Source organism: Prunus mume, linkage group LG1, assembly GCF_029339155.1.
Source record: "Prunus mume cultivar Tortuosa linkage group LG1, ASM2933915v1, whole genome shotgun sequence".
In the NCBI taxonomy this organism is placed as follows: domain Eukaryota; kingdom Viridiplantae; phylum Streptophyta; class Magnoliopsida; order Rosales; family Rosaceae; genus Prunus; species Prunus mume.
Genome location: NC_142698.1, coordinates 9781894 through 9853982, shown reverse-complemented (window position 1 = coordinate 9853982; position 72089 = coordinate 9781894). Strand labels below are relative to the sequence as shown.

Sequence of the window (72089 nt, the reverse complement as noted above, 5' to 3'; positions counted from 1 at the left end):
GCTGGCTGGTGCTCTAGCTTTTTTCTGTAACTCTTGCTCTGTTTTAGCTTTTAGTGCTGGATGATGAAATACTTAGCACTTGTAGTTATTAGGACTACACCTCAAAATTTGAGTTATTCATGATAACTATTTATGAGGTTTGGACTCAAACTCAAGTATTGTGTGATGTTTTATGACGTTAATTCGTATATGACTACCGAGTTTAATGGTTCCAGTTTGGAATTTTGTATGTACAGTGCATAAATAAGATTGTTTTGTGTTAAAATAGTTGGTTGTACGAGTGTCAATATTCTTTTTGGATTTTTTCTGTAGAAATGTCACTTTAATTTTTTTAAAGGGAGTTTCACCAAAACACCCAAAATGAGGGCTGAAATTATAAAAAAACCCAACACCCAAAATATTTTATAAACATACCCAAAACTCATCATTACACACACTCAAAACCCATTTATAAACACACCCAAAAAATATATAATTGTTGATTTTGGGGTTGATTTTGGATGTGTTTCTATGTTTAAATAGTGCTTGGGTTTATTTATAAATACATGTCTAGGATTGGGTTTATTTATAAATTTGTATTTTTTAAATTCATAATTTATCATCTGACTTTAACATTATTCAATTTTCCATCAATTTTTAAGGGTATTTTAGTCTTTCTATTTTCAAGGGTATTTAAAAAAATAGAAAAATCAATATAAAAGCAATTGTATATCTTTTAAACAATTAAAATTGAAAAGAAAAAGAAAAAGAAAATCTCACCTTCCCCCATCTCATGTGCGCCACTGACGGCTCCAACCATGCCCACTTTGAAATCCATTCCCCCTTCCTTCTTCCCTTTCCTCCTTCTCTCTCTACCATGGAACACCTACTCTCCCATTCACAAATTCCCTCAGCCCACCTTTTTCTTCTTATTTTTTCTTTTTGGAATTTTCCCATTTGGATATTGAAAATTTGTGGAAGGACAGCTACCAAACCAATAATTAGGTAGTCTACGTAACAAACGGTGACCAAGCAAACTTTAGATCCTTCAACAGAAACATAGTGGCTTAAATGAAACTATGAAGACAAGAAAGGAATTGGATTTTGGGTTATACATGCTCAAAGAGAGAGAGAGAGAGAGAGAGAGAGAGAAGAGAGGTGAAAGGGAGGGGGGGAGGGTGGTCTTGTGTGATGTGTTTTTGGGGCGGGTGTGGTGGGGTTGGGGTTAGGGTTAGGGAGAAAGGGAGGGAAAGCTCTCTTTTGTCTCTCTTTTTTTTTCCTTGAAAATGGAAAGAATCAAATATCCTTTAAAAAAATGGATGGAAATTGAATGGTGTTAGAGTTAAATGACAAATCATGGATTTTGAAAAATTAAGGGTGACGTTTCTCTTAAAATTTTCTTTAAGATGACAAATTGAAACTAGGGTATAAGTTCACGTGATATTCTGTACATAACGTGGTATATAAATGTGGTATGACTAGCATTTTGTTTTTATATATATGATGAATGACTCTTTTTTATGAATTACATTATGAGAAGTAGTATGAATGTTACTAGGTGTGTTGCAGGACTTTGAACATGCTTTTTTTAGGGTTCTAAGGAAGCTGAATCTCAGAAACAAAAACTATATAATCAAACTCCCGGTCTAGCAAATCCACTCAAATATTCCAGTAGAGAATGTCCAAATCTTTCAGGCACACCCTCCCAAATTATACACCCCAATTCTAATTTTGAGCCTAAACATGGCAAGTTATTCGCAAGGCAATTTCCTTCTCTACATTTATGAGTAATACTGCAGTCTTTGTACAAAAGCATCTTCTAGCAGTTAGTTACCAAATTATAAAAGGGACGCTCCTCCTCCAAATCTGAAAATAGCATTTGCACAGCAATTTGAGTATCAGATTCAATATCAAGTGGGAACCATCCCTTCTAGCATGCCAAAACAATTACATAGTTTGAATAGGATTTGAATTTTTTGTTAATATCAACAAACTAAGATTTGATAACACTTATATTCAAGTTTTGGATAACATCATGACAACGTTGAAAGCGCATTGTGAAAACCTAGTCTACAAAGCTCATAGTTGTCAAAGAATAAGAGGGTGATAATTTCTTCTGCATCTTGGACCATTGTCAAACGAGTTTTTGAAGGTTGTCAAATAAATTTGAACAAATTTACATATACGGCAATATGAAAGACACGTCATTAAAATTATAAGACTTTTAACAACATCAAGATACACAACACCTTCAATCGCATTGTCAAAAGACATACACAATGGTCATGGTGCCGTTGTTGAATACATATATTGTTGTAGTGTCTGTAACCTTTTATATATATATATATTTTTTTTTCTTTCTAATGATACTTTAGTGTGAAAACCTAATCTTCAAAGCTCATAATTAAGGGATTGTCAAAGAATAAGATAGTGAATTTTGCATTCCGTTTTCTTCAAGGCAATACACATTGGGTCTATATGTTAGGTTTGGAAGTGGACCTATACATCGCATCATATGGAGAAATTGTTTAATTACTGACTTGTCTTATTGCAAAATGTGATTGACTAGTCAAGAGGAGAAATTATATACAGATCTGGTAACTTCGCCACTCAAAAACTGCCACATGCCCTGTCACTCTATTTCTCGTCCTATGGCATTCATTCACATTCGTCATGCTTAACAACATTTTCTAAGCAAGAATTGATAATGTCTCTATCTCTGGTGCATCTGAGCCCCAACCCACCACACAATGGAACTTTATTGCTGTTCAATCTTCTCCTCAAACCATGTATTTTAATCTTCACTCAAATCAATCATTTATCAGTAAATCTTTCACTAAATTTGTGTTACTGATAAATCTTTCATTCATCTGTAAATCTAGGCCAAGAGTTTAGAGTTAGAAGAACTGAGAGGGTTTTAAAATAGAAACAAAGAGATTTGATTAGAAAGGAGAGAATGATTACGGGGCTTGGTTTACATAGGACTGTGGGCTATTTTGCCTTCTAGTGGTTTAGCTCTTGGCTTCACAATTTGTGCTTGATTTGATTACGTGACCACAAGGCTACTTGGGATATCTCCACCATTCTTAGCCACGTGTGTTTGTGGCTTGCAATCTTCATTTGTGTTTGTTATTTTCATTCTAGCAAGTTAATATTTTGCTACTTGTTGGGACATCTCCACCATCATTCTTAGCCACATGTGTAGTGTAGTAGGTAGGGATTAATATCTCCGATATTTGCTACTAAGCCGACCCGAAAGACATCCCTCATCAGTATTTGACTTTTAATTTTCCTGGAATTATGTAGATTATTATAGACAAATGAAAAGTTTTTAACAGAGTGATTGCTCCCTAGGTATATGTTCTTTTTAACATTTGTTGTAGTGCCGGCAACCGTTTATATGTGAAGGTTAGGAAGTGGAGACTTTTATATACATCACATCATATAGAGTACTCATCATTAATATTACATTAATTGGAATGACTTGTCTTATTGTGAAATGTGATTGACTAGTCGTGAGGAGAAATTATAGAGTGATACAATATCACTACGTTAGTTAGTGATACTGCCACTCTATAATTGTTACATGTCCTATGACTATAATTTCTCTTCATATAGCATTCATTCACATTGGTCATGCTTAACAACGTTTTCTAAGCAATAATTGATAATGTCTCAGTGTGGTGCAACTGGAGTAATTTTTGGATATTTCGAGTAGACCACATGGCTAGTGTACCACCCAATAGATATAGGACATGTGGAATCTTATTGTGTTGGCGAGTCCTTATTTAGTTAGGATTTTGGTTTCTTATTTAGTTAGAATTTTGGTTACTTACTATTTATTTAGTCATATTGTAAATGAGATTTATTTCCTACTTTATTTAGGGTTAACACATCTTTGTACTTGTATAAATACGTCCATATTGGAGAAGAATAATAATATGAGTATAATTGAATATTTTCCCAACTTTGTTTGACTTGGTATTAGAGCTAGGTTTTCTTGTGACCTGTGTTTGCATTCTCCTTGAAATTAAAGTACTCTCCTCCCCTCCTCTTCAAGGGGGGGAGGGGGAGTGAAAAAGATATGTTTCTTTTTCTCATGGAGATGTTGCCTCTTTCTTGACTCCGACAACCCATTCTCTTCAAGGGGAGAGAAGGATTGAAGAGAAGTTATGTCTGCGTGAATGAGATAAAGTTGATATGGAAGAATTTGTCGTTGTCGTTTTGTGCTATTATTGCTATTACCATTGCTGCTACTACCGTCGTTAACGTTGCCTTTGCTTGCTTCGCTTTCATTTGATGCGGTCATTCTCGTTGCTATTGATGTGGTCTTGCCCTTTGCCTTTGCTTTGCCTTTATTTGCCCTTGCTTTGCTTTGGCCTTGCCTTACCTTATTTTTAGGAAACCTTGCCTTTGCTATGCTCACAGGGTTTTTGTGTTCTGCCTTTATCTCTGTCATGCCCACAGGGTTTCTGTGTTCTGCCTTACCTACTACCGTGCTCACAGGGTATTTGTGTTCTGCCTTACCTATTGCCATACTCACAAGGTTTCTGTGTTCTGTTTTATCTACTGCCGTACTAATAAGGTTTTTGTGTTTTGCTTTACCTACTGCTATGCTCACAGGGTTTCTGTGTTATGCTTTTATGTGTTCTTCTATATGCTATGACAAGGTATTATCTACAGTTGTTCGATTGGTCAACGTCAAGTATGGTGTTCTATGACTCACTTGTCAAGTTGAGCATGGAAAATATCTTTGCCCCAATTTGAGGGGGAGTGTTGATGAGTCATTATTTAGTTAGGATTTTGGTATTTTATTTAGTTAGAATCTTGGCTACTTACTATTTATTTAGTCCTATTATAAATGAGATTTATTTCCTATTGTAATTTAGATATATTTCTTATTTTATTTAGGGTTAACACCACTACTACATTATAGTCGCACAAATTTTAGCGCGACAAAAATTTCGTCGCGCAGATTCCGTCGCGCAAAGATCGTGGAGAAAGACTTTGCGCGAAATTTTTTTCGCGCAAAGAGACTTTGCGCGACGAAAAATATTGGTCGCTCAAAGTGACTTTGCGCGACGAAACATATTGGTCGCGCAAAGTGACTTTGTGCGACGAAAATATTGGTCGCGCAGCGACTTTGCTCGACGAAAAATATTGGTCGCGCAAAGTGACTTTGAGCGAAAATATTGGTCGCGCAAGGAGACTTTGCGCGACGAAAAATATTGGTTGCGCATAACTGCGCGACGAAAAATTTATTTAAAAAAATTCCCGCGTCCCATTTTGGTGCCCGCCCAAATTTTTAGAGTTTTGCGCGACGAATATTAATGTCGCGCAAATACTTGCGCGACGAAATATTTTGGTTTTTGACTTTTTGTTTTATTATTTCTTTAATATTAATTTAATTATATTAATTATTTCGAATTTTTAATTTTTAAATTTAATTTAATTGTATGATTTTTTTCGTTACTTTAATTTAAATTGATATTAATTTAATTATATTAATTTATTCAAATGATTACTTTTTAAATTTAATTTAATTACTTTAATTTAAATTGACATATTCAAAATAAAATTACATATGAAAAATAGTGATCAAATTATCCAATAAATATATATATATATATACAATATTCAAAATGTACACATAAATTAACAAAGTACAATAAAAAAAAAGGGATAATCTCCCCTAAAATTGTTATACCACAAATCCAACCCAAACTCCAATCCCTCCCCTTTACTCAACCACAAACCCCACACAAACTCAAAACTAACTCCAAAAACACATATTAATGAAAAAAAATTAAAATTTGGAGAGAATCTACCTTTTGGTAAGATTGAGAGTGAGTGAGAATGAGAGAGAGAAATGAGTGTGAGAGAATTAGAGAAGATAGTGATAGAGAGATGAGAGAGTGAGTGAGAGAGAGAGAGAGAGATAGTGAAAAGAGAGATGAGAGATTGAGTGAGAGTGAGAGATAGTGAAGAGAGATGATGAGAGATTAAGTGAGAGGAGTGAGTGTGAGAGAAATGGTGGGATTTGGGGAGAGGGAAAGAGAGAGGAGAGGAAAGAGTAGAGAAAGACATTGAGAAAATGATGGATGAGTTATTTTCATTTTAAAAACCGTATCACTTTGCGCGACGAACGACATTGTTGGTCGCGCAAAGTTTTGCGCGACGAAAAATATTAGAGTGGTCGCAAAAAGTTTTGCGCGAATATTAGTATATTGGTCTCGCAAAGTCAAAAAAATCCCGCCTCCCATTTTTGGTACCGCCCAAATTTTGAAATTTTTGCACGACGAATATTAGTATATTGGTCGCGCAAAGTCAAAAAAATCCCGCCTCCCATTTTGGTACCGTCAAATTTTGAAATTTTTGCGACGAAAAATGCATATTGGTCGCAAAAAGTCTAAAAAATTATATAAAAATTCCCGCATCCAATTTTTGGTACTCGTCAAATTTTTGCGACGAAAATATATATTGGTCGCATAAAGTCTAAAAAATATTTTTTTCATCCGCATCCCATTTTTGGTACCTAAATTTTTAGAGTTTTGCTTGTGACGAATTGTTGGTCGCCCAAACTTTTGAGAGACGAAAAATTGGTTCGTAGCACGATATTTATAAAAATAATTGTTATGAATAATAAAATTATTTTTTTTACGATTTAAAATATAAATAAGGTTAAAGCTACTTAATAAATGTATATACCAATTTCTTAAGTGTTATACGTACAAAATAAATGAATTTAAAGCTACTTAATAAGGAAATAAATATATATATACACACACCATTCAACGATCTAATCGTCAGACTTGTTTGTATATACTTCAAGATCGTATACCCCAAAAATCGTAAAAAACGAACATTCGGAGACCTAGTAACGGGACAAAAAATTTCAACGGTTCTTAATGAAAAATCACGATTTAACGGTTATTTTAACTCCGGTTTTGATGATTTTTTACAGCTACACTCCTTGACCCTATATGAATACAATGAAGTAATTCGATCGTCAATTTAAAATATTTACACTAGTTGATACCACAATATCTTATGTTATATTTAACAAAAGTATAAATAAACTCTTAATTGTTAGTGAATATATTGTTTTGATGGCATACGCATTCAAAAAAATAGTTTCAACGATCCAACCATCAAACTTATTTGTTTATACTTCGAGATCATATACGCCAAAAATCGCAAAAAATAAACATTCAGAGATCAAGTAACGGGACAAAACTTTTCGACGGTTATAAATGAAAAATCTTGATTCAACAGTTATTTTAACTCCGATTTTGATGATTTTTTACCGCTACACTCCTTTACCCTATATGAATACAATGACTGAATTTGATCTTCAATTTAAAATATTTACACTAGTGGATACCACAAAATCTTATGTTATATTTAACAAAAGTATAAAGAAACTTTTAATTGTTAGTGAATATATTGTTTTGATGGCATATGCATTCTACGAAACTAGTTTGAACGATCCAACCGTCAAACTTGTTTGTTTATACTTCAAGATCATATACGCCAAAAATTGCAAAAAATAAACATTCAGATATCAAGTAACGGGACAAAACTTTTCGACGGTTATAAATGAAAAATCATGATTCAACGGTTATTTTAACTCCGATTTTGATGATTTTTTACCGCTACACTCCTTTACCCTATATGAATACAATGACTGAATTTGATCTTCAATTAAAAATATTTACACTAGTGGATACCACAAAATCTTATGTTATATTTAACAAAAGTATAAATAAACTCTTAATTGTTAGTGAATATATTGTTTTGATGGCATACGCATTCTACGAAACTAGTTTGAACAATCCAACCGTCAAACTTGTTTGTTTATACTTCGAGATCATATACGCCAAAAATCGGAAAAAATAAACATTCAGAGATCAAGTAATGGGACAAAACTTTTTGACGGTTATAAATGAAAAATCACTATTGAACGGTTATTTTAACTCCGATTTTGATGATTTTTTTATAGCTACACTCTTTGACCATATATGAATACAATGAACTAATTCGATCGTCAATTTAAAAAATATATTTTCTAATAAAAACCCAATCCAAACAACAATAATATATTTTTCTAACAAAGATTTAAAAATAAATTTTTTATTTTATTTATTTTTATAAGGACTTCGCGTGAAGTTAATTGTTTCGCGCAAAGTAGCTTTGCGTGATTTATTGTTTTTCGTCGCGCAAAGTTACTTAGAGCGACGAATTTTTTCGCTATGCAAAGTTACTTTGAGCGATTTAATTATTTTCGCGCAAAATTTGGTCGCAAGAAGACTTTGAGCGACGACGTATTGTCGTCGCGCAAAAGTTGGTCGCGCAAAGTCACTTTGAGCGACGAATTATTTTTCATCACGCAAAGTTGGTCACGGAAGGTTTTTCGGGACAAAATTTTGAGTTTCGTCGCGCAAAGTGTGTTTGCGCGACGAATAATTTTTCGTCGCGCAAAATTTGGTCGCGCAAGGGTTATTTTGTAGTAGTGCACATCTTTGTACTTGTATAAATAACTCCATATTGGATGTGGATAATAATATAAGCATATACGAGCATAATTGAATATTTGCCCTATTTTGTTTGACTTATTGTTGCTCAATCTTCTCTCTTTCATTCCATGTCTTAAAATATGGAAAATTATATATGAACCCCATTATTTGCTCTTTGCACCCCATAATCTCTTTACACCCTACTGAATTTTCATAAAATTTTAAATTACTCACTATACCCCATTTTGCTTCCTAAATTGCCCTCATGAACCTCTTTCCCTAACTTACTATGTAAACCTCATCCCATATCATACACCACCCATCGAAAACCCCCTTCCCTTTTAGACACGCCCCATCTGATATCAAACCTCACCCCATCGAAAATTCCCTCCTCTTGCAGACACACTCTATTGCACCCCCATTAGATTTACAAGAAGCTCTACCGCACACCCCATCCCTTTTGAAACAGAGCCATCGCACAGCCCATCTCTACAATCCCCATCGCACAACTTATCTCTGCAAACCCAAACCCATTGCACAACCCATCTCGGAAACAGAGCCATCACACCCCATAGCCAACCCCAAACACCTCACCCTGTCGCAAACCACCATCGCCTCAACCATCGCAAACATCCGTCACCAATCTGTCAAGTTTTCAGAATCCTTCGAAGAGCCAAGTTTTGATTTCAATTTTGATTTCTATATTTATGTTTCTAAGTGTTGATCAAGCCTAGGTTTGATTTCAGTTTTAAACAGTCAAAGTTTGATTTTAATCATTGATATCAACTTTGTGGGTGTATTGTTTGAACCTGATTTTACGAAACTGGGTTTCCATTTCGATGGATTACCATCGAAATGGTACATTGCTTCAGTGGCATCCACTGAATTTGAGCCTGAAATTAATTTTACTTTTGGTGGTAACCACCGAAATTGTTACCTTGTTTCGGTGGTAGTCCACCAAATTCGTTTCCATTTTTCAGGAGATGCCCACTGAATGTATTTCAGTTTTTCCGTGGTACTACACCGAATATGTTTTCTTTTGTCAGCGATAGTCCACCGAATTTGTTTCCATTTTTCAGTGATCATCTACCGAATACGTTAGTGAGTGTGTACTTAATATTGTTTGTTTTTAGATATGAAGAGGACTCACAGATGTACTACTAAGGCTTCATCATCTAGATCTAATAGACAACGTCCCACAGCCTCAATGAGGAGATAGGGAGCGTCTCCCCAATAATACTTTGAGGATACTACAGAGGTTGAAGATGTAGGTCTTACTCATGATAGTAATGTTGACGCAAAGGTTGAAGATGTAGTTGCTACTCATGATAGTAATGTTGAGATACATGTCGAGCCTACTAAGCCATCTCAAGTAGGTCCCATTGATCCATCTTTATTTATGACTTTTTAAACTCACATAGCAACTGCAATTTGGAATAATCAGGTAAGTCGTTTTACTATGACAATAGAAGGTAGAATATAAGTATGGTTCATGGTAATTAACCTAAATATATATATTATTTTTTTGAACTAGGAACGTGAGCCCCTTAGGTGCATTTCGAAGACATCTACCCTTTGTGAGTGGAATTAGTGGGGTAATTCAAATAATGGTATCTTCAAAGGTTACATTCAGAGGTTTGGATTAGAGCAACTTATTATGTGTTCTTATTAGAATGCAGATAAGATTGTGGTATCTACATTCGTTGAGTGGTGGCATCCTGAAACAAACACCTTTCACATGCCTATTGGTGAGATGACCAGCACATTGGATGATGTGTCATCTATTTTAGGCATTCCTGTGTTTGGTGCAACCATTGCTTCACTTGAAGATGATAACGACACAAATTTTGAGTTGTTAGTTAAGTACTTAGGAGTGACTGATGAAGAGGCTACTGAACAATTGCACCAATACAGTGATGAGTATATGAGTTCGTCATGGTTACTGAGCGCGATTCTCCAATGTTTCAGGCACAGATTCAGAGGAGTACATCATGTATTCGACCATAGCATATTTTTTATATTTCTTGGGTTACACTTTGTTTGTTGACAAGACTAGCATGAGAGTCCAAATTGTGTACCTTAGACTACTTAGAAACCTTGATAGTGTTGCTGGTTATCCTTGGGGTTCTGGGTGCTTAGCATGGTTGTATAGACAATTAGGCCAAGCTTTGAGGTCTAAGGTGAAGTAGATTGCTGGGTACATGACTTTGCTGGAGGCATGGGTGTATGAGCACATGCATGGTGTTGTTGTCCCTGATCATAACCTTGATTATTTAGAGGTCCAGCCTCGTGCACTTTGTTGGATTGCACATCAAGATAATGGCACAACATCGGTAGACGTGTAGAAGTATAGACAGCGGCTTGACGCTTTGAATGCTGATTAGGTGTGTTTCTCTTACATATCATCCAACTTTGTTGTGTTTTGTATTATATATATTTTTTGGTTCAGTAATGTATATTCCAGTAGTTCATGCTATATTGTGTATCATATTTCAGGTTATATGGAAACCTTACAAGTTTGAAAAGGAACACCACCAATGTTCCAGATGTTGCATTCTACTCAAGGATGCTCAGATTTTGTGATGTTATTGAGCCTTACTATCCTAAGTGGGTTCTTAGGCAGTTTGGTCGAGTGCAGACGATTCCTCCCAGAATAAGTGCCCCAACCAGAACTAGTAGTCGTGCCAATTCCTATAATTCTTACTTTGGGGAAATGTGGGAACATGTGCCAATTCCTAGAAACAAATTATACACCCCAATTCTAATTTTGAACCCAAACATGCCAAGTTATCCACAAGGCAATTTCCTTCTCTACAATTATGAGTAATGTTGCAGTCTTTGTACAAAAGCATCTTTTGGCAGTTAGTCACCAAACTATAAAAGGGATGCTCCTCCTCCAAATTTGAAGATAGCATTTGCACACAAATTTGAGAATCATATTCAATATCAAGTGGGAACCATTCCTTCTGGCATGCCAAAACAATTGCATGGTTTGAATAGGATTTGCTTTTTATTATTATTATTATTTTATAATATAAACAAACTAGGATTTCATAACACTTATATTCAAGTTGTGGATAACATCATGACAACGTTGAAAGCGCGTTGTGAAAACCCAGTCTACAAAGCTCACAGTTGTTAAAGAATAAGAGGGTGATAGTTTTGTGCGAGCCTTTTTGTTCCAGTATCTCTAGATGAACTTGGGCCACTGTAAAGAGAGAGTGACGTTGCCCATTTGCTTGGGTTCAAGAACTAGACCCCAAAATACCTCGAAAGAATGTTGATTCTTAGAGAATACTCTGGTTTCTCTCACCAAGCATATAATGATCGGTGAATCAAAAGTTTAGGCTTGGCATGAAAGGGTTATGGCATAGGAGCTAAGTCTCCATGAGTTTAGCGAGAGAGCATTTGCTTGAGTTGAAATAAGATAATAGATAAAGGATATTTTAGGGCTTGGAATGGTTTCTAGTTTCTGGGAAAAGAAGAGGATAGGTTATGAGGGAAAATGAAAGGATTAAGAGTTAAGCTTGAGTGTTTCCAACAGTGGGTGTATAGCTTGCTCGGTGTCTTGGTTGTCCCCTATGGATTAACCACTGCTTCTTTTTATAGCTGTGGAGCTCCAAAATTTATGAAGCAAGTAATGAATGAGCGGCTTAGTCCCTAGGCAGAAGTTGGTAACACAGTAAAATGGTTTACAACGTTTGACTATGGTTTTAGTAGTAGAAGGTTAAAAGCTACCATTTTGTTCCTTGCATGATAGCCTTTCTTGCCTAATTGATGATTCGGATTGGAAATTTATACCTTCATATCACTTTGTGACCTGATTCCTTGAGCATGGATGTGGACATAATTGTTTTCTTGCCCTTTCCATTTATTTCTAGCACCTTTCTTGGCATGAGATGACTTACTTTACTTGGCATGAAACCTGTAAGGAGTTTATATTAAACTCCTTTTAGAGCCTCACCTTCAAGAAGACATCGCAAGGAAAGAGTGACAAGAGGTTACGAAGAACACTAGCTAGCTCTGGACATACCTATATTAGCCATGAGCCATCACCGAGCGGAGTTGAAAGAAAAGAGACAGAACGTCTGGGCTTCGGATTGATCTTAATCACATTGGGATGGTACGGGGGAACAAAATGGACTCGGTTAGGTCACCCCAAGTCCTTTTGTTCCCCCTTTCAACCTACCATACTTCGACATGCTATACCGAGACAACGGTGGCTCTATACCCTAAGATGAGGGACTTATACAAATTTTAAGGCCCCCTTGTCCCTGACGACGGTGGCTCCATACCCTGAGATAAAGGACTTAAACAAATTTTAAAACCCCCTTAGCCCCTTAAGATCTATAACTCAATAGAATTCTCCAGTCATCAATCACCCGTTTTGGTAAAGGAATGTTACCTGTTGCCTAGCTTAACGAAAAGAAAAAAAACGAAATACTAGGGTGGTGACTACCTATGTGTCAAGCAAAGAAAGCTAGGCCTAGTACTTCCTATTTGAAGTGAAGAGAGCCCTGGGAAGAGATGTCCTTCCAATCCCCCTAGGAGGGAATTACTCCTTTTTTCTTACGTGCATGCTAGTGGAGAGATCAATTTGATCTTAACATTATTTGTTGCTCTCACTTATAGTGCAGAAAGCTAGCCCTTTTTTGTTTCATGCTTCATGTTGCAACTTATCCTCGATAAATTTATTTGCAGTTTAAGCATATCAATGCAAGTATCCGGTGCCTGAGAGCCTTTCTAGCACCTCCTTATATCCTTTCGGTGCCTGAGAGAATACCTTTCCGACACCTCATGTAGTTGTTCAAGATTTGTCACTTCTCCCATTACTTCAATGAAGTTTCAAAAAGCCCCCCGGTCATCTCCTAGAAAGTTCTTGTGCTTTTTGTTAAGAAGCAGCACACAACTAAAGAGAAGCCCCCTTGTTCATTGCATCCTGCAGTGTTCATAAATTGCCTCAGTCTCTTCCGATGCCTATCATCAAAGCTTTGAAGCTTCTAGCATATTGAATATTGATACCTCAACATATTTGCATACATTTTTTTTGGGTTGCTTGCCCATAATTGGTTTGGTGGGAATGAACAAATGGTAGGCTGGTGCAAAGGTGGGATAGTGTTGTTGGCGTGACTTATGGACTATTGACTTACTTTCCTTACACACCAAGAATTTCTATTATAATTGTAATTGATTTACTTTAATTCTTGATTTCATACTGTAAATAGAAATAGGAATTTATTATTTACTTGCCCATTTAGGTTTCGTTGTATTATAAATATGACCTCCTACAAGGAGAAGAATACACAGAAAATTCCCACAAACAAATATTCTTTCATCGTTCTCATATTTTAGCATGGTATCAGAGCGGTAATCTTGGGATTGCTAACTCAAGTTTCTAAACCATAGCCTCCACCATCGGGGAGGATGACTCTCCTAATCCCCATGGCGGTAGCACCACTGCTTCCTTTTCTCATTCTCAACCAACCATAGCCGAGTTGAGTGCCTATGTGGCTCAACTAATGAAGATGCAGACTCAGACCTCGAACCTAATCCTAAATCAGGATCCTACCAAGACGACCTCGAACTTGACTCAGACGAAGACCCCGAACTCGAATAAGACGACGACCTTGAACTCGAATCAGACGACGATTACCTATGAAGCTTCCGCTGCACATATCAGCATAAAGTTAGATGGCACCAACTATGCCCTATGGTCCTAAGTTGTTGAGATGTATATCTCCAACAAAGACAAATTGGAATATATTAATGGCGATCTTCCACAACCTCCTTTGACCACTCCAATGTTTCTCGCTATCGCACCGAGAACTCCATTGTGAAGGGATGGCTCATCAATTCTTTGGAGCAGAGCTTGATTGGCAATTTCATTTGCTTTCCAAAGGTAAAAGCAGTGTGGGATGCAATTGCCACGACTTACTATGATGGCACTGACGCCTCTCATGTTTATGATCTGAAACAACGAGTCTTCCGTATCTGACAAGCTAGCGACTCCATTGAAACCTATTACAATACTCTCCAAAGCTTATGGAGAGAGATTGATTTCCGTCATCCAAATATGACGGAGTATGAAAGTGATATCAAGCACTATAATGATATTCTGTAGGAAGATCTAGTTTACATATTTTTGGATGGCCTTGATTATCATCTTAATAAGGCTCGAAGTGATGTTCTTCATATGACTCTGTTCCCTACAGTTGACTAAGCTTATGCCTATATCCGTCGTGCAGATGTTCGACAAGCTATGATGATGGGTTAATCTACACCTATTGGCGCTGGCTTAGGGACCAAGAACATGCCTCAATCAGGGTCCCCTACTCTTGTCGGACAGCCTCAGAATTCCTCTACTACAACCCATTTTCAGATCCAGTCATATGCTACTGCCACAGGTGAACCACTTCCAAAAACCATCCCACATTCCTATCCCAAGGCTTCAACTGATGAAAGTGGTTGCACGCACTGTGGCAATCCCAAACATACCAAACACCTGTTTTAAGCACTGTTTTAAGTGAATGGTGATCCTGATGCTAAGAGGACCTTCGCGCTTGCAAGCTCGAGAAATTGCTAGTAGTTCCGGCCATGCTGCTCTTGTCTCTACCGAACCCCAATTAGCCTGGTTTCCGCAGGTAGACCATACTAATAGTCCCGAGCCTCCGGATGACTCAGGTAACTGTGGTTATGTATTTCATACTGCTTATTTACAAGATACTACTGATTGGATTATTGATTCTAGCGCCACTGATCATATAACCTTTGATCCGAATGATTTTTTGCACACCACTACACCCCACCGCACAAGTATTGCCAATGCGAATGGAGTTACCTATCCTGTGACAGGGGTTGGCTCTATCGCCCTTTCACCTTCTGTCCCTTTCCAATACTCTACTCGTTCCATCTTTGTCCTATAAATTAATGTTTGTGAGCTAGGCAACTGAGCAACTAAATTGTTGTGCACTGATTTATCCCCATTTTTTTTTTTACTATAGGATATTCTCACCAATTAGATCATTGGGCGTGGTACTAAAAGGGGGGGTTGTACTATATGGATGACTTCAGTATGGGTCATGCCAACAGTGTGAAGCATCCGTTTTATGCCAAGTACCGACAAATTTGGCTCTAGCACCGATGTTTGGGGCATCCATCTTTTGGTTATAAGAGACACTTATTACCCGAGTTATTTTTTGTATTTAAGGACTCATATTTTAAATGTGACACTTGCATTTTACCCAAGAGTCACAAAGCATCATGTCAATTAAGTATGAATAAAAGTACTGTTCCTTTTGCTTTGATTCATTCTGATGTTTGGGGACCTTTACCTATTTCTACTCATTCCGGTATTTGTTTGTTTTTTCACATTCGTGGATGATTGTACACTGATGACATGACTTTATTTGATGAAAAATAAGAATGAAGTGTTTTTCCTATTTCAGTTCTTTCACAAAAAGATGGAAACACAGTTTAATACTCGAATATAGATTATTCACTCTAACAACGGTGGAGAATTTGTTAATCATGACTTTCAGACTTACTTCCAGACACATGGAATTATTCATGAGACAACTTGCCCCCAAACACCACAACAAAATGGTGTTGCTGAACGGAAGAATCGTCATCTCCTTGAAATAGCCCGTGCTCTTCCCTTTGGTAGCCATGTTCCTTGTTATCACTGACATGATTCTGTCGTCATTGTTGTCCACCTTATAAACCACATGCCTTTTGGGGTACTGACTTTCAAAACTCCATTACAAGTGCTTGCACAACACGGGCCTCTGCCCTCTATTTGGTGCTTACCCCTCACATTTGTGGCTATGTGGCTTCGTTCATCTCCACAAAACGAAGCAAACTTGATCCATGTGCACTTCGTTTTGTTTTATTGGGTTATACCACTCATTAGAAAAGCTATTGATGTTATCACCCTCTTACCCAGCGAACCTATGTCACTTTGGATGTCAGATGTTCTTCTATGACCAAGCATCCAATTCTACTCTTCAGGAGGAGATACGAAGTGAAGAGCCTAATTGGAGCAGCTTCGAAAACAAAGATATTCATCCCTGCATGAAGATTGCTTTCAGCCATGAAATAATCGATTGTCTCGAGTCTGGTACGCACTAATGCTCTCTGGCAAACAATGATTGATTGCCTAACCACTATGAAGTTGTTTTTGATTCGAGTTGTACTCCTATAGACAACTCAGAACAACAAGATGAAGACCCCCCCTCACTTAATAGTACCAACGGACCAATCTCCTTAGAATATTTTTGAGGTAACTACTCCTACTAGACTTGTGCATTTCGAGGATAAATTTATTGGATATCAATCACCTTTCAGCAAAATTGTGGGAAGCCACCAAAGTGTTATTTACCTGATATTTGCAAGACCTCCAAGTATCCAATTGCAAATCATGTATCTGCTGAGAAAGCTCTTGAGAAAAATCCATATTCCAACCAAGTTTTCTAAAGCATTGAAAGATCCTAAGTGGGTCCAAACTATAAAAGAGGAGATGAAAGCTGTTGAGAAAGATCAGACTTGGACATTGGAGACTATACCATGAGGAAAAAAGACTGTCAGATGTAGATGAATGTTTACTATAAAACACAATGTAGATGGATCTATCGAGCGATACAAGGCAATACTTGTGGAAAAAGGGTGCACACAGACCTGTGGTATAGACTATGAAGAAACCTTTGCACCAGTTGCAAAGTTGAACACCGTCAGAGTCTTATTGTCCCTTGCAGCTAATTTGGATTGACCACAACACCAGTTTGATGTAAAGAATGCTTTTCTACATGCAAACTGACGAAGGAGGTGTACGTGGACATTCCTCCTGGATATAATACTACTTATACTAGAACAATATGTAAGTTACGAAAAGCTTTGTATGGATTGAAACAATCACCATGTGCATGGTTTGGACGGTTCACCATGGCAACGAAGAACAATGGTTTCAAACAGAGCAACTTAGATCATACTCTGTTCTTGAAACATCAGAAAGGGAAGGTAACAACGTTAATAATCTATGTTGATGATATGATTGTTACTAGGAATGATAAACAAGAAATGTCACAGGTACAATACTATTTAGCTACTGAGTTTGAGATGAAGGATCTAGGTGGACTCAAGTATTTCTTGAGAATTAAGGTGGCTTGATCACAACAAGGCATATTTCTCTCTTAAAGGAAGTATGTCTTGAACTTGTTGACAGACATAGGAATGCTAGATTGCAAACCTACGAACACTCTTATTGTTCAAAATCATCATCTTAGAGAATATCCAGATCAAGTTCCAACTAACAAAGAAAGATACCAAAGGTTAGTGCGAAGATTGATCTATTTGTCACGTACTCGACCAGACATTGCTTATGCAGTGAGCATTGTCAGTCAATTTATGCACTCTCCAAGTGAAGACCACATGAATGCAATGCTTCAGGATACTTAGATATTTGAAGTCTGCACATGGAAAAGGACTTATGTTCTCAAAGCATGGTCATCTGAATATTGATGGTTATTCAGATGCAGATTGGGCAGGTAGTGTAACAGATAGAAAATCTACATTGGGTTACTTCACATTCGCACATTCGTATGAGGTAATTTGGTGACATGGAGGAGGAAGAAACAAAATGTAATAGCTTTATCTAGTGCAGAGGCCGAGTTCAGAGGTCATCTAAAGGGATTTGTGAACTTATTTGGTTAAGAAAGTTGCTTATTGAACTTGGGTATAAACCTATATCCACAATGAATCTCTTTTGTGACAACAAGGCTGCTATAGCTGTTGCACAGAATCCGATTCAACATGATCGTACTAAATATGTTCAGATGGATCAACACTTCATCAAATAGAAGCTTGAGGCTAAAGTGTTGCAGTTTCTTTTTGTGAAATCCGATGATCAATTAGCGGATATTTTGACAAAGGTGATTTCCAGTAAAGCATTCCACAATTGGCTGGATCAGTTCGGCACTGGTGACATCTATGCACCAACGTGAGGGGGAGTATTGGCGTGACTTGTGGACTACTGACTTAATTTCCTTACATACCAAGAATTTATATTATAATTGTAATTGATTTACTTTAATTTTGATTTCCTACTGTAAATAGAAATAGGAATTTATTATTTACTTGCCCATTTAGGTTTCATTGTATTATAAATATGATCTCTTATAAGAAGAAGAATACACAAAATTCCCACAAACAAATATTCTCTCATAGTTCTCATATTTTAGCAAGTGAAAATGTGTTCACGTGGGCAGAGTTCTGTAGCTCCTTTTTTGTTGTGGGTCCCGGCACTCTGCCTCCCCTTTTTCTTTTGTCTTCAGTGTGGCGTTGCTTGCAAGCTATTGAAAGATGAGATGATAAGGAGAGTAGTCGCAAAAACCTTTGAGGATGAAGTGCCGAGGTGTTTTGGCTGGAGATGGGTTCCTTATGGATGCCATTGTTCACCCCGTTTCGTGATTACTCTTGAGATGGAAGGGCAAAGTTCCCCACTGCCTTGAAAACCATTGACTGGTTAACAAGTCAGCTTTCTTTGGTGTATGAGCGTGCCACTGCTAGCAATGAAGATTCTAGCAGATTCATTCTAGAATAGATAACTTGCGCCCTAAGTTACCGATTTCTATGAACAAACGATTGTGAATTTGAGTGAGGAATATCTCTCAAGTAAGTTATTTTCTTACCTCACACTGGTGAGGACTTTAACAATTTATCTCAATATAAAGAGGTTGTTCTGGCCAGAATGGTTGATGGAATTTAAGTGTCTTAGGCGAATCGCCTTTTACAAAACTATAAAAATAAATATCCACGCTAGAAAGATAAAAGACAGTTGGAACTCCATTTCGCCTCGACAGGAGGATCGACCCGGACTGAATCAACAACTTCAATCTGTTAAGTTTCAGCTGTAAATCGATACCAAAGGTCAATTCTGCAGAACTTTAATCTACTTCAAGCCTTTGTGAGGCTTTTGAATGGGCAGAATGCGATTTCTTGATCTGAAAAGGCGTAAGTGGTTGTTCTTGGGGACTTCAGTGGGCTAAAGACTGTACTATGAAATTTGTTGAGGTTTTCATGTTTGAGAAAAACTCAAGCTCTACCTGTCTTGGTTTTTTGCTGAACCAAATTTGTAACGAGAGAAATCTCGTTTTAAATGACTTATTTTCTAAGTCTTGACCTTGGGAATTGTGATCTAAAGCTGGCTTTTCTTGGAATTCAAGTGGGCTTTTGGTTGGTTTTGAGTTGTTTGTTTGATTGATCATTTAAGTGTAAGATTGATTGTGTTTGTACCCTGTTCACTCCCTCTTATATTTATAAGAAATGCTTTGGAGTAGGGTTTCTTTCTTCTTTAAAATAATGGTCTGTAATTTTTCAAAAAGATCTTTCATAAATAAAAAGGTTTTATCAATTCTGGCAAATGAGGTCTCAATAGTCAGTTCATAAGCAATCACTTCCCTGTTTTTCTTGAAAGAGAACCTAATCCCTTTTTTATTCCAACTGCCCTTTTGTGAGAACTAAAAAACCGTGATGATTAGTTAGATTTCTTTTGGACAGCTCCCTGTTTTTTGCTTATCTCTTTCTGAGATTTGAAGTTTGCTTATATCTCCTTGCCCCCTTTTCTGAAAATAGAAGATATATATATATATATATATAAGTGGGAATTGATCTCTTTAGCTTTTCAGAGACATCCCTTCCTAGCTTGCCAGTCACTGACCTTCTTTTATCAACTCTGTGATAGTTGATTTTATTTGACTTTTCAAGGTCTGAGAGAAAAGAACTTCACGTGGGCTCTTTAAAAAGTATTTCTTTTAAAATTGCTTTTTGGGCCCTTCTGAAAAAAAAACGTGGGCTGGGTTCTTTTCTGTTTAATTTTGAAGCCCAGTCTTTTATCTCTCTTGCTCTACGGGCCTTTTGCGAAGTGGGCCTGCACGTGTTTTTTGGCCCAAACAGCCATAGAAGGCTTTGAGAAAGGTTCGTCGATTATGGTGTCGAAGAGTGTGGGGAGGGGACAGGGACCGTCGTGCATCAAGCTTCACAGAGCTGTGATGGTGATGAAGCAGGGATTGACAAGAGCTCGATAGAATATGAGCCTGCCTTGATGGCGTAGGAACTGCCATGGGGTCTGAGTAGACCGTGGTGAGCCTAGTTGTTGGTGATTTAGCAGTGCCTTTTTGGTGCGATTGTCAAACAGAGAGGTGGTGGAGGAGACAAAGACAATGGCAGTTGGGCTTTAATTGTTAAAAAAGGACCGTAACTCTCTCTGCTTACCCATTCGGTGGGCTCATGAAAATAGGCTTGGATTTTGGGGCTCCCAGGTAGTCCAAAACCTCTATTCTTTTGAACCTTTAATGGGCCTTATAGATCATTGTACCCATCCACACCACAACCCACTCAGCAAGCCCTAGATCATTATGTGGCTTGAGCCCACTTAAGCTTGTCAGGTGGTTTGGCATAGGAAAATATATTATTTTCTTGGCATGGCATGTACACTATTTCTATATTTATTTAATGATTTAATTCACAAAATATAGCTTGAATTAACACATGATCAACATTATATATTATATTGGGCTTTAAATATCTTTAGGCTTCAACAAGTTTCTACTGCATCTTGCAGCATTTTCAAATGAGTTTTTGAAAGTTGTCAAATAAATTTGAACAAATGTACATGTACGACAACATCAAAGACATGCCATTAAACATATAAGACTATTAATGACATCAAGATACACAACACCCACAAGCGCATTGTCAAAAGACATACACAACGATAATGGCGTCGTTGTTGAATACATATAGGGCTCGTTTGATACACCGTATTAGACTATGGATATGAGTAAATAGTCCATGTCAGGTGTTTGGTGTCAACTTGTATTATTTAATTATACGGGTTGGGCTTTTAATACTCTCCTTACCTAACTAACTAATACAACTCACACACCCCAGTTTAGATAATACACGCTTAATTATACAGCTAGGGAAAAAGAACACACACACTCACATGAAAAATCCAACAACACTATTTTCATCTTCTTCTCCCTGTGGTTCTTCTTTGCTATCTTCTCTAAGGTTATTCTCTTCACTCTTCTCCAGCTATCCATCTCTCTCTCTCTCATACTCTCTCCAATATGCTTCTTCTCTCTTCTTCTTTCTTCATCTTCTCTTTCTTTATATATTTTCTATTTTATTAAATCTTTGTGAAAATTAGGTTATGAGTTTTTCCTTTTTGAAGTTTTTTTTTCTTGCTGTATTGGAACAATACATGCGGCTATGTATCCAACTCAACAATCAAATAATTAAATAATCATCATGCGGCTGTGTATCTGTAACATCCCATATCGACTAACGGAGAGGGGGTGATGTGCCTTATATGTACACGCCCACTTCCAACTAACACGAGGTCTTTTGGGAGCTCATTGGCTTCGGAGTCATGGAAGCTCAAAGTAGACAATATCGTGCAATGAAGGAGCCGATCCAGGCTATGACATTATCCAACACAATTCATGTTGCTAAGTATTTCTTTCATTTTTCTCTTTATGTATTTCATCTTCTCTAGGTATCCAACTCAATAATCAAATTATCATCTCAAGTCAGCGATTAGAACAATATATGCGCTATGTTTTTCTTGTTGTATTTTTTTTTTTCTATTTTTGGTGCTTTGTTGGTTTGTTTTCTAGTTATTTCCATGTTGCTACTACTGGCTGTTGATTCTCTTCTTGACTGCTTTTGTCTATATTTCCACTTGAATTATCAAATTATATTATGGATAAAAGAATTTTATATTGTCAAATTATATTGTCTATATTATGCGATTAGAACAATACATGCGGCTATATATATATATTGTCTATATTCCCACTTGAATTATCAAAGAATTTTTTGTAAAAAATAGTATGATTTGATGTTATCCGGAACAGCACCAAACACCTTATAATATTATGGATAAACAGTCAGATACTCTCCGGAACAGATTAATACTATCTGACAGAAATTAGTTAGTACAGTTTGACATACCAAATGAGCCCATATTGTTGTAGTTGTTATAAAAGGAATGGTATATGCAGGAATATTGAGCTGCACGTAAAGTAAATGAGACACAATATTTAACGAGATTCAGTCATGCCTACATCCTTGAAGAGCAGTATCAGTAACTTTTCCATTATGTAAAATAATAGAGCTACAAGGGGAATACAACTTTAGTGTTTACACTCACTAAATCACTAATTTTCTCGCTGCTCTCTTTTCTCTCATCTCCCTCTCTCCTTTTTCTTCCTTCTCTTCTTTCCTTTCTCTATGCCAGGCTCTCTTTCTTCTTTTTGTTGGTACAGCATGCAACGGAAGGATGAAGCCTTTCTCCAACATGTGAACGTGCAGTAAAGGAATGGACAAACAAAGCATCTCCAAAGTCTTCATTGGTGGGCTCCACTCAAAGACTTTTACAACAGTAGCGTTTGTAACCTTTTGTAAAAAAAGAATGATACTTTAGTGTGAAAACCTAATCTTCAAAGCTCGTGATTAAGGGATTGTCAAAGAATAGGAAAGTGAGTTTTGTATTCCGTTTTCTTCAAGGCAATACAGATTGGGTCTCTCGCTCTCTCCCTCTCATGTCGGCCTCCTTCCTGGTAATTACTACCGCGTTCTTGGAGCGTTATCAAATGAGTTTTTGAAGACTGTCAAATGAGTTTGAACAACTTGACATGAACGACAACGTCAAAGACACACCATTAAATTTATAAGATTTTTAACGACCACCTTTTATATGTTAGGTAAGGAAGTGGAGAATACATTGCATCATATGGAGTAATCATCATTAATATTAAATTAATTGGAGAAATTGTTTAATCACTGTCTTGTCTTACTGGTAATATTGCCACTCAAAAACAACCACGTGTCCTGTCACTCAATTTCTCTTCATATGGCATTCATTCACATTGGTCATGCTTAACAACATTTTTTAAGAAATAATTAATAATGTCTCTCTCTCTCTCTCGTGCATCTGAGCCAACCCACCACACAATGGAACTTATTGTTGTTCAACCTTCTCCTCAAACCATGTATTTTAATCTTCACCAACCCACCACACAATGGAACTTTATTGTTGTTCAACCCTCTCCTCAAACCATGTATTTTAATCTTCACTCAAACCAATCATTTAGCAGTACATCTTTCACTAAATTTTGTATTACTGAAATGGTTTTTCGAATAAGCATATGATTGTGTTAGATTGTGTGAAAGGGTTATAAAGTGTATGGGTTAGTGTTTAGGCCAAGAGTATAGAGTTAGAAGAACTGAGAGGGTTTTAAAATAGAAACAAAAGTAATTTTATTAGAATGGAGAGAAAGAGTACACCAGGGAGTAGCCTATGTTGCCTTCTAGTGGTTTAGCTCTTGGCTTCACACTTTGTGCTTGATTACGTGGTAGGAGAGGTCAAGTCTATGTATAGAATTTTGTTGCCGTCTTGTGGCAGAAACTTGGGATATCTCCACCATTCTTAGCCACGTGTTGTGGCTTGCACTACCAAATGCTTTCTTGTATATCTAGGATATTTTGCGACGTGAAGCCGATATCCCTCATCAATATTTTACTTTTAATTTTCCTAGAATTGTGTAGATTGATAAATGAGCACTTTTTAACAGAGTGATTGCTCCCCAGATATGTTCTTTTGATTAAGAATATACCAAAATAAGGCCATTATGGCGTCAGTTGCAGCAGACCTCTTCATTGGTAAATTTGTATCCATTCTCGAGAGCGAAGCAGCCTCCATAGCGGGTGTTCGTGATCAAGTTAATGAGATTAAGCATGAGTTGATAATCATGAAATCCTTCTTAGAGGATGCTGATGGCGACAAGAAAGCACAGACAGAAGTAGAGAAAGCGTTGGTCACAAGCGTTCGAGACTTGGCCAACGATGTTGAAAACATCATTGATGAATTCATGTATCACTTGTACGAGCAGCAAAGGAGCGGTCGATTTGCAAGGTGGATCCGCAAAACCATTCACTTTCCAAAGAACCTTTGGTATAAGCGTCAAATAGCCAACAAGATGCAGAGAATTGCCGTTGCGATTAGAGCAATTCCAGAGAGAAATCAGAGATATCGTGGTGGTGCAGCTAAAGAAGGAAAAAGTACTTCTGAGGATATTCGCAGCTGGGTGCAGAACCAAGCGGAGTCCTCTATTTACCATAAGGAGGATGAACTTGTCGGGATTGAAGGCGATAAGAACATGTTAATGGGATGGCTGATGAACGAAGAGCAACACCAAACTGCTGTGTCCGTGGTCGGGATGGGAGGATCAGGGAAGACAACTCTAGTTGCAAGGGTTTTCACCAACGAGGTTGTAAAGAGACATTTTGAGTGTTATGCATGGATTACTATTTCCCAATCTTACGTGATTGCAGACTTACTTAGAAGATTAATCAAAGAATTTCACAAAGCAAGGAAGGAAGAGGTCCCTGCAGACATGAATGCCATGAGCTATAACGAATTGCTAGAGATCTTGGTGAACTACTTGGAGACAAAAAGGTATCTAGTTGTATTAGACGACGTGTGGGATGTTCATCTTTGGGAGAAAATAAGGTTTTCATTTCCAGATAAACAACTTGGAAGTCGAGTTATGTTTACAACTCGAAGAGAAGACATAGCATCCTATTCTTTTGGAGTTGAAAGCCATGTTCACAAGATTCAACCGCTGGAAAAGAGTGATGCTTGGGTGATATTCAGCATGAAGGCATTCTCAAGTTACCCTAACAAATCTTGTTCAACTGAACTTTTGCCATTAGCTCGGGCAGTTGTGGAAAAGTGTGAAGGCCTACCCCTTGCAATAGTAGCCTTAAGCGGTCTAATGTCTTCTAAGAAGTCACTTACAGAGTGGAGCAACGTCTACAATAGTTTAAATTGGCATCTAACAAACAATTCCTTGCTAGAGCCTATGAAGAGCATATTGTTGCTTAGTTTCAATGATTTGCCATACCAATTGAAGCAATGCTTCCTATATTTTTCCCTTTTCCCCGAAGATATGGTGATCTTCACCGAAAGGCTAATTAGATTGTGGATCGCTGAAGGATTTGTTGAACATGTCAAAGGAGTAACACCAGAAGAAGTTGCAAAGAGCTATCTCATGGAACTCATTTTTCGTAACATGCTACAGGAAATGTATCACGGATACCTTCCAGGATGTAAGATGCATGATCTTATGCGGGAGATTGCTCTGTCAATAGCAGAAAAAGAAAAGTTTTGTACCATACATGATGGGAGTGAAACAATGGAAGAAACTAGGGTGCTCCGTTTGTCAATTCAAACAACTAATGGAGAAATTGGATCACGCACAGGTATGTCACGAGTTCGTTCTTGTCTTGTCTTTGTCACTGGCGCATCCTCATTCTCTTTCTCAAAGACATTTCGTTTTGACCTTACATTGTTGAGGGTTCTAGATTTGGAGGATGCCCCAATTGATAATATTCCAGAACTAACGTACTTATTCAATTTAAAATATCTAAATTTGAGAGGAACTCCAATTAAGGAGCTTCCAGAATCCATAGCACAGCTCTGCAACCTTCAGACCTTGGACATCTTTTTGACAAATATAGAGGCACTTCCAAGAAGGATTTCGAAGTTGCTAAACTTGCGGCATCTACTTATGGGCCGTATCATCTTCAAGGATGGGTCCGGTAAGGTAACTGGGGTAAGAATACCATCAAATATTAGCAAGATGAATAAATTGCAAACTTTGGGGAGTTTTGAATCAGAAGGAAACAATATTAGACTAATTGGAAGAATGACCCAGCTTAGGAGCCTTTGCATTTCAAATGTGAAAGAAAGAGACGAGAAGGACCTATGTGCCTCAATTCAAGAGATGAAGGTCCTTTCCCAGTTGTTTTTATGGGTAGCAGATGGAGAGGAATTTATTCGAGTTGACGCATTGTCTTCACCGCCTCCCTACCTTGAAAGACTTGATTTGACAGGAAAACTGGAAAAGATACCACATTGGTTTTGTTCGCTCCACTCTCTCACAATTATGTTTCTGTATCAGTCTGGACTCGAAGATGATTTACTACCTCAAATTGAAGCATTGCCCGCTCTACAATATCTTTGCCTCGATAATGCCTTTGTTAGGAAAGAGTTATGTTTCAGTAGAGGCTTTGTGCAGCTTAGGCATTTGCAGTTGCGGAATTTGTCATTCTTAAATAAGATAACTATAGAAAAAGAGGTGATGCCAAATCTCCAGTGCTTGGAGTTTGATAGTTGCTTGAGATTAGAGACATTGCCAAAGGGTATTGAGCACCTTACTAAACTACAAAGATACACATTTGAGAATGTTTCAAAAAAATTTACAGAGTCCATACGAGAAGGAGGTGTGGATCATCCAAAGATGCTGCTCCTCGAGGAGAGATGTAGCAGATATACGTAAGTTTTTTTTTTCTTTAATCCTTGAATTGACTTGTGCTCATTCACATCTCTGTTAATGGCCGTAATTTTTAAGTTAGATTGTATGCATTGAAGTTTTGTTTGTTAATTACAATGTTGCTTTTGTCTGCTTATAGATTTTGCCGAAACAAGTCCAACTATTGAAGACTTCACCTAGTTTTGGGGTGGTAAGAACTTGTTCTTCTTGTTAATCTCAGATAGACGGATCAGTAACAAACTATCAGTGGTCTAACATTAATATTGGTCCCTCCAACTTAATAACATGCATAGTCAAAGACTGATCTTGACCGGCTTTACATAAATTTCACTTGATATTTTTTGTGTGAACTGTTTTAATTTGCATGTAATAATATTCGAGTTCTCATCTGTCGCTTTCATTAATGGGCAGCTGTATGTCGATGATTACTTTCTTAGCACTGGACCATGGGTTCTTTTATGTTCGGTGTGTTTGTACTTTCTTTTATGTTAGTTGCGTTTGTACTTCAGGTTCGCTAAATAATACAGAATGTTTCCATCATCTCTTGAAGAAGAAATTCTGCACCATCCCTTCATGAGAAAACTTCCGCGCAACGAGAATGTCATTGTAGCAATATCTTAAGCCAACTACACACTGTCATATGAGAAAACCAAAATACATTACAATATGTGTTTATTTTAAGCCGATCACACACTGTCATATGAGAATACTGTCACAATGTCATCTTCGATGTAGGCTGCCACCATTGTCCAAGTCGGTGGACTTGGCTCTCTTCTCATAGCCACTAGTTTACAATGTAATAGTATTATTACATATCTAACCGGCCAATGCACGCCTTTTGACTCCATAACAGCTTCCACTAACACCTAAGTGCCCATCATAGCAGCTCCAATCGGCGCCTTTTTACACATTATAAAGTATAATTATCCTTAAGTAAGCGCATATTGTGGACAACCATTTACTCAATTAGATCTGCACTTCCAAGAGCCCAAAGTTTCTGTTCTTTTTTCTTTTGAAATAAGTCGAATACCTTCAAGAAAGGGAAGAAAAAAAAAAAACAATGTTGCGTCGTGTGCATGCCCATCTTGCACGTATAGAAATACCACTGTCATCGTGTTTTTTATGTTTTATGTTTTTAATACGCACAAAAAAGAAAGTTCGCATTAAAATATTTTAGTGTTTATTGTTAAAATGTGGGCCTTGTATTGTTAGTTTAGTTGAATTAAATTACTATATTTTAGTGAAAAAACATGTGCAGAAAAATTAATTATTATAAAATAAATAAAAAAACACATTAGATGGGAGAGGGACTGGGATGGTATTGTCCTCGCCTCCATCTCCGGTATGAAATTTTGGGGAATCCCCGTCCCTATCCCCATCAAGAGATTATATCCCAAATTAGGCCCGGATCCCCAATTATATATTTAAAAAATATAAAAACTAACCATATTACCCTTCACTTTCACCGTAAACTAACTTAATTAAATTCAATTGAACTATAAAATTTCACTCAACTACTCAAATTCATTTCAATTCAATTTCACAAAAATAATAAAATCATATAATTTTATTTTAAAAAATTGGGTAAAAATTAAAGAAACTAATACAAGATATTGTTTTCATCCACTATTCATCATCAAGATGAATATCCTCACTCAATGGAAAACGAAAAAAACTTGCGCAAGAAAAGGATATGTGGCTGTACATTATACATACAGCTACCAAATCACAGCGGCCATGCTAGATTAATTTAACATTATTTAATTAGTTATTTATACATTAAAACTTTTTAATTGTTATATTATATTATACTAGCCCCTTGGCACATGCTCATGCATGTGCCAATTAGTTTTATTTTATATTTTATATTTTTTTTTTAGAATTAAGAAAAGATAATATAGGTAGTTATGTTTCATAAAATATGACCTATTATCTGATTTTGTTTTTTTAATATAAAAAAAGTGAATTTACCATATTATCCTCATATTTTGATTTTTAAATTTTGTGTTACATCCGGTTGATTTCTCCCCAGAATCAATTCTAGATGTGTTGTTTTGATTAAGCTAGCATATACCAAAATAAGGCCATTATGGCGTCAGTTTCAGCAGACCTCTCCATTGGCAAATTTGTAGCAATTCTCGAGAGTGAAGCAGCCTCCATAGCCGGTGTTGGTGGTCAAGTTGATGAGATTAAGCGGGAGCTGGAATTCATGAAGGCCTTCTTAGCGGATGCTGATGAGGGCAACAAAGCACACACACAAGTAGAGGAAGTGTGGATCAGAAGCGTTCGAGACTTGGCCAATGATGTTGAAAACATCATTGATGAATTCATGTATCACGTGTACGAGCAGCAAATTGGCGGTCGATTTGCCCGGTTGATCCATAAAACCATTCAGTTTCCGAAGCACCTTTGGTATAAGCATAAAATAGCCAACAAGTTACAGAAAATCGTGATGGCAATTAGAGCTTTTACAGAGCGAAATCAGAGATATGGTGGTGGTGCAGCTGTAGAAGGAAAAAGTACTTCTTCTGAGGATATTCGCAGATGGGTGCAGAATCAAGCGGAGTCTTCTCTTTATCATGAGGAGGATGAACTCGTCGGGATTGAAGGTGATAAGAACTTGTTAATGGGATAGCTAATGAACAAAGAGCAACGCCAAACTGTTGTGTCTGTGGTCGGGATGGGAGGATCGGGGAAGACAACTCTAGTTGCAAGGACCTTCAAAGATGAAATTGTAAAGAGGCATTTCGAATGCTATGCGTGGATTACTGTTTCCCAGTCTTATGTGATTGAAGACTTACTTAGAAGATTGATCAAAGAATTCCACAAAGAAAAGAAGGAAGAAGTCCCTGCAGACATGAATGCCATGAGTTATAACGAATTGCTGGAGATTTTGGTGAACTGCTTGGAGACGAAAAGGTACCTAGTTGTATTGGATGACGTGTGGGATGTCCACCTTTGGGAGAAAATAAGGTTTTCATTACCAGATAAACAACTTGGAAGTCAAGTCATGCTTACAACTCGAAGAGAAGACATAGCATCCTCTTCTTTTGGAGTTGAAAGCCATGTTCACAAGATTCAACCGCTGGAAATGGTGATGCGTGGGAGCTCTTCAGCATGAAAGCATTCTCAAGTTATCAGAACAAATCTTGCTCACCTGAACTTCTGCCTTTAGCTCGGGAACTTGTGGAAAAGTGTGAAGGCCTACCACTCGCGATCGTAGCCTTAAGTGGTAAGTCACAGAGTGGAGCACAGTCTACAACAGCTTAAGTTGGCATCTAACAAACAATTCTTTGTTAGAACCTATGAAGATGCGCATCTTGTTGTTTAGTTTTAATGATTTGCCATACCGACTGAAGCAATGCTTTCTATATTGTTCCCTTTTCCCTGAAGATCACGTGCTCGTAAATAGAAGGCTCATTAAATTGTGGATCGCAGAAGGATTTGTTGAACATGTCGAAGGGCTCACACCAGAAGAAGTTGCAAATAGCTATCTTATGGAACTCATTTTTCGTAACATGCTACAGGATAGGCCTCGACGATCCCTCCAAGCATGCAAGATGCATGATCTTTTGCGGGAGATTGCTCTGTCTATAGCAAAAAAAGAAAAGTTTTGCACTGTACATGATGGGAGTGAAACAGTAGAAGAAACTGGGGCACTCCGTTTGTCAATTCAAACAACTAAGGGAGAAATTGGATCATGCACAGGTATATCACGGCTTCGTTCGTTTCTCATCTTTGCCACTGGAGTATCCTCATTCTCTTTCTCAAATAAATTACCTTCTGACCTTTACCTTAAATTGTTGAAGGTTCTAGATTTGGAGGATGTCCCACTTGATAATCTGCCAGACAATCTAACGTCCTTATTCAATTTAAAATATTTAAATTTGAATGGAACTCCAATTAAAGAGCTTCCAGAATCCATAGGACGGCTCCGCAACCTTCAGACCTTGAACATCATGGTGACAAAAATAGAGGCACTTCCAAGAGGGATTTCCAAGTTGCTAAACTTGCGCCATTTATATGTGGGGGGGTTCATTTCCAGAAAGGTAATTGGGCTAAGAATACCATCAAGTATTAGTAAGATGAAGAAATTGCAAACTTCGGCATATATTGAATCGAAAGGAAACATTATTAGACTTATTGGCAGTATGACCCAGCTTACGACCGTTGGCATTGCAAATGTGAAAGAAAGAGACGAAGATGTGCCTCAATTCAAGAGATTAAGGTCCTTTCCCGCTTGCTTTTATGTGCAGCTGATAGAGAGGAATTTCTTCAAGTTGACGTATTGTCTTCACTGCCTCCCTACCTTGATAGACTTGACTTGAGGGGAAAACTGGAAAAGGTACCACATTGGTTTTGTTCACTCCACTCTCTCGCATATTTGAATCTGCTTGGGTCCAGACTTGAAGAAGATTTATTACGTCATATTGAAGCGTTACCCTCTCTACGTTATCTTTACCTTGTGATCTTAGAAAAATCTGATTATGTCGGCGGTTTTCTATATAAACCGTCGTGGTTATTTCAATTCTTGTCATTAAGTAAATCTACCGACGTAGGATAACAAAATCCAAGAAATAAATTGTTAAAAAAAATTCTTATTCAGACGACGGTTTAAATATAATGTATGATGTATAAAGTGGACAAATACGACGTTAAATTGTATAATACGTCGTTAAATGAAAACCCCAACTTGGTAAGATTTAAAGATATCGTCGTAGAAATACGAGAAAGACGTCGTTATATTTATCTTTGCCGTAGTTGTACATTAATTTAATACGGCGGTATTTTGTATTTTACCTCCGTGGATTTATTTGTAATTATACGGCGCCTTATACGAAAACTTGGTCGTATTAATTTCTAGGTAAAAACGGCGGCTTTTTTCGAAATCGTCGTCTTTACTTTCTACGTCGATCGGTTCATAACTTCCGCCGTTATTTGTTGGCTATGATTTTACTACTTGAAAGACGTCTGTTTTTTAATTAAGTATGTCGTGTTTTGGGAGCCATTTGAATCTCCATTTTTTAGTTGTCTAAGGTGTTATTACACGGCGGTTTTATAAAACCGTCGTCTTTTAAAAAACAACGACGGTTTTCACTTAGACCGTCGTGTTTTTCTGATCGTCTTTTTCACTTTTTTTAGTAGTGTGAAGATGCCTCTGTTAGGAAAGAGTTATGTTTCAGCAAAGGCTTTGTGAAGCTTTGGTGTTTGATGTTGCAGAATCTCGCATTATTAAATAAGATAACTATAGAAAAAGGGGCGATGCCAAATCTCGAGGTCTTAGACATTCGTAGTTGCATGACGTTAGAAACATTGCCACAGGGTATTGAGCACCTTACTAAACTACAACAATTCAGATTTGATAATGTTTCAGAGAAGTTTAGAGAGTACATAAAAGAAGGAGGTGTGGATCATGCAAGAATGCTACTCGTCGACGAGAGATGTAAGAAATATACGTAAGTATCTTTTATCCTTTCATTGACTTTCCTAAACTTAATGATTTGGAATATTGCACTTGTGTTCAAAAAATTGTTCTCGTTCACATCACTGTTAATGGATATAAATTGTTTGTTAATTACAATATTGCTTTTGTCTTTTTATATATTCTGCAGAAACAAGCCCTGGGGATTCAAGATTTTACCCCAAGACTGATCTAGATTGGCTTCTTATTTGCTCTTTTTGAAAATCAAATGTTCATAAAATTGCAGTTGATGTTTTTGCATTCGAGCTTGCGTCTGTCACTTCAGCAATTGACAGATGTATGTCGATGATTAGCTTTTAAGATTTGGACCATGGATTTTTTTATATTCGGTGTATTTGTACTTTCTTCTATGTTAATTGTGTTTGTACTTTCAGGTTTTTTTTTCTAAGGGGTCAGATTTTGTACTTTCAGATTGGCTAAATAAATAATACAAAATCTTAATTGCTTTCCGTGATAAGTCCTATAACATAGGAATGTCAATGTAGCGATATCTCAAGCTAATTACACACTATTATGTGAGGAAACTAAAACACATTACAATGCGTGATTGATTTGAAATACCGCCACAATGATATCCATGACGTAGGTAAGTTTTTCATCACCCTCATCAATCCTATTAAGTAACATGTTAGAATCTTCTCCCCAAAGCCGGCTCTTCTGCGGCGGTTGACCTCCCCCTGCCCCCTCCCCTCTTTTCTCCCTCAATTGTGACAAGGATGCGCTCAAATTTTTGATCTTATCTAAGGAATGAAACGTAGTTTTTATTATTTTTTTATCAAACAAAACTATATACATTTAAAACATGTTTGACAAAGAAAATAAAAAGACATTCTTTTTAGGCAGTAGCCGCTTCCACGAGGAACCGTACATGGGGGGCTAATAACAGTTTTAACCGAAACTCCAGGAACACACGGCTTTGCTAAGAGAGTCAGACAGAGACTTCTTCATGACAAACTTCTTCTTCCCATTAACCAACCCCAATTTTTCTCACACAGACGAAAATACAAACACAAAACAAACACTCTGTTCCCCTCTGATCTCTCTGCCTCTCAGAGCCATGGATGAAGAATACGACGTAATAGTGCTCGGAATGGGCCTCAAAGAAGGCATTCTTAGCGGCCTCCTCACTTCTCAGTGGATGGTCTGAAGGTAAATCTTATGGAACTTTTTTCTTTTTAAATCACAATAAAATTGGCTTTAGCTAGATCATTCATTGATAAGAATGTTCAGGCTACTAGCTGATGTTAATATGGCATTTACCTGAAATAGGTACTGCATATGGATAGGAATGACTACTATGGAGGAGAGTCCACTCTCTTAATCTCAACCAGATATAATTATATACATGTATGTTGTTATTTAGAGAGAGAGAGGGAGGGAGAGAAAGGCAAAGTGTACAAGCAATCCAAGCCTTGAGTGTTGGTCATTTGAGCTGCTTATATCTTGCTCTCTGGTCTTTTACTAAATCCGGCTCTTTCCTTTCTTTTTTTTTTTGTCAAAAAATTCGGCTCCTTCTGTTCTGTCTATAAGGTAAATTTTCTGTTTGTGTAACTTCTCAGAAACAGAGAAGATGATCTTCTAAGAATTAAGTAGGATTTTCAAAACCAATTTTTCAATTTGATCCCTGCGCTACATAAAATATAAAAAATTAATACCTCTGCTGCGATGTTTCTTGTATTTTTACTTGTATGTATACGCATGTCTCTGTACTTCATCTTCATAGTTAGATAGCAGTCAAAATTTGATCAAATTGGTATAATGCTCGTCTGATTTTGTTGACTTATGACAGGTCAGCTGCCACTTGTGGACATTGTTTTTACTCTTTATAGATCGATTGAAATTCTAAGTGAGCAGTTTTTAGGGGAAATCTCAAGAGCCTTGAAGCCTCTGATTCTTCCAGAGGGAAAAGGCATAAGGTAATTCGTTATTCACGGTCACATTGTCACATTATGGATTTAGTTTTGAAGTGAGAATCTTACTTGGATTTCTCGCAGACCACCTATGTAACTTAGCACAACCTACTACCGTCTAGTTCAGATGAATGATGATATTTGATTGATGAAGATAGTCTGTTGACACAGAAGAGGACCTAAAGAAACCCAGCTGCTTCTATGTAAGGCATCCTGGTTCTAATTATTTATTTATGTTTCTGTGATTTGTTTATAGTGTTTGTCAACTTTGTGAGATTCTTTGGGGGTTGACTACAATTTTTGTGATTCTTTAACTACAAGCTGCAAAATTGTGAGTTGGAAGCACAAGGAAAGCTTGTAATAATTGAAATGGTGTTGGAGCTCATGTTGCTATCAAGCCTTTTGTATGTGCTAGATGTATGTGTGCAGCATGTTGATCATGTTGGTGCTCTGGCCTTTTTTATTTATAATTATTTTCAGTATATTTTTTTAAAGATAGAGCTATATCAACTAATCTAGGGTGGCGGTGGGAGGCGCACACAAGGGATTCAAACTGGTCCCATGGGGTTGTGCAAATAAACACCTCTACCACTGAGGTAAACACCCACTGGCTGGCTGGTGCTCTAGTTTTTTTCTGTAACTCTTGCTCTGTTTTAGCTTTTAGTGTCGGATGATGAAATATTTAGCACTTGTAGTTATTAGGACTATCAGCTCAAAATTTGAGTTATTCATGATAACTATTTATGAGGTTAGGACTCAAACTCGAGTATTGTGTGATGTTTTATGATAACAATTTATTGAAAGAAAATATAATACAACCAGAACTCAGATGCAAATGAAAGACCAGAAATTGAAAACAAATCCAGCAAACAGAACTTCAGTGTACTCCCTCACTTTTAACATAAATAATTTTTGAGAAAGTCTTTATAAATTATTATTTCCTCTATTTTTTTGAAAGAGAAAAATAAATCAGTTTGGAATGTCATGGAAGAGAAGAGGGATTTCTAGATCTCCACCTTTAAGGATGAGTCATGGGAGCACAGATGCACTTTTTGACTCTTGTTCTCATTTTCCCCTCATTTATTTCTCTCTGTCTTCGCCACTTTCTCCGATTTCCTTTTTTTCTTTGAATTTCAGTTCCTCCCACGAAAGCCCAACTCTTCAATTCCTGAAATAGAAAAAATAAATCATCTTAATATGATTACGAGACTGGCTGTTGATTTGGTTTTGGGCTATGGGAAAAAAATGAGAGACATGGAGTAGATGAGAGAGGAGGAGAAGAGAGAGAAAGAGAAGGGGAAAGGATGTTGATCTGGGTTTGGGTTATGGGGGAGAATTGGAGATATGGATTTGAATGGTGGATAGAGAGGAGGACAAGAGAACAAGGCAGATACCAGAGAGAGAGAGAGGAATTGGACGGGTCTCAATCTCAGTCGGGTGGATTGGGTTTTATTTTACCCGTTTCTACGTGGAACCTTTTATAAACCTACGTTTTAATCTCAGTCGTTCAAGTTCATCTCACAGCTGAATTTTGTGTCCGCATTTATTGTACGCAAATAAGCTTCCTCAAGAGAGATATAGCGAATCTCTCTTTTCTAGTGCATCTGAGCCCAAACCACACAAAATGGAATTTTATTGTTGTGCAACCTTCTCTCCTCCATTCCATGTATTTTGACATTCAAACCCATCATTTATATCTTTAAAAAAAAATAATAATAAACCTATCATTTATCAATTCCACCTGACATTCAAACCAAAGTTTGTGTTACTGAAATGCTTTTTCCAATATGCATATGATTGATATATAATTCATTCATATTTGAAGAATATTGAGCATTGGAATTTTTAGTTCTATTTTGGAATTCCCCAGTATTCATGCTACTTAGAAAATATTTTGGACAATAAACAACTAATTAATCATGATGTCCTCCTTTTTCCTTCTCCAATGCACCGACCTTTCCAAATTATCTACCACCATTACTTAGAAAATATGTGTAAGAGCATCTCATGTTCATATACCTATTAAAAGACAAGACTCGTGATGATAGGATAGGAACAATGAGTTGAACCAATACCCCAATATATATCTTTTCAAAAAAAAAAAAAAAACTATCATTTATCAATTCCACATCATTCATCAAATTTAAATTTGATATTTGGTATTAGACATTTTCCTTGGAGATGCTCTAAGAGCATCTCATGTTCATATAAAATATTGGTTAACTTAGAGCATCTCCAAGGGAGATGTTATATACCAAACATCAAATTTAAATTTGATGGTTGATGTGGCAATTTGACATTTACACAGTTTTATACTCCACCCGATATGTTAAATAAATAATTATTATAATTGTTGATGCTCTTTTTGGGAGGTCAACTTAGAGAGTAGGTGATAGTGAATGATGGGTGAAGGTGAGGACCTTCAGCATGTGTGTGAAGACTTGGATAAGCGATAAATGTAAAGAAGACAAGATATACGTGGTTCATCCTTAATGAATGGGTTACGTCCACGGAGAAGTATGTTCTCATTATAATAGTGTATGATTACATTTGTACATGGGGTTGAACTCGAATATAAAGATGACAAGTGAGATGCCCAGGCCAGGGATCTAGAAGAGAGTCCCTGGCCCTAGGGTCTAGCTCTGAGACCCGGATTCTCTTCTAAGTGGAGAGAAGTCCCCTTTTCACATGGATACTATTCCCTATTTATAGGAAGGTGAAAGTGGGAGGTTTGTGTAGATTTTCGATGTGGGACTTTGCGCAAGTCACTGTGGTGGTGACACGTGTCATGGTGTTGATGCTCTTGGTGCTAGTTGCTTTGATGCTGGATATGCTCGGTTGATTATGGTATAAACAATAATAGTCAAATCATTTAAGATAAATAAGAAAAAATAATAATAAATGAAAGTTACAACCAGCTGTCCTTAAAAAATAATAAAATATTCATTTGACATCTTACTTTTGGGATGTCAAAAATAACAGCTGAACCTCTAGCCTTCATTCCACATCAGCTTTGACAATTCAGTTGGAGTGATGTGAGATGTTATTTCTATCCGTTAAATGTCTATGTGGCACGGTTGGAGATGCTCTTAGGGTACACGTATGTTAAACCTACCTAATAAAAGACAAGACTCGTGATGATAGGAACAATGAGTTGAACTACTACCCCAATATATAATGACTATCATGAGGATTAGGTAACGTGGTTAGCTAATATGATTAGAAAATATACAAATATATAAATAAACCCAATCCTAACCATGTATTTATAAAAAAACCCAAGCACTATTTAAACATAGAAACACACCCAAAATCAACCCCAAAGTCAACTTTTTGGGTGTGTTTATAAATGGGTTTTGAGTGTGTGTAATGATGGGTTTTGGGTGTGTTTATATGTTTAAATAGTGCTTGAGTTTTTTTATAATTTCAACCCCCATTTTAGGTGTTTTAGTAAAACTCCCTAGAAAATATGATTTATCTAATCGCTTTTTATAAGGTTTTTCTGTGTAGGGAAGGTTGGATTTTTTTTTTTTTTCCAAAGTAAAAAAGATAACTTTATTAAAAGTGGATGGAAACGTGAATTGGATTGTTAGATGTTGATTTCTCTTCTTTAGACAATTGATAAATTTGGTCGTAGTGCCCTTCTGGAAAGCTTATGGATAACTGGTTCAGGTTGTGGGCTTCGAGGAAATTGATCTTAGAGCATCTCCACCCACAAGGGCTAAGTCTAAGGCAAGGGCAAGCAATGGCTGCCACTATTCACGTGAATAGTGTCAGCCTTTGCATTTGTGGTTCCACCCATGAGGGCAAAGTCTAGGGCAAGTCTAAGGCAATTACTATTCATTGTACTTTATTTCCTATTTGTTTATACTTTAAACTATTAATTTTGATAAGCTTTTTAGATTATATTTTCGGTTGTCACGTGTCACTATTTATTATAAAATTTTCATTTAAAATTTAAGATAACATTTTTTGAATAAAATTTTCAAATAAAATTTTTGGATAAAATTTTTCGAATAACATTTTTGGTTTTGCCTTGACTAATCTATTAAAAAAAAAGAAATTGGAAATGCAAGAAATATATATATAAAAAACATGAAATTGAATAAAACGGATTTTTTTTTTTTTACCTCGTTGCCAAGATTTTGATGTGGAAAGTGAAAAATATTGGAAGGAGATGAGTTTTTATGAAGATTTGGTGTAGAAAGTGAATAAAATGGTTAGGTATTTATAGGGAAAAAATACAGAATTTTTTGGTATTTAAAAAAATTCAGAATTTTTTGAATTTTTTCAATTTTTGGCAAAAAAAAATCTGTTTTATCAGGCGCTAACGCGTCGACGCCAACTCGGGCTTCAGCCCGGCAAGACTTGCCTTGGGCTTGCTCGGCACGTGGGACCCACCACCAAACCGGCTACGGCCCTGCGCTGAGTGAACTCGGGCTGCGTCGGGCAGCCTTTCCCCCCTAGCCCGACCTGCGCTGGAGATGCTCTTATAATATTCAAGAGTAGGCAAGTGGATTCCAACAAAGAAAGAGACTAGGCAAGTGGATTCCAAACAAACAAAAAAAGAGTAGGCAAGTGGTGCATCTGGAATTTGATCCGAAAAATCCACGGGCAATCCTTATCGGAAAGACTTTTACGAAATGAAAATAGTATTATTTTATAATTGTGATCATTGTGACATGCGTAATAATATTTTCAGTATTATTGGTTATGAATAAAATAATTAACAAAATAATATTATCCCCTATTGCAACTAATCTGAATGGAAATTAATAGTTAAAGAAACCGATTCCATTATACCTCAAATCATTGGAAATTCGTACCGAATTGAGATTTAAAAATAATTTTTTACTTATTAATATACATGTTAACATTTAATTAGTTTGATAACTGTTATCACTTCCACTAGAGCAAAATAGTATATTTTTTCTTCCTGGCTTTGGGGTATACATAGGGATATAAATAGGGATACATACAGATTGTGAACATCCAATTGAAAACCAATTAATAATGAGTGAACAGCGTGCATATGTTAGCTGTTAATTTGTTTTTTCTTTTGTTGGCATTACCTGTTTAACCAATATTATATGTGGAGTAATCGATTCGGGTAACTTATTATATGTTAGAAAGTGGACTTACCCATCACAGCACATGGACTACACATCCTCACATGCATGGGAGAATGCCCCACAATTGTTTAATCAGCGATTGTCCCAACCATGGTCATGCGTAACATCGATTTCTAATTATTAATTGATAATCTCTCTCTCCCTCTCTCTCTCTCTCTCTCTCTCTCTCTCTCTCTCTCTAGTGCATAGAGCCCAACCATGGCAGAAAGCTTTTTCATTGGAAATGCATATACCATTGATTGCTCCCCAGAATCAATTTCAGATATGTTCTTTTGATTAAGGTTATACCAAAATAAGGCCATTATGGCGTCTGCTGCAACAGACCTCTTCCTTGGCAAATTTGTTGCCATTCTAGAGAGTGAAGCAGCCTCCATAGCGGGTGTTCGTGATCAAGTTGATGAGATTAAGCAGGAGCTTGTATTCATGAAATCCTTCTTAGATGATGCTGACGGCGGAGAGCAGGCACACACACAAGTAGAGAAAGCGTGGGTCGCAAGCGTTCGAGACTTGGCCAATGATGTTGAAAACACCATTGATGAGTTCATGTATCACGTGTACGAGCAGCGAAATGGCGGTCGATTTGCCAGGTGGATCCACAAAACCATTCACTTTCCAAAGCACCTGTGGTATAAGAGTCGAATAGCCAACAAGTTACAGAAAATCACAATGGCGATTAGAGCTATTCCAGAGAGAAATCAGAGATATCGTGGTGCTGCAGCTGTAGAAGTAAAAAGTACTTCTGAGGATATTCGAAGATGGGTGCAGAACCAAGCGGAGTCTTCTCTTTATCATCAGGAGGATGAACTTGTCGGGATTGAAGGCGATAAGAACATGTTACTGCGATGGCTGATGGATGAAGCGAAGCACCAAACTGTTGTGTCCGTGGTAGGGATGGGAGGATCAGGGAAGACAACTTTAGTTGCAAGGACCTTCAAAGATGACATTGTGAAGAGACATTTCGAATGCTATGCGTGGATTACTGTTTCCCAGTCTTATGTGATTGAAGACTTACTTAGAAGATTGATCAAAGAATTCCACAAAGCAAAGAAGGAAGAGGTCCCTGCAGACATGAATGCCATGAGTTATAACGAATTGCTGGAGATTTTGGTGAACTACTTGGAGACTAAAAGGTACCTAGTTGTATTGGATGACGTGTGGGATGTCCACCTTTGGGAGAAATTAAGGTTTTCATTTCCAGATAAACAACTTGGAAGTCGAGTCATGCTTACAACTCGAAGAGAAGACATAGCATCCTCTTCTTTTGGAGTTGAAAGCCATGTTCACAAGATTCAACCGTTGGAAAGGGGTGATGCGTGGGAGCTCTTCAGCATGAAAGCATTCTCAAGTTATCAGAACAAATCTTGTTCACCTGAACTTCTGCCTTTAGCTTGGGAACTTGTGGAAAAGTGTGAAGGCCTACCACTAGCGATCGTTGCCTTAAGTGGTCTCATGTCTTCTAAGAAGTCACTTACAGAATGGAGCACAGTCTACAACAGCTTAAATTGGCATCTAACAAACAATTCTTTGTTAGAACCTATGAAGATGCGCATCTTGTTGTTTAGTTTTAATGATTTGCCATACCGACTAAAGCAATGCTTTCTATATTGTTCCCTTTTCCCTGAAGATTATGTGATCATAAATAATAGGCTCATTAGATTGTGGATTGCTGAAGGATTTGTTGAACGTGTCGAAGGGCTCACGCCAGAAGAAGTTGCAAATAGCTATCTTATGGAACTCATTTTTCGTAACATGCTACAGCAAAGGTTTCGAGGATCCCTCCCATCATGTAAGATGCATGATCTTTTGCGGGAGATTGCTCTGTCTATAGCAAAAAAAGAAAAGTTTGGCGATGTACATGAGGGGAGTGAAACAGTAGAAGAAACTGGGGCACTCCGTTTGTCAATTCAAACAACTAATGAAGAAATTGGAGCAGGCATAGGTATGTCACGACTCCGTTCATTTCTCGTCTTTGCCACTGTCGTATCCTCGTTCTCTTTCTCAAATAAATTACCTTTTGACCTTAAATTGTTGAAGGTTCTAGATTTGGAGGATGTCCCAATAGATAATCTGCCAGACAGAGTAACATGCTTATTCAATTTAAAATATTTAAGTTTGTTGGGAACTCTAATTAAGGAGCTTCCAGAATCCATTGGACAGCTCCGCAACCTTCAGACCTTGAACATCATGGAGACAAAAATAGAGGCCCTTCCAAGAGGGATTTCCAAGTTGCTAAACTTACGCCATTTACTTGTGGGCAGGTTCATTTCCAGAAAGATGATTGGGGTAAGAATACCAGCAAGTATTGGTAAGATGAAGAAATTGCAATCTTTGGCGTATATTGAATCAGAAGGACGCGTTATTAGACTTATTGGAAGTATGACCCAGCTTACGTTCCTTGGCATTACAAATGTGAAAGAAAGAGACGAGGAGGACCTATGTGCCTTAATTCAAGAGATGAAGGTCCTTTCCCGCTTGTTTTTATTTGCAGCCGATGGAGAGGAATTTCTTCGAGTCGACGCATTGTCTTCACCGCCTCCCTACCTTGATATACTTTACTTGAGCGGCAAACTGGAAAAGGTACCACATTGGTTTTGTTCACTCCACTCTCTCACATATTTGGATCTGCGTGAGTCCAGACTTGAAGAAGATTTACTACCTCATATTGAAGCATTGCCCTCTCTACATACTCTTCGGCTTGTGAATGCCTCTGTTAGGAAAGAGTTATGTTTCGACAGAGGCTTTGTGAAGCTTCGGCTTTTGTCGTTGTGGGATCTCGCATTATTAAATAAGATAACTATAGAAAAAGGGGCGATGCCAAATCTCGAGTTCTTAGGCATTCGTAGGTGCTTGACATTAGAAACATTGCCACAGGGTATTGAGCACCTTACTAAACTACAAGGATACAGATTTGATATTGTTTCAGAGAAGTCTAGAGAGTCCATAAAAGAAGGAGGTGTGGATCATGCAAGGATGCAACTCGTCGACGAGAGATGTAAGAAATATGCGTAAGTATCTTTTATCCTTTCATTGACTTTCCTAAACTTAATGATTTGGAATATTGCACTAGTGTTCAAAATTGCTCTCATTCACATCTCTGTTAATGGATGTAAAGCCATATAGATTGTTTGTTAATTACAATATTGCTTTTGTCTTTTTATATATTTTGCAGAGACAAGTCCTGGGATTGAAGATTTTACCCATGAGTTTAGGGGTGGGAAGAACTTTTCGTCTTGTTTTGACCCCAAGACTGATCTAGATTGGCTTCTTATTTGCTCTTTTTGAAAATCAAATGCCTTTTTGTGTGTTTTAAGTTGCATGTAATAAAATTCGAGTTTGCATCTGTCATTTCAGCAATTGGCAGATGTATCTCGATGATAAGCTTTTAAGATTTGGACCATGGATTCTTTTATATTCTCTTCTATGTTAATTGTGTTTGTATTTTCAGGTTTTTTCTTTGGGGTCAGATTTTGAACTTTCAGATTGGCTAAATATAAAATACAGAATCTGAATTGCTTTCCATGAGAAGTTCTATAACACAGGAATGTCAATGTAGAGGTATCTCAAGTCAATTATGCATTGTTATGTGAGGAAACTAAAACACATTACAATGTGTAATTGATTTGAAATGCCGCCACAATGACATCCATGACATAGGTAAGTTTTTCATCGCCCTTATAAATCCTATTGAGTAACCTGTTAGAATCTTCTCTCCAAAGGCGGCTCTTCTGCGGCGGTTGACCTCGCAGTGCCCTCTCCCCTCTTTCACCCCCATTTGTGACAAGGATGCGCTCAAATATTTGATCTTATCTAAGGAATGAAATGTAGCAAACAAAACTATATAAATTTAAAACATGTTTGACAGGGAAAATAAAAAGACATTCGTTTTAGGCAGTAGCCGCTTCCACGTGGAACCGTACGTGGGGGGCTAATAACGGTTTTAACCAAAACTCCAGGGACTCCCTCAGAGCCATGGATGAAGAATACGACGTCATAGTGCTCGGAATGGGCCTCAAAGAATGCACTCTCAGCGGCTGGGTAGGTTTTTTTAAAATATTTTATTTTTATAAATACATCTTTTTAATTATTTCATTTGTAAATATTTACTATTAGTTTTTAAATTTATTTAAATATGGTGTATTAGGGGTATTTCTGGTAGTTAAATAGGGTGTACTTAGTTAATTTTATATTTTAATTTAAATATTATGGTGTACTTAGATCATAGGGTGTACTTTAATTTTAGGGTTTGTTTAGCAACACTTTTTATCTAATCGCTTCTTATAAGGTTTTTCTTTGTAGGGAAGATTGGATTGTTAGATGTTGATTCCTCTTCTTTAGAGTAGTTTAAATTATCGTCCAGTAAATTTAGACTATAGAAAATTAGTTTTTTTTTTTTCCATAACTGTACTCAATTTCCTTGCTTTCAGTCCTTCACATTATTTTGTTGTGGGTCAAATCCCTAATCAAATTTCAAAACTTGATCGGTCAGATTTTATGGGAACTTCAAAATACCTCCTATTTTTTGTGATTTATTTGTCAACAGAGTTTTGTGGAATTCAATGCCAATTGGTCTTTGACTTATTATAAGGTTTCGAATTTTCCAATACCTAAAATTGAATACAAAATAATCTACATATTATCACCACTAAGGATTCTTAGGTATTTTGGGTTCTATTGTGGTTGTTTTATGGAGAAGGCGACTTTAGCCCAGTGGATATGAACATGGTTTGCTCTATGCAATCAAGGGTGAGATATATTTGAGGGTCGCTCTCTGGTTCACGCGAGGAGAGCTTTAATGGCTAGGTTTAGGGCTTCTCCAGTTTTCTTTACTCATTCTTTGTACCGTCTCTCTCACTTTTCTCTGATTGTCTCTCTGGGTTCTTCTTGGTGTATTGGGTATGACCTTTTTTTTTTTTGCTCTTTTGTTCTCCGTGGGGTAGATGTGTCGACTTCCTTTCTGGGTTCCCAAGGAGGCAGTCGCTGGTGAGGGATCTCCATCTTAATACTATGGAAGTGATCACCGCCTCTTCTGCTCAAGGGAATGACAAGTATGTGGCACCAAACGGGAATTAGAAGAGAGTGAAAACTAGTGTTCGTCATCTGATTGTTAGTGGCATGGCTTTTTCTGGTAAGTGTAGTTTTTGTATCGAGGATTTTGTTGACAAGGTGAAGGAGACCAGCCTCGAGGGGTCTCCAAGGTCTCCTTAATAATTCTCTTGTGGAACGTTCTTGGGCTTGGCAACCGATGAACATTCCTACTATGAAGATCTTTTTTCGAAAATTTCTTCAGGCTAAGAGGCCAATCTTGATTTCCCTTGCTTGTCAACTAGGGTTCTGGATCAAGAAAACTGGAGGTGGCGGTTGGTGTTTGGCTGGATCTGTTATGATGCTCATAATGCGTTTTGACATTGTACGAAGAACTATGTTGCTATCTTTAGATCATAGGAGGCTTTCTTTGATAGTACCTGTGTAGTGATGGATGTGTTTCAATGGTTTTGCGGTTGGGTGATTGGCTGGTAGGGATGGCAATAGGTAAGGTAGGGGCCAGGTATGACAATACCATCCCCATCCCCGCTCTCCATCCCCTCCCTCGTCCCGAACCCATCCCCATTTAATAGGTTTCAGGGAATCCCCGTCTCCGTCCCCATCAGGGGACTATCCCCTATACTAGCCCCTAATCCTCGATTTTTTTTAAAAAATATTTTCTTTTTTGCATAAAAAATATTTATCATACATTTAAAAATTAAGTTTCATATTAAATTATCATTCAACACATCCAAATTAACTAGAAAGTTCTACTCAACCATTCAAAATCACATCAATTCAATTTGACAAAACAAATTATAGGGGTATTTTTGTTCTAGCAGCCTGACGAATGGGCTTGGACTGCCATAAGAAGAAAAAGAAACAAAATTCCCCAAGTGCCTGAGTTCGAAACCAAGCTCCCAAAAGAGTTTGTGAAAAATCGGATGAGACTTTAGAAAAAACACTCTTAGGTTCTTTTCACCATTAGCCAAATAAACATGATAAATCGATTAATGGCTTAGCTTGAGGAGCTTGTGGCATGAGAGCTAAGCTTTCACAAGTTTAGCAATTTGAGAGAGAGAGAGAGAGAAGCATGAATTTCTTACAGAGAACAATGGTTTGAAGTGGGCAGAGGAGGATTAGAACGATTTCTTCCTCAAAGGAAGAAGAAAATGAACAAAGAAGAGGATTGGGTGGTTTGAGTAAATTTTCAGTTGCTTGACAATGCTTGGTCAGGCCTTGAATGGGTTGGTTTTCTGGGTAGCTGAGGCCCTCTTTTATAGCCACAAAGAACCCTAATTTTGTCTTAACTTTTCCTTCCCCTTTTTCATTTTTTCTTCCTACTTGATCTAATTTGGCGAAATCCTCCTATCCAAGGTGCATGGGTAAGGAACCCTTTGTGGTTTCAAGGGTTCGACGCAGCTGGACCTCCCCATGAGGGTGAGGCGCCACCTGCTTTCCCTCTTGGTTTTCAAAACGAAGCTTGTAATGGAAAAGAAAATGGGTAGAGCTTTTGCCCGATGGGTATTCATCCTACCCTTCATAGATTTCCATTGGTCTCTACCATAGCTCCTTTGTTGGCCGTTCTTGGAGTTCTAACAGAGGTGGAACTTGGTGCTAGATTTTTATAAGTTGGGCTGGGCTTTTCCCAAAGCTAAGGGCCAGTGATATTCTACTCTTCAGAATTGGTCACTTGTTTTCGTCAAGCTGGAAGCAGCTTGTCTGTTGCGTTTTTAACAAAGTATTTGGGCATTCTAATTTACATAGGATTTTCTAAGCAAACCACTGTATTCTTCCTAAGGCATTGGGTCATATTCTCTCTCTCATGCTAGCGCATGTGTTTGGGGCCAAGAAATGGGCTTGAATTTTGGTACTCCCAAGTAGCCCACAATTCTCATTCCTTGATCCCTTAAATGGGCCTTGTGAACGCTTGTACCCATCCACACCACAACCTTCTCAGCAAGTCCGGGGTAATTTTGTGGCTTGGGCCCACTTAAGCTTGTGGCATAGCTTGGTGTTAGAGTAATGGCTCTTTTTGCGTGACACCTACACTTGTGGTTAAGTTTTATTATTCCGTGATAGGGTATAATTGGGCCAAGTAACACCTAATGAGTATGTAAGCGTGATTTTTGTAAAGTTGGCATGTTCTTGGCCCTTTCTGCACGTGCTTGCTTGGCATGATGCGTGGCCAGTAGCTTGTATTGGTGCCTCATACAAATTCTCTTTTGTCCTGATTGCACCTCTTTTGCGTTTAATTATCTATGTTGGGCCAATAATTAATTTGGGCTTAGCCCCTTGGATTTTTGGGCCTCAACACAAATATATATAATCTTCATCACGATCATCTTACAAATTTTGGGGGATGCGGCTGAGGGGGAAAGTATAAATATGTAAACATAAATTTTCATCTTACAAATTTTCATTGGTTGCAACTTGCACATGGAAACATAATATATAATACATGTATATACGTTTATGTTTGTTGTTTGTGAAGGGTAGGCTGTGGGGCAATACAGCTAGAGATAGCTCCTTTGGCAGTGGTAAACACCATTCAAACTGGTGGGGCTGGTGCTCAAATCGCCATTGGTAAAGCCCTAGAGGCCACTGCTATGGCAGCTGGAAAGAAGCTGGTGGAGTGGAGTGATGCGGTTGCAATTCAAGTGTTGAGGCCCAAAAATTCAAGGGGCTAAACCCAAATTAATCTTTGGCCCAACACAGGTGATTGGATGCAAAATAGGCTCAATCGGGATAAAAGAGAATTTATAAGAGCCGCCAACACAAGCTACAAGCCACGAATCATGCCAAGTAAGCACGTGCAGAAGGGGCCAAGAACATACCGACGTTACTAAATCACGCTCACATGCTCATTCGGTGCTACTTGGCCCAATTATAGCATATTACGGCATAATAAAACCCCAAGCACGAGCATAGATATCATGCATGAAGAGCCACTACTCTAACACCAAGCTACGCCACAAGCTTAAGTGGGCCCAAGCCACAAAATTAACCGGGGTTTACTGAGAAGGTTGTGGTACGGAAGGAAACAAGCAATGACAGGGCCCATTGAGGGTTCAAGGGATGCAAGTTTTTAAGCCACTTGGAGGCTTTAAAACTCAAGCCCGTTCCTATAACCCAAGCACATGGGTTAGCATGAGAGAGAAGAGAAAATTGCCCCATGCTCTAGGAAGACACCAAGTAACCTACCAAAATACTTAGCCCAACCCACATCTATAGAGTGCCCCAAAGAAATTAGCAAAAGCCCTTTCCAGCAGTTTGACGAAAATCCACTAGAAATAATAGGCCAACAACCCAACGTTACGCACAAGCCCAGTCCAGCAGCTTGTGGAAAAGCTGTCATCGTGTTCTACCTCTGATGAGACTCCAAACAAGTCAGACAAAGGGCCAAGGCAAGAACCAGCAGAAATTCATGGGTAAAGGGAAAATACCCATCGAAAAAAAGGCTCCACCCATCTCTTTCCCCATTACAAGCTCTGTTTTGAAAACATTGAGAAAAAGCAAAGTTGTGCCTCACTCCTGTGGGGAGGTCCAGCTGCATCAAAATCGTTGGAACCACAATACTTCCTTTCCAATATGCCTTAATAAGAGAATTGCACCAAAATAGGACTAAGTAGGGAGCTGCCAAGGGAAAAGGAAGAGGAAGACCAGACACAATTAGGGCTCTTAACGCCTATAAAAGCAGGCTTTTGCTACCCAGAAAAACCAACCATGCATAGCCTGACCAAGCTTTGTCAAGCATCCGAGAATTCTTTCAAGGCATCCAATCCCCTCTTTCGTTCGTTCTTCTTCTCCCCCGTAGTATAGAATTCGGGCCAACATTCCCCTGCTCACTTCGGGCTCCTTTTTTTTCTATAAAGAACTCATGCCTCTCTCTCTCTCTCTCTCAAATTGCTAAACTTGTGAAAGCTTAGCTCCCATGCCACAGGCTCCTCAGGCTAAGCCATTAGTGAATTTATCATGCTTATTTGGGTGTTAGTAAAGTGATCCTAAGAGTGTTATTTTAAAATCTCATCAGATTTTCTAAAAACTCTTTTGGGAGCTTGGTTTCGAACTTAGGCATTTGAGGGATTTTGTTCGTCATCTTCTTACAGCAGCCCAAGCCCATTCGTCAGGCTGCTGGAACAAAAATACCCCTACATAAATTTTATTGATGCCTCCAAGGAAGAAAACCAGGAGCAATACCATGGCCTCCCAAGATGGACCCAACCATGGTGATTCCGAATCAAGGCAAAATGCCTCCTTTAGAAGACAAGAACATGCAAGTGAGGGAGCTTTCACCCTTATCACAGCTATGCAGGTTATGGGGGAAACCCAGAGGGAGATGATGGACACTATCAAAGAATTAAAAAAAGCTGCCTCCAAGCCAGCGAAGATGACAAGTCCGTAAGAAGAATCCGCCGGAAAGGGTCCGAACTAAAGGGACCGTCTTTTGTCACCTAGGAGGATGTCGTTGCCATGCTGGAGAAGGAGCTTAGTTGAAGCCAGGAGGATTGGAAGTACATTCCTCACCCACCGTACCCAGCAAGCTTACTCCAGCAACCCTATCCCAAAGGTTACGAAACACCGACCTTTGCTCTTTTCGATAGGAGGAAAGGAAGCCCAAAGGAACATGTCAACCGATTCCTTGATGCTTTGGGACCACACGCCGGTGATTATAATCTTCGACTCTGAGAATTCTCAAAGAGCCTCACTGATCGGGCTTATACATGGTACACCACGTTGGCACCAGGCTCTATGCGTTCTTGGGACCATTTGGCAAGCAGGTTTTGTAAAAAATATTTTCAGCACGAGGATAGGCACCACCAAACAGCTCAACAACACTCGCCAAAAGCAAGGGGAGGATCCCGTGGACTTTGTGAAAAGGTTCCGGGACTTGGCTCTCGATTGCTATGACGAAAAAGATGAAGAGGCACTTGTTGAGATTTGCATCAGAAACATTGTAGCAGACTATAGAGTGTACTTGGAAAATATTGGCATCAGTCAATTTTCCCGGCTGCTGGAAGCGGTAAGGAAGACGAGCATGTCTGTCAAGCCGGCTGGACAAAGAAGTGGAGGAGTGAGAAGAAGTAATCACATCAGACGTTGGCCACAGATGATAAGCCATCTAATGACTACAGCTAACGCAAACGAAAGGATAGGGAGACATACCCGCCATTACCTTGCAAAGATGAAGAGTTTCATGCCATCCTCGACACGATGATTGCTGACGGTGCAATCAAACCCGTTAGGCCCTGCAAGGTTCCCACCAGGGAAGAAAAGAATGATCCCAGATATTGTCGCTATCACCAGTTTGTAGGACATCCGACCACCGCTTGTCAGAGTTTAAGGAGGATCTTACATGGCAAAATACATGAGGGGGTTCTTGAGCTTCCCTCTAGGAAGCAAACTATTGATGAAGACCTTTTACCGAAACGAAGGGGGAAATAGACAGCTGTTGTTGTTACATGTTCGGATGATTTGCTCGATGATGACGAATTGTGCCACCCATGGAGGAATAATCTGAAGCAACCGGAGGCCATTTGGGAGCCTTGTGGAAACATGGATAAAGCTTACTAGTGCAAATACTCGAAACCATCAAGCTACGACACGCCATGGCGACTCGCTGATGGATGGGATGGCTGTGCAGACAATGGAGTGTTCATGTTGGACATGCCGGAAGAACAATGCCAGGGAGCCTCGTCCGAACAGCAGGAAACGGCTGCTGTAACATTTCACACTCTTACAGTGAGGTAACTGTAATGGAACGATATCTAGGCTTGAAGCAAGGACCCACAGCTTCACAAGTCCTCCAGAGGAATCCAAGAGTTAAGTCGCTCTTTGACCAACTTGGTTTCGGACCTCAAGCGAGGGAAGCAGCTGTTGTAGCCCTCATGAATATTTCTGCAGAATCCAACCCCCATTGCTTCACTGCTCAACCTTAAAGGTCATTCTTGGAAAATGACAATGCTATTGTTTTCACAGATGAAGACATGGAAGTTCCATACCCGGATCATAGGAGGCCACTCTACCTGGAGGGGCAGATCAATGATGTGTTTATACGAAGGGCTTTGGTAGACACGGGTTCTTCTGTCAACATTTTGTCTTTGTCTGTACTTACAGTAGTTGGTATTCCACTATCCAAGATCGTGCAGTCCCAGACAAGCATTAGCGACTTTGGGAATCAAAGTGAAGTTACAGTTGGATACATGCAAGTAAATTTGAAGTTAGGGCCAATCCGTTCACTTACCAAGTTCTATGTGGGGGACGTAGATGTGGCTTATCACGCTTTGCTGGGAAGGCTATGGCTCAACAAGCATAAACTGGTGGTCTCTACTTACCATCAATGTGTAAAAGGAATGATTGGGCTAAGGCCACTTCGTATACCTGAGAACCAAGCACCTGTCAACCAAAATGAAGCTCACTACTCCGAGGCGAGTTCTACACTGAATGCACAGCGCCGGAAGCAACCCATCCAAGGATTTCAGGACTTACCTGCCGTCGTGGACCAAAATTCGTGATCTAAGCGACGAGGAGCTTATAACCATCGTTGATCGAGAAAGAAAAAGACACTCGGAGGTCAACAACCATGCCCACGATCATCCTGAATGCTCAAAGGTGATGCTGCCAGATGGACGCACTGTATACCGCTTATGGCGGTATTGGGGCTTGACCGTATCCTACGGGAAAGCCCCTAGTATGGAGGAGAAGCCCTGCAAGTAGACGGCCGTAAGAGTCCAAATGACAAAGCACCCCTACCTTGTGCCTTCCAAGAACCAATGACAGCACCCAAGCACATGCAAGATGGCTCAACGGCAGTAGCTAAGCAGTTGGGAACAATTGATTTGAGTAATGACCCTCTGTCCCAAGACCCATCTTTGTTAGTGTTTATTTAACAAGGGAAGAAAAGGAAGCTTTGGTATTTTTGTTGAAGGAATTTCGAGATGTATTTGCTTGGAGCTACGAAGAGATACCCGGCCTTAGTCCAAATTTGGTAAGTCATACGCTGAATATTGAGCTTAGTACAAAACCTGTTGTGCATCCTAGAAGGAATTTTCATCTTAAAATTGAGAAGCAAATCAAGTTGGAAATTGAAAAGCTGTTAGCTGCTGGATTCATCAAGCCAATCAAACACCCGACATGGCTAGCAAATATTGTGCCCGTGAAGAAGAAAACTGGGGTAACCAGAATATGCACAGACTACCGTGATCTCAATCGAGCCTGCCCAAAAGATGTGTTCCCACTGCCCAACATGGATACTTTGATCAATTCAACCTCGGGTCAAGGCATGCTGTCCTTCATGGACGGATTTAGTGGCTATAATCGAATCAAGATGTCTCCCAAGGATGCTGAGAAAATAGCATTTCGAATACCCTACGGAAATTTCTACTACACGGTCATGCCGTTCGGTCTCAAGAACGCTGGTGCTACCTACCAACGGGCCATGACGGCGGTGTTTCATGATATGATGGGAAAATAGGTGGAAGACTACGTGGATAACCTTATAGTAAAATCCAAAACCAGAGAAAGTCATCAAGGAGTTCTGAGGCGGGTGCTGGAAAGGTGCCGGCTGTAGGGTTAAAGATGAACCCAAAGAAATGCGCATTCGAGTCTCATCCGGAAAGTTTCTGGGCTTTCAGGTACACCAGCGTGGTATAGATGTGGATTCTGAGAAAACCAAATCCATATATTCTCTTGCACCACTTAAGAATCCAAAGGAGTTGAAGAGTTTTATGGGAAGGTTGTCATACATTCGGCGTTTTATTCCAGGCCTTGCTGCCATGATAAGTGTTTTCACTCCTTTACTCAAAAAAGGGAAGCCATATATATGGAGCCAGGAATGCCAAGAAGCTTACCAATGGGTGCAACAACTAATCACTAAGCTACCCACAATGAGGGCACCTATTCTGAGGCTTCCACTCAAGCTTTACTTGGCTGCAACGAATGCTGCAGTCGGAGCGTTGCTTGCCCAAGATGACCATGAAGGGAGGAAAGCCCCATTTATTATGTAAGCCGACAACTAAGAGGAGCTGAAGCAAGGTACCCAAAAACGGAACTCTTATGCCTTGCTCTTGTCTATGCTGCCCCGCGTTTGCGACACTACTTCCTTGCTCACAAGCTACAACTCATAGTAAGATCCGACCCCGTAAAATATCTGCTCACGAGGCCGGTGTTATCTGGTGGTCTCGCACATTGGTTGTTACAGCTATCTGAATTCGATATCACATGCGCAACTCCTAAGGCCATCAAGGGACAAGCTGTAATTGACATGCTAGCTTTATTTCCCGAAGTAGAGGAATCAACTCTTTCCGAGGAAGTCCTGGGAGAGCTGCCGGAAATGGTTGTTACTGTTATAGAGGAGGAGCCATGGACCCTCTACTTTGATGAGTCTTCCACATCAAAAGGTGGAGGGGCAGGTGTGGTGCTCATTAATCCCGATGGGCAAGCTACGGCTCTCTCATTCAAGCTAGACTTTCCATGCACGAACAATGTGGCAGAGTACGAAGCTTTTATTATGGATTGTCCACAACAAGAGAAATGGGTGCAGAAAGGGTGAAGATCATCGGCGATTCGAACCTAGTACTAAGCCAATTGCAAGGAAGCTTTGCTGTAACTGAAGCAACCTTGGCACCATATCGGACAGCTGCTAAAAGGCTCATTAATTCTTTCAAGAAAATTGTGATGGAGCACATTCCAGGAGTCACCAATAGGTACGCTGATGCTTTGGCCACATTGGGATCAAAGCTCTCATTTGTACAAGAGTAGCCCAACATCATCGTAATAAGGAGAAGCACACCAGGGATCGAAGCAATGGCCCAGGAAGACCTGCTGGAAGAGGATGATTGGAGAAAGCCATTGAAGAAAAAATTAGGTGAAGGGAGTAGCATTAAAGACTTGAAAGATTATGTGATTATCTTTGGGGAACTCTACAGACGTCTTCCGGGAGGTGTTCTAACCCGGTGCGTTGGGGTGGAGGAAGCAAGAAGGAGGTTGCAAGAGGTACACAATGCCACCTGCAGCTTGGAACCAGTAATCAGCCTGTACCGGTGCTTGCAACGCAAAGGTTATTATTGGTCAGAGATGAAGAAGCAAGCAGCTGAACTACAATCCAATTTTCCCACCTGTTCTACGATACCCTCCACGGAGGAGTCATTCACCGTTTCATTTGCAGAAGATTGGAGGACTCCATACTTGGCATTCTTTGTTGGAGGAACTCTGCCGACCAACTCCAAGCTTGCCTACAAGCTCAAAAAGACCATAAAAAGGTATTTCGTTGATGGGTCAACTTTCTACCGGAAAGGGGTTAATGGTGAGCTGCTATAATGCTTGGGAGAATCGGAGGCACGTCAAGCCATGCAAGAAATACATGCTGGAGAGTGCGGAGAACACCAAGGAATGAAGAAACTTCACCGGCAACTACTAAGCGTTGGATATTACTGGCCTACCATGAAGAAGGATGCACATGACTTTGTTAAGAGATGCCATACGTGCCAAATCCATGCTAATTTAAGTCACAAACCTGCTACATTGCTACAAGACATGCGCACTCCCTGACATTTCCATACCTGGGGGCCCGATTTAATTGGGGCAATCCATCCCCCTTCCGATGGCTACAAATGGATCTTTACCGCTACAGAATATTTCACAAAATGGGTCGAGGCAATTCCCCTTCGAAAGGCCACACGAGTTGCTGTCTCGAACTTCATTCGGGAATACATTGTGTGCAGATTCGGAATCCCATACAAGATGGTCACCGATAATGGCACACCTTTTGTTAACAAGCAAGTGAGTTCAACCCTTAGTGGGTACGGTATCAAGCATCGACGCTCTACACCTTCTTACCCGCAAGGAAACGGACAAGCAAAAGCTACCAATAAAACGATACTGAAGATTTTGAGCAAGATGTTATATGAGTACCAAGGGAGTTGGAGCATTCACCTACCGGATGCTTTGTGGGCTTACCGCACCTCACCAAGGAGTGCTATAGGTTTTTCACCTTACTCACTTGTGTACGGGTCTAAGGCTATTTCACCTGTGGAAATCACCATTCCAACAGCCAGAATAGCGGCTGTCAATGATCTTGAATGGGATGCGAAGACATGCTCAGATTGGCGTTTGCTAGACCTCGAAGCGGTTGATGAGAGAAGGATGGAAGCAGAAAGAAGGATGGCACTCTACCACAAGATTGTTGCCCAAGCATATAATAGGACCGTTAAGCCTCAAGCCTTCAAGCAAGGAGATCTCGTGCTAAAAGTCGTTGAACATGTGAGAAGGCAAGTGTCGGGACCTTCCAAGTTTGCCCCACAATGGGAGGGTCCATTCGAAGTCAAGGAGGTACACAGCAGTGGTTATTATCGCTTGATCTCTGTCAAAGAAGGCATGCTAACGGATCTCATCAATGGAAAATAGCTCAAGCCCTACTACTGCTAAGTGGGCATAATATCTTATTTTCATGTTATCGCATTTCCTTTTGTTTAAAAAATATTGTCTCCTTCTATATGCTCGCTTTTGTTTTGAAAAGCTTTTGTAAGAATGTACCGTCATGGTAACATGGGATTTGAAATGAAAATGAAAGAGTATTTTGAAAAGAAAATTGTCTCTGGAAGTTTGCCCTTTTTCGTGTCCTGAATTCCTTTTTGAGCATACGTTTGCAATTATATATACGGCAGGTATTTCAAAAATAATAATAATAAATATAGAAGAAAATATTACTCAGCAAAAGACATGCCAAGCAAAGCAATTTGAATGGGATCCTAGGTCAATAGCAGATCTCGCGCTTTAACAAAATGAAAAGAAACACGCCAGGCTAAACACTCGCAAAAGGAAGCTAACATGCTCATAAGGTCCAAGAACCTTCAAAGAAGATAGGCAGAGTGTCAAAAGGCCATCTTAACAAAATTTTGGCAACAACCACCATACTTCAAAAGGATACCCAATTTGTAGAAAAAAATAACTCAAGCAAAGGATTTCACCAACCAGGCATTTTATACATGTTAAACAAAAGTTACAATGTGTTTCTGGCAAAAAAAAAGGGGGACATAGGTTCCGGCAGCTAGAACACAATAGCACTACAATGCCAAGCTGCCACCGTACAAGTTTTGCAACATAAATCAGATCAAGCTATACAAGCTAAGAAGTAATGTGTGCTTCAATCTCAAACGAAACTCTAGAATGTGTCAAGCTAGTCAATCTTACACCAAGCAAAATACGACCTGCAAGACAGAACAAAGAAAAATGTCAAGAGAAATCAGGGTAACATTGAACATATGTAGAATGAAGAAGGGACGAGAAGTCACGAACCTCAAAGTACCATCAAGGATGGCTAGAAAAGAACAGATGAGGCCTTGTGAGAAGATCTTGTCACTGCTTCCATCACGCAGTTAGCACTATCAGGGGAGACACCTTGGGCATAAAGGAGGCCACGCAATTCCCTACCACGGTTTTCCACTCACGCTTGAAGACCAAAGCCTTTGCCGCTACCCTTAGTTCATTAGGGCCAGGATTTGACTTCATGTTATGGAACAGCCCGTGCCCCAAATACGGCACGTGCCAAATCCTTCACCAGTTCGAAGAGACTCGCTCAAAGCCCAAAGTCATAGCCTCACAAACCGCATCTCGCCAAAGAAAGGAGCTGTGATCGCGTGATGTCCAGCGGTGCACGGTATCCATCCCATGGAGCACCAAGCCGAGGATCCGGAAAGCAGCACATCGCGAGAAAGAAGAAGTAATACCAGTCATGTCCATAAAATCCCCGTACTTGTCTAGAAATTTCTCCAAAGCTGCGACCATCTCGGGATAAACAAGAATTCTCCGGAAGGGTGCGTAACCATTGAACCGATGAGAGCGGCAGGAGTTCATCTGCGGATCGAAGAACCCGAGCACCACTGTCAAAGAAGGCCATGAATGCAGTAAATGATTCCTCCCACTCCAGCCATGACATGTTAGGAGGGTGTTCTGCAGCAGCATTCCCAGAACGGTAATGATAGCTCAGGCGTTTTCAGCAGCGCTCACGCTGTTAGGTTGAACCGCTGGAAGAAGTGCTAGGGGACTAGGCCCTGACGCCCGGAGAAGTGGTTGAATATGGGATGGAACGGGCAGGGTCTCGTGGACGGCAAAAGTGTTGCTTCGGAGGGCTCTGGAAGGGTTGGCGAAATAGCAGGTCAAGGTCCCTCTGGAGAAAATGCCGGAAGATAGGTGGTAAAGGGCTCGTGACTTGGAACGTAGGTGTTTCATGCCGAGAATTCGTTGGTGTCATGGTTGGAGAAAATCTTGTAAGGGCTGCCTTAACCAGTGTATTGAATGTGTTGAAGGGAGAAGGCATTACAGGCACAATTTCAAGTTCGAAGGGACATACTCACCTGCAAAAAAAAAAATGTCCATGCAAGGATCAGATAGATAATTGACAGGTGATGGGCATTGGCAGATGAGTAGGAGAAGAAGGTAAATGGAATATTATCGCACGGATACCTCGGGGACTCCGGTCAAGAATGGCTACAAGAGGCTTGAGCCCTCAACAATGTCAGTAACCTACAAGATAAGCATGAGTTGAGTGAACAGATTATGGTGTGAAGAAGGAAAGGAGGACAGAATTTAAAATGCGTCGATTACCACTAAAATGGCGCATCGCTACCAACAGACCCAAAGAAAGTATCTGAACCACCTTGTCCTCCTGGATAGTCGCTGGAATAAGTAAATGCATCCTCATTGTAATCATCATTGTAGTCCTTGTCAGAATCTTCACTGATGTCATCAACGTTCTCTTACTCTGGAACATTAGCCTCGAATTCGGTGGTGCCGCCATCATCACTATCATCGTCAACTGTCACCATGGTTGGAGTTCCGGCGGCTTCAACGTTACTGGTGCGTGTTCCAGTAGATCTTGCATGTAGAATGCGCATGCTACGACGTTTAGGGGTCACTTGAGGAGATACCGGGAGTGTGTCACTTCTCTTTCTCTTTGGGGTTGTACCCATTTTCCTTATATATAAAATATATATATATATGATAAATAAGTATGTACCTAAGTATCATACACGCATAACAAGTAAAGAAGGCACAAAGAAGTATTGGAAGTGGGGGTACTTACAGGAAAAGGTGAGGTTTCCAGCGCCTTGCCATTTACTTAGGCTCTTAGATACAACAGCTTGAAGGTCGTGAACGTCCCAGGGGAGTTGCTTCTTTAGTCCGAGGGGGCCACTTGGTGCTACCCTTGGGATGAACCTTCTAAGTTTACCGGTACTTGGCTCCTTCCCTACACTTTGCTTCATTTCCGCTTTGGTGGACGCTGGTGTCACAGCTTTTCCAGAGCTATGGGGACTCTGCGTCCTTGGCTTTGAGCTTGTCTTGGGAAATTCTCTGACGACGTCACCTGACTTGGAAATAAAGGGCAAATTGCGCTTTTTGCTTAGAGGGATGTCCTTCTCTTCCGACACCAAACCTGCAAGGTGAGCTATTGTAGGAGGCAGTCTGTCCCCGGGAGAGGATTGAAACTCACGGAAGGAAGTGAGGCAACGGTTCCAGTAAGCTTGGTAGCCTCTGGAGAAGCCATCAACCCTTACCTTGCTCGCTAAAACGATGGACCTGCAACTGGGTGGTATGTGGTCATTGCTCCAGAAGATCCTGTGTAGTGCAAAGGGGTCACCATGATTGGGGCTACTGGGAACCCCTTGGTCAAGCTCGAACTGCCGCCTGACTCGATGTGGAGAGTAGGTCACGGAAATCTCTGCGCGATTATCCCCAAGAATAGGTAAGGGGATGGGAGCAAGGTTCAACAAAGCGTACTTTCAGAACTGGCCACTCTGCGATATGGCTGCTGGAATTTCAACAGTATCACTAATGTTAGCATGGAAGGGCACGAAAGTGAAGATCTCTGAGGTACCGTAGGGACGGAAGACAAAATTCTCGACATTATCCAGCAGCTTTAAGAAATTCTAGCCTTTCCGCTGCATCCTCTTGAACCATCTACAAACTAATGGGAGATTGTTTGGCATGAAAGAACCATTGCCCCAGTGAGCCAACTTCATAGCGTGCAAATGGGGGAGTGAATGCACATCCAATCCTTTGAGACGCTCCCACAAGAACACTTGCAAGAAACCAGAATTTAGAAGGGTCTCCACGCCCATGGTTCCTGATGCATTCTTTTCCAGAAGCTGGGTTCAATTGAGTAGATGTTATAGATGTCCCAGGAACATAGGGGCTAAGGGGATGGTGTCTCCTCGGGCTATGGCCAAAGCCAAGGGAAATACACGCTTGTGCAGGTAGTCTTGAGAAAAGTCACAGAGCACGAACCGCCCAAGCCATAGAGCTATAAATACAGCCAACCGGCAAGGACCTTGTCTGTTTGCATCCCCAAAATATTGTATCCGATTCTTGAACCGAAGTGAAGTGCTTTGGGAGAAGTGGGAGCGCCTCTCCGCAAGACTGCAAGCTTGTCCATTTCTTCTAGAGTGAGGGCAATGCCGAAAGAACTACGGTCGCCACAGACAGGAAGGCGAGAGATATTCGCCACGTCTTCAAGGGTAGGGGTAAATTCCCCATGAGCACACAAATGTGTGAGTAGCAGCGCTCCACCTCCGGACCACGTGACGAAGCATCTTCGCTTCGATGTGGATGTCCCACAATTTGGAAAGGAAGATAGCATCAAGGACCTGTGCTTTGTGCAGGATGTTGCATGTGGATGGATCCCGCAGCTCACGGTCGACCCATTCGACCAACCCTGATGCTGCAAGGATATCGGAAGAATAGGGGAACGGCTGGAAAGAGGTCCTTTTCAATGCAACATCTGGATATGGAGGCAAGATCAATTACATGAGTGGTCTCAGGGGATGGTCATCACCGACAACGGGATTCTCACGGGCATCTTCAAGCAATAGGAGCGGCCCTCCCGCCTTAAGATTATCATGCATGGAGTAGAGGTGGTCTAGCATAATCGGTGGAAGGTCAGTAGATGCCATGGTAAGTCCACTAAGTCATAGACACCTGCAAAAAGGAAGAAAGAACAAAATGCATAAGTTCCAGCACCTTCATGAATGTTGAACGCAAGCACATCTCTGTAATGTCATGCTAGGACCATGTCAAGAAAGAAGAAGAAAAACCGATTCAATATCATCATGCAAATCTGTCCTATGAGAGGGAAAAAAAGATCGTCTAATGCTAAAAAAAAAAAAAAAGGAGAAAAACAAGCCACAGGGGTAAATTATGCGAAGAAAGCCATGGAGTAGCTGGTTTACATAGTGCATATTCTTGTTCTTTCCACCATGCTTCGACACCATCTAGAGGTTTTGTGATTAAACAAGGCAAGATATCACCTTAAGCGCACTTAAAATCCCAAATCAGTGGTCCATGCTCGAAATTCGAGCTTAGGGCTTGAGAAATTAGATAAAACCCAGACTGAGAAAAGCGTCCTGTTCATGAGGAATTCTCAGAATATAAAAAGTGCCTCCACATGTACATATGTATGTATATGTATAGATGCATGTGCCCAGAGTAACGAGATGAAGTAAACAGGAGAAGAAATAGGGGAACGATGCTTACCACTACTCTCGATGGAATTCTTCTAGCAGCTTACCAAAATCGAAAGAGGAAGGGACTGCCTTGCGATTCCACTGATGAAATTACCTCATGCTTCGCAAGGTGACTTCGCCAAGCTTGGTTTCGGACGGATTGAGGAACGAATTGAAGAAATTTGAGGGATTTTAAAGAGGAACCGTGGCTTTTCCTAGAAGTTGCAAGTGGTTTCTCCAAGCATAACCAACCAGCGGTTATGGAGGTTGCCTCCTTGCGACTTCTCACTTTTTAGGGTTTGGGTTGTGTGTGAAAGGAAAGCAACGATAACTTAAGAAAGGAGGCAGGTGGCTTGGTCTCTTGCACGCACAGAGGAAAGAAGTTAGAGAATGAAAAGGAAAAGAAAAGAAATAAAATGAAATAAAATAAAATAGATTTGATGGAAGCGCACCTTGGGGAATACGAGAGACCACTGGAAAATAATCATGGCAGCACACATGTGGGAAACGAGAAGGTCACATCAGCAGCATGGATTTGATTTTGCTTTTGGGCCGGGTTTGATTATTTGACCCATCTCAAAGCTGCTCATGGCCCCAATAATCAAGGGGGCTAATGTTGAGGCCCAAAAATCCAAGGGGCTAAAATTAATCTTTGGCCCAACACAGGTGATTGGATGCAAAATAGGCTCAATCGGGATAAAAGAGAATTTGTAAAAGCCGCCAACACAAGTTACAAGCCACGAATCATGCCAAGCAAGCACATGCAGAAGGGGCCAAGAACATACCGACGTTACTAAATCACGCTCACATGCTTATTCAGTGCTACTTGGCCCAATTATAGCCTATCATGGCATAATAAAACCCCAAGCACGAGCATAGATATCATGCACGAAGAGCCACTACTCTAACACCAAGCTATGTCACGAGCTTAAGTGGGCCCAAGCCACAAAATTAACTGGGGCTTACTAAGAAGGTTGTGGTATGGAAGGAAACAAGCAATGACAGGGCCCATTGAGGGTTCAAGGGACGCAAGTTTTTAAGCCACTTGGGGGCTTTAAAACTCAAGCCCGTTCCTATAACCCAAGCACATGGGTTAGCATGAGAGAGAAGAGAAAATTGCCCCATGCTCTAGGAAGACATCAAGTAACCTACCAAAATACTTAGCCCAACCCACATCAATAGAGTGCCCCAAAGAAATTAGCAAAAGTCCTTTCCAGTAGTTTGACGAAAATCTATTAGAAATAATAGGCCAGCAACCCAACGTTACGCACAAGCCCAGTCCAGCAGCTTGTGGAAAAGCTGTTATCGTGTTCTATCTTTGATGAGACTCCAAACAAGTCAGACAAAGGGCCAAGGCAAGAACCAGCAGAAATTCATGGGTAAAGGGAAAATACCTATCAGACAAAAGGCTCCACCCATCTCTTTCCCCATTACAAGCTCTGTTTTGAAAACGTTGAGAAAAAGCAAAGTGGCACCTCACTCCTGTGGGGAGGTCCAGCTGCGTCAAAATCGTTGGAGCCACAATACTTCCTTTCCCATATGCCTTGATAAGAGAATTGCACCAAAATAGGACTAAGTAGGGAGCTGCCAAGGGAAAAGGAAGAGGAAGACCAAACAAAATTAGGACTCTTAACGCCTATAAAAGCAGGCTTTTGCTACCCAGAAAAACCAACCATGCATAGCCTGACCAAGCTTTGTCAAGCATCTGAGAATTCGCTCAAGGCATCCAATCCCTTCTTTCGTTCGTTCTTCTTCTCCCCCTTAGTATAGAATTTGGGCTAATATTCCCCTGTTCACTTCGGGCTCCTTTTTTTTTTTCCTTTCTATAAGGAACTCATGCCTCTCTCTCTCTCTCTCTCTCTCTCTCAAATTGCTAAACTTGTGAAAGCTTAGCTCCCATGTCACAGGCTCCTCAGGCTAAGCCATTAGTGAATTTATCATGCTTATTTGGGTGTTAATAAAGTGATCCTAAGAGTGTTCTTTTAAAATCTCATCAGATTTTCTAAAAACTCTTTTGGGAGCTTGGTTTCGAACTTAGGCGTTTGGGGGATTTTGTTCGTCGTCTTCTTACAGCAGCCCAAGCCCATTTGTCAGGCTGCTGGAACAAAAAAAAACCCCTACATCAAGCAGCCAAAGTCAAAGCCTTATGGTTGACCTAAGTTAGTGTCGGCAAGAAGGGGATGCGACTGCTAGAGCGGAGGGAGAGAGAGAGAGAGGGGTGCGGCTAGAGACATGGCCGGTCTTGAGATTTTGAAGGCCCTGTACAAACCTTAAATTGGGGCCTCACATAAGCTAACACAAACTTACACCATTACGTAATGTCATATAATAAATGTTTTTTATTTCCTTAAAGTGACCAAAGTACACCTACTCCCAAGAGCAAAATTGAAATTTCACAAAGGAATTAAATCGATTAAATTGGGTCAGGCATGTTACACCTTTTGAATAATCACCATGATTGTGATGATGAGTCTTTGTCATCATAGATCATATTCATATATTAAATATTTTTTAACACCTAATTTATTTTGTATCAATATTCCAAGAACATCATTAATTGGATGCAATTTTTTTGGTTGAGTTAGTTGGATGCATTATTTTTGCAAAATTGAATATTTGAGCATATATAAAAACAATCTTGTACATTTTTAATTGAGGTGAGCCCTATATATGGAAGCCTTATCTCTATGGGCACTTGAAAACAAAATCTACATGAGTAATTGAAGAGCTCGGGTCAAGTCAATGGTGGGGACGTACGCACGTGACAAACAATATCTGCACATAGGAACATAGATACTATTGGGGGTAATTAGAATATTCTTGTTGAAGAATATATATATATATATATATATTCAATGTCATCATTTGAGGAATGAAGTGCTTAGTCGTTGGAATATTTTAATGAAATCATGTGGTTGAGATTGATTTAAGTGTTTAAACTTGTTTGCATCTAATGACTTGCCAAAAACCCACATGTACGGACGCTCTATTGCGTCCAAGTGTTATAATATGGATGAGCGATATGGTTAATATTTCCCACTTTTATGATATAATATCAATAAATATACACTTATATATATTCTAACAAATGAGTTATACCATGTGACATACTCTCACACTACATACACTATAATTACTCGCACTTAAAGCATCCACAATGGGGTCCCTAAACCACCTCCTTAGACAAATTTTAGGGAGGAATTGGAAAAATACAACTCCAACCATGCTCTCCATTCACCTCCTAAAATAAAGTGACCTCTAGGAACTCCTAAATCTGAGGAGAGAGAAAGGACTCCTAGTAGCTCCTTATAATTTAATGTTGTTTTGTTTTATGCATAGTTTAAACTTTTAATTAATACAAACTATTTTTTTAAATAGAGATGAGAACCAATCATATTGAATTAAAAAATAACTATAGTATTTATGACTTTCTAACTTAGGGAGTATGATTGGAGTTCCTAAAATAACATTTGTGTGTTTTTAGCTAAATTTTAAATAAAGAATAGGTGCATCACCTTTGCCTACATAATTACTGACTAATTTCTTGTGATCGGGTATTTATTATTTCAGTATGTGGTTGTGAAAGTAGTTGGGATATTGAATGTTGGTGTTGACATAGGACAAGTTGCTTTAAACAATCGTTGCAGCATTATGTGATTGACAGATAGCAGAGCAGTTTCATCTTTCAACATTATGTACGTAATAAATTTTCAACTATAATTTTTATACTACTTTATGCAATTGGATCTTTTTTATTTTATTTTTGTCATTCGATAGGGAGGGGAATGAGGGAGTATTGTATTGGGTTGCCTCAAGATTGTCTTTTACATGAATCGAACTTGGGTGCACTGTGCAAAAATCCTCAAGATTGCCTCAAGATTTTCTTAAGTAAAAATCATCATCAATTAGCATACAAATTACAAATTAAATCATCTTTCATTATATAACCAATCAACATGATAATTAAGTAAAGGCATTTAGTATATGTAAATTGAAATTTAGATACATATTTGATTTGAATTCAGATTTAAATATGACTATTTGCTTTTGAGTGACATCTATGAATTTTTTTGGTCAATTTTTTGTGTTGAAATCCTTGAAATTGAAAAAAAAAATTATCAAAGGATTAAAAAAGAGAGCCAAAGAGAGATGATTATTACTTACAGAAAATAACGTGTTTGCCTTTTTATTATTATGATTATTAATTTTTGTTTTAAAAAAAATCAAAAAAGAACTAAAACTATGATCTACACAAGTAGGTTTTGAAGGCGCGCCCTGAATAAAAGTTGAGGCCCTGTAAACCAACACAACTAGAAACGTCTTTGTGTCAAAAATTTGCATATATATATATATATATAACATTTGTTAATATATACATATATTATACACATAAAAAAAATCAGGGGCCTCAAAAATCAGGGGCCCTGTGGTGGCACCACTTGCACACCCTCAGGGCCACCCTTGACTGGAGACCAAAGAAGATTAGGAAGAAGTAGGTGAGGGAGGTTAACTTAGGGTTAAACATAAATATTATAATTAAATATTTATTTATTTAAATATAAACATATATATTTTCGATTCGGATTCAGGAATAGGGACTCCAATACCATCCCTGCCCAATACCCATCGGGATTTTCAAGTTCGGGATCCCGTGCACTGATACTCGCTTTGCCCAGAATCTCCCGAGTTAGGGTTGGAGACCGACGAGGACCCGCCCCAGGGGATTTCTGCCATCCCTATTGGCTGAATCTATTCTGATACCCAAAATACATTTTTGATTATATACGAAGAACTATGACGCTTTCTCTAAATCACATGAGGACTTTTTTGACAGTACCTACGTAGTGATGAGATGTTGTTTTAAGGGTTTTGTGGTTGGGTTTTAGGTTTGTCTGTTTCGTATAAGTTATTTGATTCTTCTATTTAGTTAATAGCAAGGGTGGTATTCTTTCCTACCCGTGGTTTTGTTTTCTCTGGGAATGTTTTAACGATGCCGCCGTTACCATGCTAGTTCTTACCACATAATGTTCCTTTTGGTTTAATGAAATACAATTTTTTTTTTCTAAAAAGAAAAAAAGGGAGATATATTTATATTTATAAATGGTTTCCAATCTCCTGAAACCACCTACCCTCCCATTCGACAACGACTACCTTTTTGCCAGCACCTCCCTCTTTCTTTTTCCTTTTTCCTTTTTTCTTGGACTAAAGATCATTGCATTCCAAAGGAAGCCAACCATCCAACAACAACAACAAAACAAAAAAAGAAAAAGAAAAAGGAAGCCAACCAAAACAAGGAGGCAAAAAGCCACAAGAGCAGAACCAGCATCAACAAAAGCAAAATAAGACCAGACCAGCCCCTCCCTCTATTAACACTTATATAAGCTTTATAAAAAAATTATTTTATTTTATTTTATTTTATTGACATTAAATAATTAGTTTCAGCTGTATCCGCTAATGAAGTTTAGGTGAAACAGATGCATATCTTAGCTGTTAATATTTTGTTTTTCTATGCTGGCATTACTTGTTTATCGATTCAGATAACTTATTATATGTTAGGAAGTGGACATGGAGTAGTCACCATTTCGTATTCACCTGGAGAATGCCCAACAATTGTTTAATCACCGATCGAACACTCCCATTGGTCTTGCTTAACAACCACTTCTAATTAATAAATTATAATCTCTCTGTTACATCTGAGCTCAACCCCATTGCAATCTTATTGCTGTTCAACCTTCTCTCGCTTCCATGTATTTTGATCCAATCATTTTCATACACGATTCAAATGCTTTTCACTGAAATGCTTCTTGGAATTTCCATACACGATTGATTGCTCCCTAGACCCAATTTTCAGATATGCTCTTTTGATTAAGCATATACTAGAATAAGACAATTATGGCATCAGCTGCAACAGATCTCTTCATTGGCAAATTTGTAGCCATTCTCGAGAGTGAAGCCGCCTCCATAGCGGGTGTTCGTGATCAAGTTTATGAGATTAAGCAGGAGCTGCTATTCATGAAAGCCTTCTTAGCGGATGCTGACGGGGGCAACAAAGCACACACTCAAGTAGAGGAAGTGTGGATCACAAGCGTTCGAGACTTGGCCAATGATGTTGAAAACATCATTGATGAATTCATGTATCACGTGTACGAGCAGCAAATTGGTGGTCGATTTGCCAGATGGATCCACAAAACCATTCAGTTTCCAAAGCACCTTTGGTATAAGCGTAAAATAGCCAACAAGTTACAGAACATTGTGATTGCAATTAGAGCTATTCCAGAGAGAAATCAAAGATATGGTGGTGGTGCAGCTGTAGAAGGAAAAAGTACTTCTTCTGAGGATATTCTCAGATGGGTGCAGAATCAAGCGGAGTCTTCTCTTTATCAGAAGGAGGATGAACTTTTCGGGATTGAAGGCAATAAGAACATGTTACTGGGATGGCAGAGGGATGAAGCCAAGCACCAAACTGTTGTGTCTGTGTTCGGGATGGGAGGATCAGGGAAGACAACTCTAGTTGCAAGGATCTTCACCGACGACGTTGTGAAGAGCCATTTCGAGTGTTATGCGTGGATTACTGTTTCACAGTCTTATGTGATTGAAGACTTGTTTAGAAGATTGATCAAAGAATTTCACCAATCAAGGAAGGAAGAGGTTACGGCAGACTTGAATTCCATGAGTTATAGAGAATTGCTAGATATTTTGGTGAAATATTTGGAGGCTAAAAGGTATCTGGTTCTGTTGGATGACGTGTGGGATATCAAACTTTGGGAAGAAATAAGGTTTGCATTTCCAGATAAACAACTTGGAAGTCGAGTCATGCTTACAACTCGAAGGGAAGACATAGCATCCTCTTCTTTTGGAGTTGAAAGCCATGTTCACAAGATTCAACCGCTGGAAAGGGGTGATGCGTGGGAGCTCTTCAGCATGAAAGCATTCTCAAGTTATCCAAACAAATCTTGTTCAACAGAAATTCTGCCGTTAGCTCAGGAACTTGTGGAGAAGTGTGAAGGCCTACCTCTTGCGATCGTAGCCTTGAGTGGTCTTATGTCTTCTAAGAAGTCACTTACAGAGTGGAGCACAGTCTACAACAGCTTAAATTGGCATTTAACAAACAATCCTTTACTAGAACCTATGAAAAGCATCTTGTTGTTTAGTTTTAATGATTTGCCATACCGATTGAAGCAATGCTTTCTATATTGTTCCCTTTTCCCTGAAGATTATGTGATCATAAATCTTAGGCTCATCACATTGTGGATCGCTGAAGGATTTGTTGAACATGTCGAAGGGCTCACGCCAGAAGAAGTTGCAAATAGCTATCTTATGGAACTCATTTTTCGTAACATGCTACAGGAAATATTTCTAGGATCCCTCCCAGCATGTAAGATGCATGATCTTTTGCGGGAGATTGCTCTGTCTATAGCAAAAAAAGAAAAGCTTTGCGCTGTACATGATGGGAGTGAAACAGTAGAAGAAACTGGGGCACTCCGTTTGTCAATTCAAATAACTAATGGAGAAATTGGATCATGCACAGGTACATCACGGCTTCGTACATTTCTCGTCTTTGGCAGTGGCGTATCCTCATTCTCTTTCCCAAATAAATTACCTTTTGGCCTTAAATTGTTGAAGGTTCTAGATTTGGAGGATGCCCCACTTGATTATCTGCCAGACAAGCTAACGTCCTTTTTTAATTTAAAATATTTAAATCTGAGTGGAACTCCAATTACAGAGCTTCCAGAATCCATTGGAAAGCTCCGCAACCTTCAGACCTTGAACATCATGCTGACAACAATAGTTGCACTTCCAAGAGGGATTTCCAAGTTGATAAACTTGCGCCATTTACTTGTGGGCAGGTTCATTTCCGGAAATTTTATTGGGGTAAGAATACCATTAAGTATTAGTAAGATGAAGAAATTGCAAACTTTGGCATATATTGAATCAGAAGGAAACATTATTAGACTTATTGGAAGTATGACCCAGCTTACGTTCCTTGGCATTACAAATGTGAAAGAAAGAGACGAGGAGGACCTATGTGCCTCAATTCAAGAGATGAAGGTCCTTTCCCGCTTGTTTTTATTTGTAGCCGATGGAGAGGAATTTCTTCGAGTTGACGCATTGTCTTCACCGCCTCCCTACCTTGAAAGACTTGACTTGAGCGGCAAACTGGAAAAGGTACCACATTGGTTTTGTTCACTCCACTCCCTCACATATATGAATTTGCAAGAGTCCAGACTTGAAGAAGATTTACTACGTCATATTGAAGCATTACCCTCTTTACATGTGCTTTCCCTGGATGATGCCTCTGTTAGGAAAGAGTTATGTTTCAGCAGAGGCTTTGTGAAGCTTTGGTATTTGCGGTTGCGGAATCTCGCATTATTAAATAAGATAACCATAGAAAAAGGGGCGATGCCAAATCTCGAGGTCTTAGACATTCATAGTTGCATGACGTTGGAAACATTGCCACAGGGTGTTGAGCACCTTACTAAACTAAAACGATACAGATTTGATGATGTTTCAGAGAAGTTTAGAGAGTCCATAGAAGAAGGAGGTGTGGATCATGCAAGGATGCTACTTGTCGACGAGAGATGTAAGAAATATACGTAAGTATCTTTTATCCTTTCATTGACTTTCCTAAACTTAATGATTTGGAATATAGCACTTGTGTTCAAGAAATTCTCGTTCACATCTCTGTTAATGGATGTAAAGCCATAGAAATTGTTTGTTAATTACAATATTGCTTTTTGTCTTTTTATATATTTTGCAGAAATTAGTCCTGGGATTGAAGATTTTACCCATGAGTTTGGGGTTGGGAAGAACTTGTCCGTCATGTTTTGACCCCAAGACTGATCTAGATTGGCTTCTTATTTGCTCTTTTGAAAATCAAATAATACCCAAGTTGATGTTCATAAAATTGCAGTTGATGTTTTTGTGTGTGTTTTAATTTGCATGTAATAAAATTCGAGTTTTCATCTGTCACTTCAGCAATTGGCAGATGTATGTTGATGATTAGCATTTAAGATCTGGACCATGGATTCTTTTATATTCGGCGTGTTTGTACTTTCTCCTATGTTAATTGTGTTTGTACTTTCAGATTGGCTAAATAAATAATACATAATCTTAATTGCTTTCCATGAGAAGTTCTATAACACAGGAATGTCAATGTAGCGGTACCTCAAGCTAATTACGCACTATTATGTGAGAAAACTAATACACATTACAGCGTGATTGTTTTGCAATACCGCCCCAATGACATCCATGACATAGGTAAATTTTTCAACCCACTTATCAATCCTACAGAGTAACCTGTTAGAATCTTCTCCCCAAAGTCAGCTCTTCTGCGGCAGTTGACCTCCCCCTGCCTCTGCCCTATTTTCTCCCCCAAATGTGACAAGGATGCGCTTAAATTTTTGATCTTATCTAAGGAATGAAATGTAGTTTTTATTATCTATATATCTTTTGCAGAGAATGGTAAAACATTCCAAATACCAGAAAATGTCATTGGTTAATGCAAACATTAAGAATTGAAATTATTAATTAAATGAGGATAATATGGTAAATTCACACATTTTTATATTTTTAAAAATTTAAATTAAAAGAAAAATAATATAATTGATCTTATTTTTATGGAACACAACTACTCATTTTTTTTAAATTCTAAAATATATATATATTTTTTTTTTTTAAAAGCCTCTCGCATGCGTGAAAGCACGTGCAGAGAGGTTAATTTTTTAAATCAAACAAAACTATATACATTTAAAACATGTTTGACAAAGAAAATAAAAAGACATTTGTTTTAGGCAGTAGCCGCTTCCACGTGGAACCGTAGGTGGGGCTAATAACGGTTTTAACCGAAACTCCAGGGACGCCTGGCTTTGCTAAGAGAGTCAGACAGAGACCTCATCCTTCTCTAGCTTAAATGTAGCCTCACTTCTTCATCACAAACTTCTTCTTCCCATTAACCAACCCCAATTTTTCTCACAGAGACAAAAACACAAGCACAAAACAAACACTCTGTTCCCCTCTCAGAGCCATGGATGAAGAATACGACGTCATAGTGCTCGGAACGGGCCTCAAAGAATGCGTTCTCAGCGGCCTCTTCACCTCTCAGTGGATGGTCTCAAGGTAAAGCTTATGGAAATTTTTCCTTTTTCAATCAGAATAAATTTTGCTTTAGCTAGATCATTCATTGATAAGAATGTTTAGGCTGCTAGCTGATGTTAATATCGTATTTACCTGAAATAGGTACTGCATATGGATAGGAATGTGTCAATCCAGCGATCACAGCCATTATTTCCTCCACTGATGAATCTCAAAATGATGCTGATTGATATAATGATCTCCAAAACATTTGCTACGGGTAATAGCCCTTTGTATTTACCATAATAGTTCCATCAAAAGTCAACTGTACTATATATATATTTAGGGGTGGCATTTTAAACCGAAAAATCAAAAAACCGCAAAAACCAACCGACAATTTACCGCAATGAAACCGCAATCGCGGTAAACCGAACCGCATTTGCGGTATTAAGAACCGAACCGCATTTGCGGTTGCGGTTGTATTTGATTTTCAAAACTTGCGGTTACCGCAAACCGCAAAGTATAGCCACACGGATGATGAAGTTGAATTTTACAAGGAAATAGAACATATGACAACTTGTAAGTAATTAGTTTATTTATACTAATGTTATTTATGCTTCTTCTTATAATAAAATGTACTAAACTATGTTGTTTTATTTGTAAATAACATTGGTGCTCAAACAACACAACGGGATTCTTCAAATCCACTCACCACCAACACTTGAGTTTGTAACTTTAGTTTGTAACATTGATCCATTGCATTTTCCTTTTAGTTTGTAACTTTAATTAACTTTGAATTGTATTTTTCTTTTTTGTTGTAACTTTAATTCATTTTGCTTTGCATTTTCCTTTTGGTTTATAACTTTAAAGGATTTGGAATTAGAATGCTTGAGAAGTTTAAATTTAATTGGAATGCTTGGAATTGTAACTTTAATTTTCTTAGGTTGTGAATGCTTGAGAAGTTGAGAAGATTGTGAATTTATATATGTTTGAGAAATTGAGGTTGTGTATTTATTTAGGTTGTGAATTTATATTTTTGTGAATGTTTGAGAACTCGCGGTTTTAAACCGCTAATTCGCGGTAACCGACCGCGTTTTGCGGTTTACCGTCGGTTTGCGGTTTCAAAAATCACCAAACCGCAAATAGTCGGTCGGTTTGCGGTTTGAGTAAAAATTCGCGGTTACCGAACCGCAACCACCCCTATATATATTGTACAACTGTATCCACATAATATATCAAGATATTACATTCTTTACATGGTATCAGCCCTTCTCTCCTTCAAACGAAGTCACCTCTCTTCTTTGATCCTCCATGGCCGCCATCACGAACTCATCTTCCTCTCCCTCCCCTTCTGGCCCAAACACTACCCATTTCATCAAACTCTCTGAATCCAACTACTTGCTCTGGCTTCGCCAAATCAAGCATTTCCTTGTCGGCCATGACCTGTGGCAATATATTGATGGGTCTAATCCTGCCCCTGCTTCCACCACAACCACCAACTCCTCCGACCCTCCTAATTCCTCTTCTGTTACAGCCACCACTCGCACTCAACCCAATCCTGATTTCCTTGTCTGGTACAAACAAGACCAGCTTATCGTCAGTTACCTCACCTCTACACTTTCCGAGCCAGTTCTCGCCCTCACTGTCGGTTACGACACTTCCAAAGAAATCTGGGATTGTTTGCAAACTCACTTTGCCCAAAAGTCCATTGCTAGTGCTGCCAATCTTCGCTTCCAACTCCTTGATATGACAAAAGGCACCAAATCTGTTGACCAATACCTCAACCAGGCCAAATCTCTTGCTGACTCCCTTGCCTCCATCAACCAACCTGTCTTCAACGATGACTTGGTCACTGCCATTCTTCGTGGCTTAGGTCCTGACTATGCCATGCTCATTACTGCCATCCTTAATTACATTCTTTACAGAATGACTACTATGGAGGAGAGTCCACCTCTCTTAATCTCAACCAGATATAATTATATACATGTATGTTGTAATTCAGAGAGAGAGGGAGGGAGAGAAAGGCGAAGTGTACAAAGTAGAAGAAGTGATATCTCTCTAGCAATCCAAGCCTTGAGTGTTGGT

The 72089-nt window shown here is 39.0% G+C and overlaps 4 protein-coding genes and 1 pseudogene across 4 annotated transcripts; all 5 read left to right on the top strand.

The window, feature by feature from the left end:
- Positions 1-23606: 23606 nt before the first annotated feature.
- Positions 23607-27436, top strand: LOC148920975 (disease resistance protein RPM1-like). Its single transcript, XM_089054323.1, has 2 exons — positions 23607-26892; positions 27030-27436. The coding sequence occupies exons 1-2, from the start codon at positions 24185-24187 to the stop codon at positions 27055-27057; spliced, it is 2736 nt and encodes a 911-aa protein (XP_088910449.1). The 5' UTR covers positions 23607-24184; the 3' UTR covers positions 27058-27436.
- Positions 27437-28880: 1444 nt separating this feature from the next.
- On the top strand, positions 28881-32760 carry LOC103334735 (disease resistance protein RPM1-like; annotated as a pseudogene).
- Positions 32761-39577: 6817 nt separating this feature from the next.
- LOC103343407 (disease resistance protein RPM1-like) lies at positions 39578-42863 on the top strand. Its single transcript, XM_089044062.1, has 2 exons — positions 39578-42419; positions 42584-42863. The coding sequence occupies exons 1-2, from the start codon at positions 39718-39720 to the stop codon at positions 42600-42602; spliced, it is 2721 nt and encodes a 906-aa protein (XP_088900188.1). The 5' UTR covers positions 39578-39717; the 3' UTR covers positions 42603-42863.
- Positions 42864-52028: 9165 nt separating this feature from the next.
- On the top strand, positions 52029-53196 carry LOC148920974 (uncharacterized). The gene is made up of 3 exons (XM_089047629.1): positions 52029-52382; positions 52637-52847; positions 52979-53196. Exons 1-3 carry the CDS (start codon positions 52029-52031, stop codon positions 53194-53196), a joined length of 783 nt encoding a protein of 260 aa, XP_088903755.1.
- A 12347-nt stretch (positions 53197-65543) lies between these two features.
- Positions 65544-69058, top strand: LOC148920973 (disease resistance protein RPM1-like). The gene is made up of 2 exons (XM_089050029.1): positions 65544-68527; positions 68692-69058. The coding sequence occupies exons 1-2, from the start codon at positions 65826-65828 to the stop codon at positions 68696-68698; spliced, it is 2709 nt and encodes a 902-aa protein (XP_088906155.1). The 5' UTR covers positions 65544-65825; the 3' UTR covers positions 68699-69058.
- Positions 69059-72089: the final 3031 nt, after the last annotated feature.

What these genes read in the sequence shown, in the direction of transcription:
- LOC148920975 (XM_089054323.1), top strand. Translation starts at nt 24,185, where the DNA reads ATGGCGTCAGTTGCAGCAGACCTCTTCATTGGTAAATTTGTATCCATT. An exon ending in GAGAGATGTAGCAGATATAC is followed by an intron (nt 26,893 to 27,029) that starts GTAAGTTTTTTT and finishes GTCTGCTTATAG; the next exon opens with ATTTTGCCGAAACAAGTCCA.
- LOC103343407 (XM_089044062.1), top strand. Translation starts at nt 39,718, where the DNA reads ATGGCGTCTGCTGCAACAGACCTCTTCCTTGGCAAATTTGTTGCCATT.
- LOC148920974 (XM_089047629.1), top strand. Translation starts at nt 52,029, where the DNA reads ATGCGCATTCGAGTCTCATCCGGAAAGTTTCTGGGCTTTCAGGTACAC. An exon ending in TGGCTGCAACGAATGCTGCA is followed by an intron (nt 52,383 to 52,636) that starts GTCGGAGCGTTG and finishes TGGTTGTTACAG; the next exon opens with CTATCTGAATTCGATATCAC. An exon ending in ATCAAAAGGTGGAGGGGCAG is followed by an intron (nt 52,848 to 52,978) that starts GTGTGGTGCTCA and finishes AAATGGGTGCAG; the next exon opens with AAAGGGTGAAGATCATCGGC.
- LOC148920973 (XM_089050029.1), top strand. Translation starts at nt 65,826, where the DNA reads ATGGCATCAGCTGCAACAGATCTCTTCATTGGCAAATTTGTAGCCATT.